We start from the raw sequence: 59069 nt of genomic DNA, 5'->3' as shown, positions 1-59069 counted from the left end.
ACGCACATGGGTGCCTGCAGGCGTGTGTTTGTGTATGTGCATGCGCTTGTGTGCATGCACACATGTGTACATATGCAAAGGTGCTGTATGTGTACGCACATACATTTGGATGCATGCATTTGTGCATGCTGGAGAGAGCACATGTGCATGCATATATGTGTGTGAATGTGTGTGTGTGTGGAAGCACATGTTTCAGTTCTACCTGTGCTGCAGGCAGGATGCCTGGAGTCAGGGCTGAGTCCCTTGGAGGTCCCTGAGGGGGGCTGGCCCCCAGCAATGCTGGTCAGCTTTCCTGGTCCTGCAGCCATGCAGGGAGAAGCTAGCTGGGGTGACTGAACTGGCAGGGGTGTGCGCTCCAGGCTGCTCCTGACTCCACTGGGGTGGGACAGGGAGGGACAGGAGCAGGTCTGGAGGAGCTGTCGGGACTGGCCCCTTTTCTGGCTTCCCTTAATGCTCCTGGTGTCTCTGTATGGGGGTCAGCTGGCTGGGGAGGAGGTGAAGGAGGGCTGGGGCGGTTATAACTCTTGATTGAGGCCACACGAGGCAAGAACAACTCAGGTGTGGGCTCCTTGGCCAGGAGAACTGGACAGCACGGAGGTCCTGCCAGCCAAACCACACCAGGGACAGGGTCTAGATCATGATCTGAGTGGTGGCCTGAAGCAGGAGGTGGAGGTGCCAAAACTGGGAGGTGAGAGCATCCAGGCAGAGGCAGGCTCGGAGGGGTCAGTGGGCAGGGACCAGGTCACACTCCCTGGACCGTCTCTCCCTGAAGATGCTTGGTGAGGTAGCACCAGGCCTCCCAAAGCCATCTTGTCAGGGACAGTGGCAGCTCTGGGCAGGAAGGTGGGTGTGGAAGAGGGGCCATGCCCCTGAATCCTACGTGGGGGTTGTAAGTTTTCCCCTTGCATCTCCTAGTCTCTGAGCAAACCACTTGCGCTTCAGAGTGGGGACCTGATGGGTGCTCCACATACCTGTACAGTCGAGGCCAACCCTCCTCCTGGTGCCCCAGCTCCAAGAAGGCTGAAGCTTCTTCTGACGGGGCCCCTGGGGCAGTAGGTGCCACCAGTGTCGTCTCCCCTTTCCTTCACTCCACGCGCCCCCCACACCCAGGGCCTGCCTCTTGAGTGTCGTGGAAGGCAGTACACTCAGAAATGAAATGTACCCAGCCACCCTGGCATCGATTCATTTATTTTTACTTTAATGCTTGTATAATGCTTATTCATTCCAGGCATTGTTCTAAATGCTTTACAAATCTTAACTCGTTGCACTGTCCTAGCAATCCTGTCATATGTCTACCATTATTATCCCTCATTTACAGGCCAAGAAACCAAGGTACAGAGAGCTCCTGCTACTTGCCCAAAGTCACACACGTGAACCAAGCAAAAGTTCCATTGTCCTGTGATGGTATAAAAGTAGCACTTTGCCATCAAGCTAGAAAATAGCAACGGGAAAACATAGGGTTACTTGGATAATGAGCCTGTCTTATTACACTTAGCCAGTATGGCCCTCACACAGATGCTTGCCTTCCCAAAGCTCTTCCTGGGGTGGGGGTGGGGATTGCTCTCCTTCCCAACATCCCAGATGCCTACGTCCTTTCCCATGAAAATTCTCATTCCTTGGCTTGGGTATTCTCAGGAGCTTTAGGGAGAGAATATATTCATTTTCTCCTATTTCATACTGCGGTGTGAATGACTGACCTACCAGAACTATTTGCAGTTTAAAGAGAAGACCTTGTTAACCTAAGTCACAGTGTCTTAACATTAACACTGTTGACATCCAGGGAAAGACAGCTTCCTGTTGTAGGTTGGGCTGTCCTGTGTACACAGGAGGCATCTACCTGCTAGATGCCAACAGCACCTGCCCCTGTCATGGCAACCAAAAATGTCTCCAGATGTCCCCAGAGGGTGAGGCCACCCCCCAGCTGAGAGCCATTGGCCTAGATGGATCTCATCTCATGGGTGGGACACTGGGAGGGATGGGTCAGCATGTCTGAGCTCGGGGGACAGATTATTCTTCAACTGCAACCATGAGAGTGTCTATAAGAAGCCCAGGAAGAGGGTGTTCTAAGCTGGGGACAGGGGTCACCATGGCACCTTCCTGCCAATTCCTGGACACCTGCCAGATGCGGCTCAGGGTGTTTCTCTGCTCTGTAGGGTTGTCTTGGTTCAGCCCCCCAGCAGCCTATGAACTTGGGGCTGTTTATATCCACCTGACCAGTGAGAAACCCAGCTCTGCAAAGTCACCTTACCTGTTCAAGGTTGTGCAGCTCAGAGGGGCCCACAGGCTATGCTGTGCAGCCAGGCGCTCCCTGCCTTAGCCATGCTGTGGGGTGGAGCCCAGGCTTTGCTGGCAGGGTGGCTTGTCAGGGGCTGCCCAGCAGAGCACTTGGTACGGGCTAAGGGCTCCAGCTCTGTCTGGGCTCATGTGTCCCTGGTCTGCTGGTCAGAGAGCCCAGCCTCTCTGTCCTATGCCCTGGCTTAGTGTGTGGTGACCTTGTCCTGGGTTAAAAGGTAGGTTGGGGTGGGAATTTGGACAACCCACAAGCTCTGCCCCCGGCTGACAACTCTGTCCAAAGCCTCCTGGACGTCTGGCCAAGCAAGCCAGGCAACTCAAGCGAGCCTGGGTCAGCAGTAGGTGGGTAGCCAGGGCCCAGATGCCAACAGCCTGTGTGTGGGCAGGGTGGCTGACCTCTGTGCTGGCAGGGAGCTCACCTCCGCGGCTCCAAGCTGCACTGCCCATGTCTTCCAAGGGTCTACCCCAGCAGCCCCTCAGCCACGCAAGCCTCAGGCTGGTCACTGAGGGCACCTCCTGGCTGGAGGCTCCAAGTGATGTCCAGCCCCAGAACGAAGTGACCATACGATCATTCAGGGAATGTTGACAAGTAGCTTCTGTGGGCTGGGCCAGGCTGTGTGAGTGTGGGTGCACGGGGATCAGTGTGTGAGGGGTGCGAGCCTGTGCACATGGGCGTGCTCACTGGCCAGAAGCATGCTCGTGGGTATGTGTGTATGCGTGTGAATGTTCACATGTGGCATGTGTGTGCAGTGTGTACATACAGGGGTCTAAGTGTGTGCACAGGTGTGAGTGTGTGCATGTTCACGCTCTCAAGGGTGTGTCTGCACAGCCCCTTGAGTGGGCTGTAAACAGGAGGCAAGCACTTTCAGGCTATGACAAGGACGCAGAGCTGAGATGGGGGGCAGGGGCCCCACTGCAGGGCAAAGACAAGAGCTGGGACCCCCTGAGGAGATGTGTCGGGAGCGACAGACATTCCGTGGGTCGCTGAGAGGCTGTGCTGCAGTCAGGGCTCTGGAACACTCCCACAGGCCCGAGGGATCACAATCGGGAAGGCATATGTGCACATGCCCTACTGCACAGGGGCAAGTCAGAAGCTTGGCTGTGGGGACACCCCGGTGACCCCGCCCTGGGGGCAGGACTTGGGCTGGTGGTGGCCGCATCCCTGACCTAGACACCCACTTCTCCTGCCCTGCTCTGCCCACAGACCCCGATGGCGGCAGCTGCACTGAGGGACCTGGTACAGGTAACCACTTGGCCTCTGGGCCCTCACCACCATCTCCGAATCCTGAAGCCCCAAGCGAGGGCTGTCTGCTTACATCCACGTGGCCCAAGCCCTGTGTCCAGGGTCATGAGGTGCTCACGGGTGGGGGCCTTCTGACAGCGTGTGTGATGGTGCCATGGGGGCGAGCTGCAGGCAAAGGGGCCAACTTGTGTGGATGTCTGGAGTCGTGACTGAGCCAGAGCGGCGGGATATCTGGCGGGGGCCTCGGTGTGACGGAGAACCGGGGTGAGATGCCGGTTAATCATCTAGAGCAGCTCCCAAAACTCAGAAACATTTTACTTAATAAGATTAATGGTTTATTGTCAAAGGATATAACCCAAGAACAGCTATATGTAAGAAATCTGGGGCAGGGCATGGGGGAAGGGTGCAAACTTCCTTGCCCTTTCCGGACTGCCTGCTCTCCCCACATTTCCATGTGTTCAGCGACCTGGAATGAGCCCCATCTTTTGGTTTTTATGGAAGCGTCATTACATAGGCGGGACTGATTAAATTCTTGGCCATTGGCAATAGAATTCAATTTGCAGACTCTGTACCCTCCCCAGAGGTCAGGATGTAGGACTGGAAGTTCTAACCCCGTAATAAATCACTCGGTGGGTTCTTCTGGCGACCAAGCCTTTTTCTTAGGTGTGGTCCCTCAGTCACCTCATTGACATAAGATGCTTTACAGCTTCACACTTGGGAAATCTCAAGGGTTTTAGGTGCTCCGTGCCTGGAATGGGAACAAAGACCAAACATATATTTCTTGTTATAAATCACATCACACTGATATAAATAAATATAGGTATGCTCACAGAGGGAAAAAAAATGTATTGGGACCTCCCAGTGCTAGTGAGGGAACAGCATTCCTGGAAGAGGGAACAGTATGTGCAAAGGCTCTTTGGCCTGCTTGAGGGTCACTGAGGCTGTTGCCTGCCCCTGGAGAGGGTGGGAGACGAGGGTAGGGGAGGTCGGGGAGAGGTGCAGGCAGGTGAGACCAGATCACACGGGTGAAAAGACCGTGGTGAGGGCAGTTTTGGCTATAGTCAAAGTGTCATGGGAGTGTCGACACCAACACCCTCGTGGGGCCTGGGTCACGTGTGGGCATCACAAAGTGAGCTGAGGGCTGTCGGTCCCTCCTGCCTCACCTGCCACGGATCAGCAGGGTGACTGCCTGACAGGTTCGTCATTTGCCCAGAGGTGTGGGAGGGGGATATGGGATGCTGCATAGAAAAGCCTGTGGGCCAGAAATGGCAGACCCACAGCCTCCCAGACACTACCCGGCTTGCTCCTGGAAGCCGCCAACAGAGTGCAGGGCATGGGGGGCCATCACCGCAGAGACCACGCAGGCTCCCTGGAGGGCCCAGATTCTGCACGTTGATCCCACCCTTCTGGAGGTGTCCAGGGCCACCTTCACTCTCAGCCGAACTGTGTCATCACAGGTGGCCACTGACTCCCAGAGTCAGGGTGGCTGAGAAATACAAGGGCCCCTCGTGCCATTAGCTGGTTTGCCAGGGGGCAGGGGAAGCTTGTTGAGAACTCTGATCCTTTTAAAAATACTATAAATTAAATTTTTATTGATTTTAGTGTGAGATGTTTAAAAAAACCAAAGCTTTTGTATCTTAAATCTTCTCCTCCCTTCCCCCGCTCTCCCATGAGTTGGATAAATACATCCCTTCCCCTCCTAATAAAGGAAAATTCCTTGTGGGGGAGAGCTGGGACTTTCTGTCTGGTTAGGCACTTCCTGTTGTCCAAATTATGGGATGAAGAGGACAGCAGTCCTGACCCAGGTTAAGTGATTGAGAATCTGTCTCTTCTCATTTCCCCAAATTAAGTCTTGCTTCTCAGCCCAGTGGATGCCCCCTCTGGGCCTGTGGTGGGGGTGGGTCATCTGTTTTCCTGAAGGCCTGTGACTGAGGAAGGAGCTTGCTTCCTTTCTGTTGGGAGGAGGTGAGCATGGTAGTGAGTTAGGAAACCCTGCTTTTTAGCGTCCCTCTGGTGTCCACATGGCCGCTGGCCTGCGGACCCCAAGCATGTTGAAACACCCGGACACAATTATCTTCTTCTACAGGACCACAGGGTGTCAACAGGGCACCCAGTGGGGCTGTGCCAAAGGGCCCCCACAGACAGGGTGTCAGGGCCGGGGCACTCCACCTGCTCTCCTCGCTGCCAGCACCCTGCGGCCAGGACGGACAGCCAGCAGAGGGCTGCTCCTCCCAGACGCTCTGACAGCTCCCCGCCTGGGCCTGCTGTAGGGTGTTAGGTCTGTGAGACCAGAGTCAGGCCCTCTGGAAGGCAGAGCAGCGGGTGTCTGGGAAAGGCGGAGCCTTGCTGGCCTGCACCACCACAGAGAGAGTCGCCAGGTGGCTCCCCCAGAGAGAGGGTAATCCAGATGTGCTTTGATTTGGCATCTATTGCCCACATGTTGTGGGCCCCTGTGCTAGGCTCTGTGTGTCCCAAAGGCAGAGAGCCAGGCTGGGGAGTAGGCCACCACCCAAGTGGTGACTCCTTGATGGGGAGGGAGCTCATGGAGCACTTTGGAGGCAGGTGAGGGCTTGTGGGAACTCTGAGCCAGCCTTTGGAGCGACGTGGACAGCATCAGTACAGAGGACAGGAGGTGGAGGCCCCCAGGAGAGGGCAGAGAAGTGTGCTGGGCCTGGAACGTTCTGGGCAGGATTCAGTGCCGAAAGGGCAGTGCCCAGCGTGGCTGGCTGCCAGCAGGGCTGGACCTCGCTGTCCCAAAGTCCAGGTGAAAGCTGTCTCCCCAGACTGGAGTTGGAAGTCATGTATTGGGATTTTTCCACTCTTCTCTGGATCCTGTCAGCACAGTCTTGGCAAAGATGGCTTGAGCCTGAAAGCTTTTCCATCTATTTTTAAATAGGGAGAATTCCTATCACATGAAATTTCCCCCACCTGAGTGTCTTCAGGGACCCACCTAGCCTGGTTGCAGAGGTGGGGCTGCTTGTGGCCAGCTGCTGACATGCACCATCCACAAAGCTGGAAATAGCTGATGAACTGGTGTATTGAAGGGCTTCCTGAACAGAGGAAGCAAAGATCTACGAACAACGCAGGATTTGCCTCTGGGACCTCCGAGAGCTGCGGCAAAGCTGCGGATGCAAATGCCATTTGTGGGCAAGGGGACAGAGGGCACGTGTGTCCCAAGTGGGCCCCCCTCCAGACCGGCTGGCGGTGTACCCCCTGCAGGGGCATGTCTCCCTCCCTGCTAAAGAAGAGGAAGTCTGCCTCTCAATGTCCTGGCCTGGAGGGGACCCCAGACCGGGCTCCCACCTCAATGCTCGTGCATCTGCAAAAATGGTCCCTGGGAATTGCTTTGCCTTTGTCCTCGAAACCAGCCCTGGTCACAGGCCCACTTCGCTCTCACATCAGACCCTGAGAAGGGGTTCTCCCAGGAGGGACTATGTCCAGCTCGGAGGCCAGTCTCCACATTTGAGTCACAGTCACTTGGTCCAGGCTCCTGAAGGGTGAGGAAGAGGATCCCCCAGAGGCTGTTGGGCAGAGCCAGCCACAGGCCAGCCCTGCAGACCAGCTGGTGCAGCCCCTCCCCTCTTGCAATCCGGGTCTTACCACCCCTCAGCTCGGGCTCAGCGGGGGCGCACGCACTCAGAAAGACTGCAGCCATCTGTGATCAAACGCACTCGTGCTGGGGAGCATAGGTAATGACTGACCCGGGAGGTGGGTCAGGGTGTGGTCCCGGGTTCTGTTTGCACAGCTGTGTGTGTGCATGTCACCTAAGCTGCAGTCTTCCCCCAGCACTAAAGATGACTTACACACGAGCCACAGGTGCCTGCACTGACCACAGACTTTCTGCCTAATTACAGAAAAAAGTCACACGGCCACTAGCTTTGGAACCCAAAGGGCAAACTGCACAGCTGAGTGGCCGCCAGGGAACCGCCGGCCTAGGAACCCAGTTACTGGGAGGACAAGCGTCAGCTGCTAAGCAGGGCCTTTTGCTTAGCCGACCCCATAGGGCTGGGCAAATGTGGGAAGCAGCCGGATGTTTTCAGTAGAGGTGCCTGCAGCCACAACACCCTAGAGGCAGGCCCCAGAGCGGCTTGGTGACCATGCACCCAGTGTGTGGGGGGGCCCTTGGGGTTGAGGAATGGGTCCTTTTGGCCTCCCAGAAGCAGGTTCTAGAGGACCTGGACACCCATGCTCCCTGGCTAGGCCACCTCTGCCTACTCCCTGCCAAAGGTGCACCCTGTTGTCGGTGCTGAGTCCACCTCGTCTGTCCTGGACTGTGGTACCAGTGTCCCCACTGGCCTCAGGCCTGGGTCTTGCCCTGGGGCCCACCCCACAACACCCTGCCACAGCTGCAGGCGCCTTCCGGGGTCTGTAGAACAAAGCCCAGGTCCCTCTTCATACCTCAGGGTCCCCTTCCTCTGCTGTCTCCCTTCCAGGACCCTTTGTCCAAGACCCAGTTCACCCACCTCTTAGGAATTCTCCCAGACGCTTCGCTGCAAACCCAAGGGACAAGGGTCTAGGGGGTCCTCACGCCTGGTCCACTTAAGAGGCCAAGACCGGTGGGCTGGCCCTTAATGGAGGGCCTGGCAGGAGCCAAAACACAGCCTCCAACCCCACCGCATCCCACTCTGAGGTGTCCAGCCCCTGCCCAGGTGGTGAGAAGCCGACAGGGCAGGGCGCTGGCTGGACTTTGGGTTGGCGAGAGCCGGGGGCCGCGCCGGCGCTGTGCATGCCTGGTCCTGCCCACTTCACAGGTCCCCATGGGGCCGGATTCCCTCCTCACTGCGCGCTGGCAGGGGGCGGGTTGGGTTGGGACGCCGGGCCCAGCTGGGTCCTCCCCGCGCCGCTGCTCAGCCCCGCCCCGCCCCCCTCGCCCCCTCCCTCCGGCCCCTTCCTGCTCCTGCCCGTCCGCGGCGCGGCGGCGCGGGGGTTAACGGGGGGCGGGGCGAGGCGGCGGGCGGAGCCGCGGGCCCGGCGCCCAGGCGCGCGGAGCGAGGTGGCCGCAGCGTCCCCGCGCGCGGCCCGGCCCGGCAGGAGCGCGGAGCCGCCGCCGCCGCCGCCGCCGCCTGGGCATGTGGCTCCCGGGTCGGGGGCCTGGGCTCGGGCCCGCGCCGCCCCCCGCGCGCCGCCCTCGCTGACCGCGCCCGCGGGCGCCGCCGGCACCATGGTGCAGAAGTCACGCAACGGCGGCGTGTACCCCGGCCCTGGCGGGGAGAAGAAGCTCAAGGTGGGCTTCGTGGGGCTGGACCCTGGCGCGCCCGACTCCACCCGCGACGGCGCGCTGCTCATCGCCGGCTCCGAGGCCCCGAAGCGCGGCAGCATCCTGAGCAAGCCGCGCGCGGGCGGCGCGGGCGCCGGGAAGCCCCCCAAGCGCAACGCCTTCTACCGCAAGCTGCAGAATTTCCTGTACAACGTGCTGGAGAGGCCGCGCGGCTGGGCGTTCGTCTACCACGCCTACGTGTGAGCGCGGGGCACGGGCCGGGGCGGGAGGGGCGCGGGCCGGTCCCCTCCCCGCCCGCGCGGGCCGGTCGCATCGGCCCCTCCCCCGCAGGATGGGGAGACGCGCTGCGCCCCTGCCAGGAGGCCCCTCCCCACGGCCGGGGCTCCGAACAAAGGGCCCGCCGGGCCTGGACGCCTACGGGTCCCCTCTGGGCTGGGCTCCCCCCGGAGGGGAGCTGGCGCGGGGGAGGGGCTGGCCTACCGCCCCTTCCCTCCAAGCTGCCCTCTCCTTCTTGGTGAGCGTCTGGGCTGCTGAAATGGGGGACCTAACCTTACTCCCCTCCCCCGGCCCGAGGCTGAGGCTGGTGGACTGTCCTGCCCCACGGTGCTTGCGCCCACCCTGGCCCGGCCTGCCCCCCTCCCCCCCCAGTCCACTCAGCGCAGCCCTGCCCTTCTCTGCAGCTGCTGGCTGGTGGCAGGTGTACGCCTGCCACCTTCTGGGCTCTGGACCCCCTCCGTGGCGAGTGGGTCCCCAGGAGGACGGAGGCCACCGTCTCCGGGGCTGTTGGTCTTTCTGGCCCACAGTTCAGGGGCTCCTGGCTCCTGGGGCAGGGCCAGCGCCTTCGGCGGAAGGCGTGTGCATGTGGGTGTTCGGTGCGCGGCGTCTGTGCAGGAGTCTCTGCGTGTGCATGTGCGGCCTGTGCCGCGGCGTGCACAGCCCTGAGCATGCGGGCGCTCTCTCCCATCCCAGCTAGTCTGGGACCGGGGCTCGGCCATTTTGTGTGAGGGAGGCATTTTGGGATGGGAGTGAGGGTCGGGTTCTGGGAAACCATTCCAGAGCTCTGGGTGCAGGAGCGTGCCCTGTAAGCTGTGCTCTGGACAGACCCTCTGGACCGTGGGAGAAGACCCCAGGGGGAAATGCCAGGCTGCTGGCAGCGAGGCCCTGGCATTGTCCCCAGCCCCAGCGCCCAGCTGCCTGGGAGTCCCGAGGTGAGAGGTGGGGGCTTCCCAGGCACTGAGAGCATAGCTCCCGCCTGCCCAGCCTCCCACGCGGGCGTGCTCAGATGCGTAGCTCACTCTCGCCCGTCTCCCCGCCAGTAAACCCCCCATAGTCCCGCACCTGGCTGGGGCCCCAGGGGTTCCCTGTGGGCCCAGCTCTGTCAGCCGGGTCCTGGACCGAGGTGACCTCCAGCAAGCAGGCAAAGCCCACTCCCCCACCCCCATCTGACCCGTGATGTGGCTGCCCGAGAGTTCTCTGTGCTTGGGCACAAACTTCCCTGGCGGCAGCATTTCCTGGGGTCCCCTCTGTGTGGCCCCGTCTCCAGTCCTGAGTGGCCCCTCCCTGCCCAGGCCCGAAGTGCTTGGCCCTTTTATGCCTCTTGCCTCCTAAAAACTGCGGTGTTCAAACCGGGAGCACGGTATGTGGGGCCTGGGTCAGCCTGCTGCTCCGCAGGGAGTGGTCTGTGTGTGTCCACCCCGCGTACCTCTGAGTCAGGCCGGGCCTGGCAGTCCTCGCTGCCAAGGCAGCCCCAGCCTTCAGCCTGCTCAGGCCGCTTCTCTGCTCCTGAGGGCGTGGGGCTTCCTTGAGTTCCCTTCCTGTTGGCTGACGGGCAGGGGTGGGGGACTCAAACTCAGAAGACCCCTCAAGCAGGGGCTTCCTTCTGGGGAGTGGGGCAGGCTGGAGGGCACAGTGCTACAGAGCAGGGTCTTTGGCCATGTTGGGCACTAAGTCTGGTTGAGGAATCTGCAGCCTCAGCCTTCTGGCCAGTGAAGTGGGTGCAGCGGCTCCCTGGCCCAGGGCATGTGGAGGTGGGCTGGATGGGATGGGCTCTGCCAGGGCCAGCCTGGGGGCCCTCCCTCACTGGTGACGCATCTCCCACCCTGCTGTTGCTCATCGTCCATCCCCCGGTGCCCAGGCATGGAATCCTCCACTGCCCGTGTGCCCTGTGCATCCTTGGGGCTCAGTCCCAGCCGACTCCGATGGGAGGCCTTTACTGCCCCTGTGCTGCTGTCTCGAGAGGGTCGAGGGTGTGACCACCCCTGTGCCCCCCTTGCCCAGTGGGACTGCCCATGTCTGTGTGTATCTGGCCTGTTGATTTGTTAATTGGACAAAGCTCACCCCTCCTCCCCGCCTGGTTCTGAGCTGGGCTGGGGAAGCCAGGGGCAGGGACTGGCCCTGTGGTTGGCCTGGCTGCGATCCAGTTTCGAGTCCTCTGGTCTGAGGCGGTGCTGAGCTCTCCTGGGCCACCTTTCTCGGTGTCTTTTTCCACCAAAGTCTGGCTTCTGGAAGATGGAGGTGTGGTGGCCTCGCTGAGTATCCCAGCAAACTCCGGGGACAGCGGCTGTGCGAGGTGGGGAGGGAGGCAGCTGCTGCGTGCTCCCCAGGCCAGGTGGGCCTCAGGCCAGGTCCCCTGCCCTCTGCAGACGCGGCCCTGGGCTTGGGGCCATGGTCACCAGCAGCCGCTGTGAGCTCTTCCAGAGGCACTTCTGGAGACGGGAGCCTTCCCTGAGTCTGGGGTCCTGAGACCGCAGAACCAGCGCAGGTCCGCCCCTCCCAGCCCTGGGGCCCTTCCTCTGCTGGCTGGCAGGAGGGCCTCCCCTCCATGATTGCTCCGCAGATTTGGGTGGGCAGCCAGGCTGCTCGTGGACCCAGGGAGAAGTGGCCTGGCCCAGATGGAATTTGGGAGGCAGGCTCCCTGTACCGTCATCAGCTGAGGGTAGGAGCCCTGTGACAAGGAAATGGGCCATGTTGGGGGAAGGGGTCCGACTCAGCCACAGGAAGCCACAGACTTTCCCCACTGTCACCTGCCACACTGACCCCAGGGCAGGGGCCTGGGGGTCCCATGTGCCCCAAGAGCAGGGGTGTCTGCAGAAGAGGATTTTCTAGGTATAGGGTCTGGAGTTTTTATGGATTTCTCAAATGAGGTGTGAGTCACAGAAAAGGCCCCAAACCGTGCCTTCAGGGATGTGTATCTGGGCACCTGGGGGTTGCTCATAGATTCCAGGAAGGTCCACGGGGAGTCTTGTAGAGCCTGGGTGAGTGGGAGCCAGGCAGGCACCCCACCACGGCGTGGTCTCTGCAGGTCCAGGTTGGAGTAGGGTAGGGATTTAACTGTGCCCCTGCTGTGCACTGGTGTCCGGTATTTCTCACCGGAAGCCCTGAGGGGCTTGTTTTCACAGGTGGGGACACTAAGGGTGAGAAAGGCTAAGAGAGCCCCAGAGTTGTCCTGCTCAAGCAGAAAGGAGTCTCTGACTTAGAGATGAGAGCTGGGGGTGCAGGTTGCTCCACCTGTTCACCATCTAAAGCCACTTGGAGTTTCCAGTGTGAAATCGTGTTTAAAATAGGCCGGATGGAAAATGCCGGGGATGGCGGCCAGAGGGACAACCCACGAAGGCTGGGCTCACCCAGTCTGCCGGCTTTCTGCAAGCTGCTTTCTCTTGGGCCAGGCCACCGAGCCCTCCCCGTGCGGTACATGCACCTTCGGAGGCCTGTGGCTGGCGGCTGCAGGGCTGGGCTTACATCCTGCTTGGTCGCGGGGTGGGGTCAGGGCCTTGGGGATACGGGAGCATTGGATAAGCCAGGTAGGGTCACACTCTAGGTCACGCGCAGCTGCCCACTGCCCCCTCACCTGTCTGCCCTCAGGACGGGGTCCGGGTGGGGTGGGGCCTCTGCCCTCAGCCTTGGCCTCCTGCCGTCCACTTTCTTCCTCAGTCTGATGGTGCTGAGGGTGAGGGCAAGGGTGGCCTGGGGGCACTGGAGTCCCGTCTCTGCATTTGGTGGTTCTGAGGAGATGGGAGTCTGCATGGTGGTGAACCACCTCCCTCCTGTCCTCCAGGGGGAGGGCATGTCTGCCCATTGACGGGTTGGAGAAACTTAGGGAAACCCCCAAAGGCGGAAATGCCAGGAGAGGCGTGGCTTCCAGGGAACCCTGGGCTTCTGAGACCGCCCCGGGCTGTCTGGGGACCTGAGCCTCCTCGTGGGGCTTCCCTCCCTCACTAAATAATTTAAAAAGAGGTTGCTCCACGCCAATACACTGTTTTTATCGGTATGTCTAATTACACTGGAGTAAATCCCGCAAACGGTTCTGAGCCTGCAAGGTGACCGGAAGGGGAGGAAGCTCAGTGCCTGACGGTTTCACAGACTCCAGGATGGTAGGAAAAGGGATGCAAGTCCAGTGTCCAGACCAGTCTCCAGGGGGCCGCAAGGGGCTGCAGCCTGGCCTTCTGTGTGAGCGCCATCGCTGACAGGAGGAGACCAAAGGCTCCACTGGTGAGAGCCACGGGCCCCCTGTGCCCCAGTGGGGGTGTCTTAGCTCCCAAAGAAGGCATAGCGTCCAGAGGTCCATGAGCTCTGCGGCATTTCTTTCAAGGAGCTGATGGCAGGGCCTTGCGTTTGTGGAGGGGAGACCCTGTGGAGGGCTGGGGCAGTGGGGCCAGGGCAGGCCTGTCAATGGCTCGGGGTGGTGGGTGGGCCCTGGCTGGAGGGGCCCGAGCTTGTATCTGATGTCTTGTGATCACAGAGCGCTGGGTGCGTTACCTCCTGGGGGGCATCTGAGATATTCTTGAATGGAAGTGCAGACCGATCTTAGGTAGGAGTCCTGGGTGTGTGGGGTGCCAGCCCCTCCCCCTGGGGACACAGCTGCCTGCATCTCCACCCCAGTCAGGCGCATTACTTAGGTGGGGTTGCAGCCGCTGACGGCCGAGAAGCCATGTCCCTGGGGCTGGCAGGGGCCACGGCTCTGAGCTGGCCTGGCGCAGATCCTGCCTCCACAGACACACGGCCCAGCGCGAGGTTCCCCCTCTGTGCCGTGGTGACGATTCTGTTTATCTCCTGTGGGTCGTTCTGTGTTGCATTGGCACCTGTGATGTTCATGGCGTTTGCAGCTGTCCTTATTCTGGTCACTGCAGTTGTGGGTCAACAGAATGAAAGACTGGGCCCGAATGGAGAGGTAGGGTGGGCGGGGCGGACGCTCCCTGACGTTCTTGGTGAGTTCTCAGTGCCGTCCTCCGGGGGCTGACCTGGAGGAAGGGGTTCGGGCTGCTGGAAACAAGGCCCTGGTCTGGTGCTTCAGACGCCTGCTTGTGTGCTTGTCCAGGGGGACTGGCCGTTTTCCTAAAGGAGATTGCTGGCTCTGCGGCTGCCAGGGTTTTGGTGGGTGCCTTCCAGTTCACGGCTGAATGGCCCACAGACGCTGAGCCTCTGGAATGGAGACGGGAACGGTGTCGGCCTGAAAACACCGTTGTGGGTAGGTTGTGCCATTGGTCTCCTGGGCTGTAAAGAGCCGCCTCAGGGACACCAGGCTTCCACGTGGGCTGTGTGCTGACGAGTCCCCCACACTGTGACTTGGGTCTGCGTGGGCCGCCGTGCTGAGCTCGCCTTCCGACACTGTCCCTGGAGCGTGGGAGATGCCTGCCGAGCACGCCGCTTTCTTCAGCAAGACGGCTCAGCTGTGCTTCCCAGCAGCAGTTTGCTGACAGTGCTGGCACCCCGTTTGTGGTGATGCCCTGGGCGGTCCCTGGGGGAGGCTCCCCTTCCTGTTAGGGCTGTGTGGCCCCTGTCCAGCCACCCAGCAAAGCCCGAATGGAGAAAGAAGAGGGGTGTGCAGACCTGATGTGGTCCCTGAAGAACGTCATCCTCCACACTGGGGGGAGGGCTCTGAGCAAACGGCAGTGGTTCTGGAAGTGGCTTGGTTTGCCTCAGCCCTGGGCCCTTCAGCGACCAAGCGCCCCCTCCCTGGTCTGCCCCCGTGTACCTGGTGAGGTCCTGCTGCCTGCGATGCTGCTGACCAGTTCTCAGCTTGAGTGCCTGGCAGCTGCGGTATGGCTGTGAACCCCCCACGTGGTTTGCTGCCCTTGATTCCTTCTTGGGGAGGCAGGTGTGAGCAGCAGAGGGTCAGGGACAGAGAGGTGACTCTTTCTACGGCCTGTCAGTTCCTCCTGCGAATCAAGAAAGCCGTGGCCTCAGGGTGTGCGGGGAGGTGGCCTGGGGCTGTTCTGAAAATGGGCTGGTCTGAAGTCAGGGAGCAGGAGGGCTGGAGTTTTTGTTGTTTGAAGTCAGGATGGACAATGCTCCTAATTAATCTGGAAGGATAGGGCTGAAGACCTCAAAGGCCGTGGCGCCCCTGGATGGGCGGGGCGTGCTTGGCTGCGCTGGGACCACCATCCCAGTGGGAGCCGTGGGCCAACATTTCCAGAAGACTAAGTTGCTTCTAAGGCTTCTGCCAACCCAAGAGTTATCTTACTGAGTGTGCCAGGACTGGTTGGCCCCGAGAGCCCGTGGAGAGGGGCTGGGGACGTGTAGGAGGAAGGGTCCCTCGTGGTCACGGAGGGGCACCGTCTGCAGGCCTGAATGCTGTTCGATTAGGAGCCTCTTGTTCACAAAGCAGCCCTGCTGCACCCATCGCTCACCCAGGACCCTTTCCCAGCGGAGGACGGGGGAGCATGACACTAAAGGCAGGGACACAGATGGCATAGGGGCCAAAGCTAACATTCTTCCTATGCAAGGACGCCTGGGCTCTGGCTGTGCCTGGACCTGTCACGGTGGCGGTCAGGTCTCAGAAAGGGGGTTCCCAGACCCTTTGGCGGGTGTCTGGAGCAAGCTCGTTGGTGTGAGGGCAGGGCTGGCAGGAGGATTCCTCTAGGGTGCTGATACTGTGGAGGGGGGGCCCCCAGACCCAAGGCCACACTCTGGCCAGGGGGCCAGCCATGATTTGGGCCCAGCAGGCACTGGGCCTTTGCCAGTACCCCCTGTATACAGTGGGGAGACCCCGCTCTGGGGGCCACCAGCTGCCCAGAGCTCTGTCCCTCTGCCTAGGAGCTGGGGTTGGCCAAAGGGAGGGGAGACGCTGCGGTGGGTGGGGCCATGCCCCTTGCGCAGCCCCTTGCAGAGGCTGTGGCGGTGGGGGGCCGATGCTGCTTCACGTGGGGAAAATGAGGCGGGTGTGCTCCAGGGCTGAGTGTCACTGGGCTCTACTGGTTACCTGGCTTGAATAAAATGAGGCCTTTTGTATTTTCGGACTCCTCAGAATACTTTAGTAAGTGTCCAGAGCAGCATTTGTTCCCAAAGGTCCTAATGGGGTTGTAGGAATGCTGCCTCCAGAGACAGGTGGGCAGCTCCCAGTGGGCGTGGACGGCCGTGAGCAAGCCGGCCCTCGGGGTGCCGTCCATATCGTTCCTGGCTGGCTGCAGAGCGCGGCAGACCCGGCCGGGCCCCTCGGGCCCCTCCCTCCCCCATGGATCCTCAGTCCTGAAGAAAGCTTAGAGCGTCTGGGTTTGCTTTTCCATTTATGCTTGGAAAAAATATTTGAGGGGTTTGTAGGAGGAAGAGGCCAATTTCCTGGTTTCGGGGGAGGTGGCGAGCAGCTTCTGGAAGCACAGAGGCCAGGGCTCATCCCCTGGAGCCCTGGTGAGAACTTGGCTGGTTCGGTTCTGCTGGCTCTGTGCAGGGTGTGACTGGGGCTCTTTGCTGGGCAGGCGACCACAGGAGCCCGGCCGTGTCCACGGGGTTCAGCAGCCTGTTCACCCAGAGCAGGGGCCTCAGTGAGGGGTATGCTGGCAGCACCCGGCTGGGCCCTTCCCGCAGGAGGGCAGGGCCAGGACTGATTCTTACTCGGAGGACCTGAGCACTTGGGAGCTGAGCCCCTGGGTAGGGAAAGGCAGAGCCGTGGACGGCAAGGGCGCTGGCCTTGGTGCTGAACTCGAGCCCGTGGTATGTCTTTGAGGGCACCACGGAAAGCCGGGCCCGGCCCATCACTGGCTGGCAGTGCAGAGGGGGCTGGGTGGCATCCTCGGCGCAAAGATGAGCCAGCTGCCCCTCATCCGGGCCAGTCACTCTGCCGCTCATCAGCATTCTTGCCGGTGCACCTGAGCGGGGCCTCTGTCCTGCGGTTTAAGTAGCCGAGAGCTGACTTCATGTCGTGTGGGTGGAAACCGAGTGTTTTGATCCAGGCAGTGGGCTCACAGGGCCACACCGTCAGCGGGCGCGGCGGGGGCGAGGCGGCCTTTTAGAGGAATGCTTGGTTATGGCTTCCTATGCTTTCTGGTTACAAAAATATACACTGCACTGCCCGAATTGGGAAGATGCTGAAAAACACGAGAAAGACATGTCTTTCTGACTTATTTCCAAGCATCTGTGCATATTTCTTAAACATGGAATTCAGACTCCGTGATCTTTTTCATTAACGATGTAGTGCAGGAATTTCCTCATGGAATTAGACGGGTGTCTGGCAAATGCTGGGTTTTATTTCTGTCATAAGGTCTCCTGGTGCTCCGTGGGGTGTGTGACAGGGCGGCCCTGTCCCCTGCCTCCTCCACCCTCTGTCCTTGGTGGCTTGTGGCTGAGGGTGCCGGCCTGGAGAGTGGACCCCAGGTGAACAGGCCTGGTGGCCAGTGGGGTCGGGGGTGGGGAGCATGTTGAGAAGACGTCCGTCCTGCCTGTGGGCAAGCCTTCTGCTGCTGGAGGCACGCAGTGGAGGCCAGGAAAATGGTCACTGAGGGTATTTCTGGGGATCAATGTGCCAGAGCTGTAAACTGTGGGAGCAAGGGAGGTGGGCCAGCTTGCGAGCCAGCCAGAAGGTCCGTGGGAAGAGTGTGGGCAGGCTGACGTGGGGGAGGCAGGCCTGGCCGTCCCGTCAGCCTCACGTTCTCCGGTGGCCGGAGCGCTGGAGTGGGTGGCCGGGCTGCCAGCGCCCGTGGGGACGCTGCAGGGGCCATGTGGCCCAGACCCACCCCCTGGAGGAAGGGCGAGGATTGCTTTCTCTCAAAGCTGAGTTGGCCCAGTTAGTCACTCACAGCTCTACAGACTGCATTCTGATCCTGGAGCTGGAGCCCCGGCAGCCCTGCTCCCTGGGGGACCCTCCCTGCCCCCTCTGCGAGGAGCTTCCCTGTGTCCAGGCTGAGGCCCAGCGGGCAGGGTGTGGGACCCCCTGCCCCCCGACAGAGCTGGGAACTCGAGGGGCCCCAGAGGTCAACGGCCTGAGGGACACACCCCAGCACTGGGCCCCCAGAGTGACGGGGGCTCAGGGGAGACTGAGGCTCACAGGGACAGAGGTCAGCACGAACCATGGAGGAAAACACTTTCTGGAGTGGGGCCCCCACACCCCCAAAGAGCCATTTCTTGCCCTCCCTGCCGGTGGCAAGCTTGTGTGTTGACCCTGACGCCTCCTGAGAGAAAGCCGGGGCCTGTTCCTGCCGCCCGTGGGCCCGGAGCAGCTCTGTCCTGTCACGGAGGGAAACCGCGGCCAGGCCTGCGGGCATTGCCTGGGGCACGGGGCCGCCACAGGGGGCAGGCAGGGGTTTTACTCATTGTCTCAGACCTTGACAACATGGCCTCGCTTCTCCCTCCTTTTCTTTAGCCAAGGTGAAGCTCACGGACCACACAGTTAACCTTACAGTGAACAGCCTGGGGACTCAGTGAGCGCCCTGTGAGTGCCCCCCTGTGAGTTCCGGGGCTGGGCGCCTATGTGGCTTTCTCCCCTCCCCAGCCCTGGGGAGCACCTGCCTTCTCCTAAGCCTCACACGCTGTGCGGTCTTTGGGTCCAGCAGCCCCGCTGAGCATCCTGTTTGTGAGGTCCAACCAGGTCATGGCCTGCGAGGTGCCACACCCCGTTAAGGCTGAAGGGCTGCATGGATGGCCTTGCACCTGTCTGTCCACCTGGTGGTGACATGTGGGCATCGCCGAGCTGCTGTGCACGTCCCTGCGTGTGTCTGCACACACACGTTGTCTCTCATGGATCGAGGCCTTGTTCTGGATGAGTCGCATCAGCTCCCCTGTGGGCGCATACGTGGCCAGGCTCCCGGGCCAGCGCGCCCCCCACCGCCCAGCCTCAGGCCCCCTGCGCTCTGCCTCAGAAGCCCTCTGGGTCCCTCCAGGACACAGGCCCCCCCGAGCCCGCCCACCCAGCGGCATTGGGAGGCGGTGTGTATGCGTCCTGGAGCCTTCTCTGGGCAGGGCTGTGGGCCTTTGCTGTCCAGCTGGACCTCACCTCAGCGAGGGCAACCTTGGCCGCACTCCCAGGACGCAGGCGCCGCCTGTGTGTGGGTTCTGGCCGAGTGCCTGGGGTGCCGGGTGAGCAGAGCAGGCAAGGGGAGCAGCAGACCCCTGCGTAGAGGGAACCTGTCCTGAGGGGGGTCAGGGCGCCCAAGAGAGTGGACTGGACAAAGTGGGGGCCCGGCAGCGTCTTAGAGAAGGCGACATTGGGCCTGAACGGTGGGACAAGGAGGCAGCCCTGTGCCAGCGTGGGGAGGAGTGGCTTGGTGGGGGGCGGGGTGAGGGTGGCACCCTTCCTGTGCTCTCAGTGGGGGGCAGGCATCTGGGACCCTTGATGGAGAGATAGGACCTGTCGGGATGTAGTGGAATGAGGGCTGGGGTGAGGTCTTGGTGGGGAGAGGGCTGTCCAGGAGGACCCCTTGATGGGGGCTGCCTTCTACAGGCAGGGGGTGGGGAGGTGGAGACCCCAGAGTTCGGAGTGCAGGCTGGGGACGGGGCAGACTGCCCAGGGGCATGTGCACGGCTGGTGGGCTCTGGGGGAGGACGGGGCATGGGAACCTTTGGCCCCATGGTCTGTGTGGGGACAGGTCAGTGAGTCACCTCGTGTGGGGCTGCTGTGCCCTGAGATCGAGCAGGTGGCACATGGGGGGAGTGGCCTTTGCTGTATGCTGGGCCAGTGGGTGTCCTGCGGGCCTGCAGAGTCAGCCCCTCCCCAGCCCATGGCTCCCACAGGCCCTAGGGCTCCACTCGGCTGCCTGCTCCTTTTGTCGGGGCTAAGGTCTGCTGCAGCCAGAGGAGGCCGGGGCTTCTGAGGGGTGAGTGGTCAGGGAGCAAAGCTTTGGGAGGGTAGGAGCCCCGCCATGCACAGCCCTAGAGAGAGCCCATAGCTAAGGCCTCAGAGGGTCACTGGCCAGTGGGGCATCGAGGGGTCCCCCATCCTGGGTATTGGGAGAGGCAGAGCTGGATGGGCCTGGGGGCTGGCCTGGGGAGGGGCGGCACAGGGAGCGGGGGCCAGGCTGCATGTGGGGGCTCCGAATGCCAGGAGCTGGACCTCCACAGGGCCTGGGCTCCCTGTCTGGTCTGAGCCAACCGAGCACTTCTGTGCACCAGGCGCGGCCTCCAGCGCTCACCTGGGTCCCCTCGCACAGCCTGGGCCAGGTGGGCACGCCAGGGACCTTTGGTCACCTCATCAGTGGGCTCAGACGGGCGGAGGGCTGGAGGGTGAACCGGGGTGGGCTGCGCCTTGGCTCCAGGAGAGGGGCTTGCGTGCATGGTGGTCTTGGGAGGCTTGCAGCCTCCTGCTGCAGCGGGTGCTGGCGGATCGCGGTGATTCTTCATGGCTGGTTTCCGCCTGGAGCAGCCATCAGCAGTCCAGTCCCTCCATCACTCCCAGAGATTGGAAGTGGCAGTGGGTCCTGGAGGCAGAGCAGTTTATTAGGGGACAAAATTAGATTCCAGCTGCTGCGTCACAGACGGGGTGGCGAGAGGCTCCGGGAGCCCGGCCCCGGGCCTGACCGGGGGGGCCTGCTCCGGTTTCACATTGGCCGCTCTGCACCTTGGGCTCTGCTGGGCTTCTGGACCTCCAGCCCCCAGAGAGGCACAGCCTTGTGGAACGGGCTTTATTCTGGGGAGAGGGGGTTTCTGCGGGGGCACCAAGACCTCTCGTGGAAGGGAGCGCTCAGGCTGGGCCAGGCCGGCCGCCCCAGAGCCTCCGTCTTCTTGTCTTCTCATCTGTACGGTGGGTGACAGCCTCTTCCTGCCTTGAGGCTGACCATGTGCCTGCACGTAGTAGACGTGCCTGAAGTGGGCTGGGGGGAGCTCCAAGTTGGGGACCTGCCCCCTGCCTGCTGCCTCGCCCAGCTCTGTCCTAGAGCAGTCTGAGGGTCTTGGGGGAACTGGCAGCTGATACGAGACCCCTTTTCTCCCCTTCTGTGCATTAAGTGGTCATTTCATTAAATCATGTAAAGCGGGTTGGGTGACTCGGCCGTCTCCCGAGTTTGTCTTCGGCGAGAGGGAAGGTGTCTGCGCTGTGGCCGACCGCAGGGGCCTCCCTGGTGTGCTCCCAGCAGTGAGGTGGGAACCAGGAAGGAGCAGGCAGGGGCCTGTCAGCTTTTCCAGAAAAGAAGCGGTCCCTGCAGGACGTGGGGACAGTGTGGGAGGGGAGAGGCGGAAGCAGGCCCGGCCACCTCCTCCCACGGTGCAGGGCAGGCCGACCACATGTACACACCTGCACACACACCTCCCGCCACCTTGGCGAGGCTGTGGGCTGACCACCACGAGGCGTGAGTGCCCCGATCTCCACCACCCTGGAGCCCTCCCACCACCTTCCACCCACCCTGGGTCTCCTTCCTCCCTAAGTCCCTCCTGACATCCGGCTGAGGACTCTGCTGCTGCTGGGTGTGGACAGCCCATTTGCTGTGCGTCCTGGCGCACTGGGGCCAGCACCCTGGTGGTAGTCCTGGCCTACACTCGCTCTCCAGGAGGCCCATTTTCCTGCAGGTCTCTGAGGTTCCTTCCCATCCTGGCCCCTGGAATCTGGGGCTGGGGACCAGCTGATCAAGATACTTGTCTCCTTGGCAGCGGTTGCCAGGGACGTGCCCTGAGGCTGAATTCATTACTGTAATTAGCCTCGGGCTGCAGGAAACCACCCCATCCTGGCATTGGGGTGCCTCCTGCCTCCCTCCCTCCTTTGTTCCCGCAGCTTGGACAGTTTCCAGGCTAGAGGGCCAAGAAGGCCCCCAGCTGTGGGCGCTGGGCCTTTAGGCATTGGAGAGCCGTGGCCAGGATGGCCCCGGCATGTAGCTGAGCCCTGCGGCCGCCTCAGAAAGAGGCAGACCCGCCCGCCCGGCCAGCAAGGCCCTCATTCCAGACCAGCTTCCCCGAGAGCCTCCCATCTCCTCTGGGGCCTGGTGGGTCAGCGCTCTGAGCACGGCATGCCTCTGGGGAGGCACAGTGGTGCTGGGGGTGCCCCCGTGAGCATCCCCAGCGGCTCCTGATGGGACGGTGGGTGGAGGGTTGGCAGTGACTGGCTCCCAGGAGTCTGTCAGGAGTCAGAAGATGCCTCCATCCCTGGGACAAGGAGGGCCTGTGAGGGAGAAGTGGCATCTGCCATGCTCAGCCCCTGTGTGCAGGAGCTCTGTCCCTGCCCAGGACCCTGGCGTGAGTGCAGCCAGGTGACCCCACCTGGGCTGGCTGTGAGGCCAGAGGCAGAGCCCCCACCAGTCCTGAGCCGTCTCCCTGCCAAGGGTGGGCATGTTGGATGCCCTGGAGGGGGCAGGAGGCGGGAGTGATCACGGTCAGGGAGCCTGCAGACAGGAGCCTGGAAGTAGATGTGTTTTCTCGGTGCCCAGCTGCTGGGAGGCGTGGACAGTAAGGGCAGTTTGGAGGAGTCCCCTTCCTGGTCTGTCAGGAGCCTGTCCTGGGCCTGGAGGTGTGGCATGCCGTGGCTTGGTGAGTGGGTGGCCCCTCGTGGGCCCCTTGCTGCCGCAGGACGTGGACGCCTCCGCCCTCCCGTGTGGGCGAGCTGGCCTTCCCCTGGTGTCTGCCGCTGCCTCCCCTGCAGCCCCCACCCACCCCGCCGTGCCTGCCGTCTGGGCCATCGTCTGTTCTGAAACTTCAAAAACAAGGCTCGGAGTGGTCGCCGGCGCTTCTGGGAGGGCAGCTGCTCTGCGGAGTCTGCTCCCTGCCTGGCTGGCCGCCCTTCCCCACGGCCGCAGCTTTGTTTCCTCGGTTGCTCGTGTGGCCCCAGCATCCTGGTCACATCTGCACGGCGTGGCCAGGCCATCCGGGATGTTCCAAGATGGGCCATGGCTGCGCCTTCTCTTTCCCTGGGGAGGGACGTTTCTGCGCACCTGAGGAGCTGCTCTCGGTGGGCACCCTGGCCTCTGAGTCTCCCCCGCGTGGTGATGATGGCATCAGGTGGGCCTGCCTGTCCTGCAGTCTGGTCAGACCTGCCCTCTGTGTCCCGGGATGCCATCCGCCCCCACCCCAGGCCACGCCTCGTGCTCTTCCCGTGGCTGGGAACCCCTTCCCTCCCCTCAGGGCCCCACCGCTCCTCTGGCCCTGCAGTAGCTGCCCCCATGGGCACCGCCTCAGGGAAGCCTGCTGGATTCTGTGTCTCCCCTGGGCTCCCCGTGTCACAGCGCTGAGCCCAGCAGTGTCTTGGCCTGGAACCCGGGTCTCCCCATCCTCTGTCCCTGGCAGACCCGCTTTGTGCCTGGGTGCACTCTCCCCCGAAATGGGAGAAAATACGGCCAGGCAGACAGAATTGAGAATATAAGGCACATGAGATATCTGGACATTTTTTTCCCAGGGCTCAGTTAATTGAGTAAATTGGCTAATAAGCAAAGGAAATTAATTGCGGTTTTGAAATGTGACCGTTTCTCTGCGTGCATTTGGTCTCTGCCAGCGGTGCTGCTGGGTGGCAGCAGACCTCGCAGGCCGCACCCAGGGGGTCAGCCCCACAGGCGAGGGGCCCTGGGTGCGGTTGCCAGGCCTCTCCAGGGGATGTGGGGCGGGCCGGAGGGAGCCTGGGACCTGGCTCAGGCTCGGGTTTGTGGTGCTGCGTGTGTCCACCAGTGCAGCCCAGGCCCCTGTGCTAGCCAGACAGGGCAGGGCCCAGGCTGGGCTCAGGTGGGACCACACGGCATTGCCCGAATGCCCTCCAGCGCCCACCCCCGCACCGGGAGGCCAGTGGAGCTGGGTGATGGGGGAGGCCAAGGCGGTGATGTGTGGGAGGGTACAGTGTGCGGCCCTGCGAGCGGCCCCACACCGTGCTTGTCATGACCTGGGCCTCAGCCATCCAGGGCTCTGCTCCCCGAGACCCCACCCCCACCTGTCAGCTTCGGCCAGACCCTGGGCTGGCGCAGCGGAGGGGTCTGGGTGTCCGCGCTGGCTGCCGGGAGGTCCCCGTCCGGCTGGATAGGAGCTGCGGGTGCAGCCCGCAGGCGCAGGGTGTGTGTTTTTGCAGGCCTGTGTTGGAAGGAAGAAGCTTCCAGCTTCTGAGCCTCGGGAGGGAGTGGGTGTGCGGAATGCCCTCAGGGGCAGGTGTCTGCACTTTGTGGCTCCTGTTTTCAGAGGTCCCGAGGCAGCTGTTGTTCCCTTTGAGAGTTCTGGGGACTTAACTAAAGCCCGCGGCTGTTGGGGATGAGAGTGGTGAGAATTTGGGGAGGCTCCACATCTCACCAAGGAATGCTTGGGCAGCTGCGCCCTGTGGAGGGGCTCCCTGAGCCCTGCGCCCAGCGGCCGATGCCCTCCCGTCCTCCAGGTTCCTGCTGGTCTTCTCCTGCCTCGTGCTGTCCGTGTTCTCCACCATCAAAGAGTATGAGAAGAGCTCTGAGGGCGCACTCTACATCCTGGTGAGGTTGCACAGGCCGGCTGCGGGCCTCCTGGGCAGCAGTCTGTCCTCCAGCTCCCTAGGTGGGGGGCCTCTGATGTCAGGTCCCCTCCCATTCCCCAGACTCCGTCCTCCGGCAGGGACCCCTGACCTCCCACCCATGTCCATCCATCCAGCCTCAGACCCACAACAGTGGGTCTCCAAGACCTAGCCCTTCTCCATGTCTGCATGGTGCCTGAGGGCACAGGTGGTCCCCCGTGGTGGGTGGGGTGCTCCCCAGCAGACGTGGGCACGGGATGTGGGTTGTGAAGCTCACAGCAACCCCATGACCTTGCGTGGGTAGGCGCCATGGCAACTACAGTGTGATTTCTCAGTTGCTGCTGGTGATGGGCAGGGTGCAAGGAGGCTGGCCCGCATCCAGAACGAACCTCTGGGGAGCCCAGCCCGCCCTGCCTGGGCCCGGGGATGCCCCCCATGCCTCGGCTCCGCCTTCTGTGGCCTCCGGTACTCAGCTGCGGCCTCCCCGCAGGAAATCGTGACCATCGTGGTGTTTGGTGTGGAGTACTTTGTGCGGATCTGGGCTGCAGGCTGCTGCTGCAGGTACCGCGGCTGGAGGGGGCGGCTCAAGTTCGCCCGGAAGCCCTTCTGCGTGATCGGTGAGGCCCGGGGCCAGGGCTAGTTTGGGGGCACAGGGGGCACAGGGGTGGGCCTGGCCCTGGGAGGGAGCTGGGCATCTGCCATGGCCCAGAAGCTGGGTGACTCTGCAGGACCAGCTCCTTCTGGAAGTTTCCTGCCCCACCCGCCCCAACCCCACCCTCCTGGTGTCGGAGTCCGTTAGCATTAGCGTGACAGGGATGGCGGGGGCCTGGGCTAGGGGACAAGAGCGCCATCCCGTGTGCTGCCCGCCTTCCCGCCTGGCGGCCCTGCTGGAGCTCCGCCACCCCAACAGACATCATGGTGCTCATCGCGTCCATCGCCGTGCTGGCTGCTGGCTCCCAGGGCAACGTCTTCGCCACGTCGGCGCTCCGGAGCCTGCGGTTCCTGCAGATCCTGAGGATGATCCGCATGGACCGGCGTGGCGGCACCTGGAAGCTCCTGGGCTCCGTGGTGTACGCGCACAGCAAGGTGAGCCACCCGTGGGGCCGCCCATCAGGGGCAGGAGGCAGCCGCTCCCTCCGGGCGCCCTGGGGCCGCAGCGTCTCCGCGGCATCTCTCCAGAGCACCTTCCCTGCAGGGCTGCCGGCGGTGGCTCTGGGCTGGGCAGCGAGCTGGCTCCACACCCCTGGTCATCTGCCTGTTGAGGCTGTGGCTTGCAGGGGCCCCTGGCCTTGGGGCCCGTGAGGGGGCTGCAGCCCTGCGTCCCTTCCTGTGTGACATGAGCCCTCCCTGTGTCCCAGGGCCTGCCTGCCAGGCTGTGCTGTGAGGCCATCCTGCTCCTGGGAGGGCTTACCGGTCCAAACGGTCCCCTCCCAACCGTCCTCACTGTCTGGGGCTGGAGGTGGGGGCGTGGTTGGCAGGACAGGGCAGGTGTTGGACCCCCCAGGAGGGCAGCTGCTCCAGGGCACCCCTCCAGACTCAGGGAAGTTAAGGGGAGGGTCTCAGCAGGACCATGACTCTTCAGCCTAGGGGTGCTCCCAAACCGGTGCTGTCCCTAGTGGCAGCCGCCCGGGTGTGAGGCGCATAGGTGTGGGGACCGTGGGGCCAGGACCGAGGGAGCAGCTGCCCCTCCCGCCTGCCCTGTGCTCTGGGCCTTGCGGTCAGGGTACTGGGGCTCTGCGGCCCCAGGAAGGGCTGTGCAGTTCCGTAGTGCCTGAGCCGCAGCCTGTAGCAGGCTCCCAGGGGCGGGCTGGGCCAGACGCTGGGGCCGGGGCCAGGCCGCGTGACGTGGCCGTCTCTGCAGGAGCTGGTCACCGCCTGGTACATCGGCTTCCTCTGCCTCATTCTGGCCTCATTCCTGGTGTACCTGGCGGAGAAGGGCGAGAACGACCACTTCGACACGTACGCGGACGCACTCTGGTGGGGTCTGGTGAGTCCCGGCAGGGCCCTGTGCCGAGGGGCGGGGCGCCTCCCTAGGGCCACCTGCTGGCCCCTCGTGGCTACGGTGACCAGGGTGCCCAGGCTTCATCCCCAGGGACCGTCAGAGCCGGGCCTGTCTCCTTGCCCCTTTCCATGGACAGCGGGGTGGGGCAGGGGGCCTCTCTTTCTCAGGGCTCCTCCCGGGCCACTGGGGATGCCTGGGGTCTCCTGGGACCCCAAACATGCGGTACCTTGGTCAGACACTGTGAATCCAGTTGCTGGGAAGAGGAATGTCCAGCTTTTAACCAGAATTAAGTTTTCTCCTGGTTTAAGTTTAAGCCAGAATTCAATTTATTCCTGGTTTTTTTGTTAGTTTCATGAGGCCTGGAATACGTGTCCTCTGACCTGACCACGTGGGGAGACACAGCGTGGTCACTGGCCCCATGGAGCTTCCCTGTGCACCCCGGCTCTGACCCCTGGGGCCCTGCCTTCCCGCCTCGGGGCGCCCCGCACGTGCTTGGGGTTTACCTCCGCATCCCCAGGCTAGCACTGTGCTTCTGGTTTACCCTTGAGACATTGTCACTTTGCGCTGTGATGGAGGACATTTAGCCCTGTCCCTGGTGAGCCCCCTTTGCTGTGCTCTGCAGGCCTGCTCGGCTGTGGTCGTCAGAGGGTCTTCCCTCCCAAGTCAGCCCCCGAATGCTGGCCCTCTGAATGTCAGCCCCCCAAACCCTGGTCTCTGAATGTCAGCCCCCCTGAATGTCAACCCCCTGAACCCTGCCCCCCTGAATGCCAGTCCCCCCAATGCTAGCCCCCTGAATGTCAGGCCTCTTGATTCCTGGCACCCCAAATGCTAGCTCCCTGAATGCCAGCCCCCCTGAATGCCAGGTCGCCAGATATCTGTCCCCCACATGCCAGGCCCTCCTAATGCCGGCACCAGCAGGCTGCCCTGCCTGGCCCTGAGCCTGGCGCCCAGACGGGACGCAGCCCGCCCTCCCCACTGCCCCTGGGGGCCGCGGCCCCACCCTCATGCCCCTTTCTCCTGGCTTCCGATGGCAGGTGGCCCCTGCAGCCCTGTGCCTCATCCTGGTGCCGGGCCCTCGCCGGCCTGGCTCCTCCGGTGCCTCGAGCCCGGTCCCAGGGCCGCCCACTGCCTGCTCGCTGTACCGAATGTGAAAGTACTGCCTCGGCTCTGCCGGGTGTGACCGGCAGCAGCACCTTCGGGTTCCTCCCTGCACCCTGCACGGAGCTGAGAGACACAACGGGGGCATGGGGGCTCTGTGGCTGTCCGGCCTGCCCTGAGGGGTAATCCCCCAGCCTGAGGGGAGTCCAGCTCAGGGCCTGCAGTGGCCACTGCCAGGCTGGCCGTGTGACCAGACTCACTGTCCCCCAGATCACCCTGACGACCATCGGCTACGGGGACAAGTACCCCCAGACCTGGAATGGGAGGCTGCTGGCGGCAACCTTCACCCTCATCGGCGTCTCCTTCTTTGCTCTTCCTGCGGTAAGTCCTGCCCCTTCCTGCCTTTGGGGGTGGGCTTGGGCTCCCAGGGGACTGCGGGCTGCCCCAGGCATGACCACTGAGGGGCAGGCAGGGGGGGACCACAGCTCCCAGCAGGGTCCACCATCCCTGGGGGCTGGTGGTGGCGGCGCTGATGCAAGGGGCACCCTTCCCGGGGTTCGGAGTGGGCCTGCCCTGGCCTGGAGCTGACAGCACCCCATTACTCCATCAGAGTGCTTGGGGTGTCCCCAGGCACATCTGTTGGTCACTGTCCGCCCCACCCAGTCCCCTGGGGTCAGCCAGCAGTCCTCGTGGCCAGGAGCAATGCTGCACAGTGATTCTCGTCAGGTCTCCAGGGGACCAAAGCCCCCATCTCCTGTGGAAGAGGCCAGGGCTCTGTTAGTTGTCCGCCCACGGCTGGACGGGGTACGAGGCTGGTGAGGGGCCCCGGTCCTGGAGGTGCTGTGCCCTGGTGGCCCTTGGCCACAAGCCCAGGCCCGCGCTCCCCAGTGTGGACACGTCAGGGAGGGAGGCTCAGCCTCCGGGCCCAGACGCAGTGGTGTGGCCTGCACGCTGGCTCCTGCACGCCCAGGTCCCCTTTTCCCGGCTCCGGGTGTTTCCCCAGCCTAGCCTCTGGGTGATGAGGGTCTGATCTGTGGAGCTGGGAGCTGCGTGCGGGTGGGGTGGGCCGGCCCGTGCTTCTGGGCCCCGTCTGACCGGGTGACTTGCAGGGTATTCTGGGGTCTGGCTTCGCCCTGAAAGTCCAGGAGCAGCACCGGCAGAAGCACTTTGAGAAGCGGCGGAACCCCGCGGCGGGCCTGATCCAGGTGGGCGCATGGGCCCAGTGGGTGAACCTTGGCCTGGCCGCCCACGTCCGGCCCTGGGTGCTGCGGGCCTGCTGGGCCCCTGGTGTCATGCCTGCGTGGACAGGCCACAGCCCTTGCTCTTCTGCTGGGAGGCAGGTCTGTGCTGAGAACCAGGCTGGATCCCTTGCAGTGGCACCGCAGTGGGTACAGTGACCACCGGGCATGGCGTGCTGTGCGGGCCCTGGGCCCCAGGCTGTCACAGGGCCACAGGTTGGCAGGTGGGCTGTCGCACCCTTCCCGCACCCATCGCACTCAGAGCCCCTCTCAGGTAGCCAGTAGGTGCCTGAGCCGCGACACCGCTTCCCAGCACCCAGCCCATCCGCTGCCGGGGCCACAGCGGCCACTCAGTGTCCAGTGGTGTTTCCTGGGCCCCAGCAGCAGGCCACCCACAGGGCCCCACATTCCCGCAGCCCCTTTCCAAAGCCCATAGTGCCCAGTGGGCCTTTAGAGCTGACTGGGGTTTAGGTTAGCTGGACACTTTCTTTCCTAAAGATGGGGGGTCTTGCTCTGGGTGCAGCCTAGTTGTATGTATGTATGTCCTTATCTTTCATCATAAAAACGCCAGGCGGCTACTTGTTTTCAATGTAAGGGTATAAAGGAGAACAAAGATGCCCCGCAGTCTCACCCCACTATTAACAGCAAAAAGCCACCGTGGTTCATGCAGCACAGAGGCCCGATCCGGATGGGGCCACAGCGTGGCCCGTGCACACGGCCCCTGCCCGCTGAGGTGCTTGTGCACGAGCGGTCATTTGGGTGTGAGATGTTTCAGCGTCTCCGTGCCACAGTGGCATGCCTGCCCCGCTTCTCCCTGTGAGCGTCTCAGCCTTTCCCCCGTTAGGACGCGGGCATCTCAGGTTTGAGGCTGTGTTCCTGGTGCTGGGGGGAAACACATCTTTTTGCACAAGAATTACGGTTGTTTTGACCTGCCTGATGGCTCCCTGAGGGATCAGCTCAGGTGTTTGCCTTTGTTTTGCCCACTTGGAACCTTTTTCAGGGCTGAGTGGCCTCCCAGGCATAGGAACGCTGGCAAAAGGTAACTGCATAGGTAAATATAAAAGTGATTACACTTTTGACTTGTAATTCATCTTTTTTCCTCCATGTTTTAAAAGACAAGTGCATAAAACACGTAATCATAAGTCTGTATTTTGGGGCACAAAATGTTTAAAGATATAATTTGTAGCAATAACAACATGTGGAACAGGCTGTATGGGAGCAGAGAAGGGACTCAAAATAAAAGAACAAATATAATGATTCCGGTTATTCAAAATAACTAAAAAAAGCAAGTTAAACACGAAAGAAGGCAGCGGTAAAGGGACAGAAAAGCAAAATGCAGCTGAAGCAGGTGGTCCCTGATCAGTAGTTACTTTAAAGGTAAGTGGACCGAGCTCCCCAGCTGAAAGGTGGAGACCGGAAGACGGATTGAAAATCTCTCCGACTATATGCTGTTCCAAAGACAACAGAGGTTGAACGTGAAAAAGTGGGAAAATATGCCCGTGCAAACAGTGCCCTGACAGAGCAGAATGGCTGTGCTCATGTCAGACAAAGTAGGCTTCTAGTCGAGTGAGAGACAAAGGCTACTGCGTAATGATGAAATGGTCAATCCGTAAAAACCATATAGCAGTTACAGACATAGATATCCTGACAGCAGAGCCCAAAAAAATATATGAAGCGAAAATGGACAGCATTAGGTGACGAGACAGACGTTTCTACAGTAGTAGCTAGAGACGTCAGCACCCCGTTTTCAATAAAGGATAGAAAAACCAGACAAAAGATCGTAAGGAAACAGGCTCAGCACTGTGAGCCCAGTGGACCCGCGGACCCTGCAGACCAGTTAACGGCAGCAGGCATGTCTTTCCTGTGTGGACGTGGTACATTCACCAGGACAGACCGTATGTTGGGGCACAAGCGAGCCTCGGTACTGGAGAGCCTCGTACATCCCACGGGGAAAGGACAGTCTCGTCAAAAGATGGTGCTGGGAGTACCGGACATCCAGGTTTCAAAGAACGAGGTTTGGCCTCCCTCCGTCTTGCACTGAGTACAGAATTAAACTGGATCAGAAACCTAAATATAAGAGCTAGAATTATAAAACTCTTCAGGAAAACAGGCCTAAATCTCCGTGACTTTGGTCTCTTAGGTATGACACTAAAAGCACAAGCAGCAGAAGGAAAAATAGATAAATAGGACTCCGTCCAAACTGGAGATCGTGTGCACCCGAGGGCCCTGCGGAGTGAGCGCCGGCCCCCAGATCGAGAAAATGCCGGCAGCCTCGTGTCTGATGAGGGCCCAGCGTCCCGAGCGTAGAAAGGCCTCCTGCATTTCAGCTGCAGAGCCCCGAGAGTCCGAGCAGACTGGGCAGAGGAGACCCGGTGGCCGACGGGCATGCCCCGGGTGCTCGGCCCTGTTCCCAGTCAGGCAAACAGGCCAGAACGCGTGACCCGACTCCCACCCACCAGCGTGGCTAAAACGTACAAAAATGGGAGCGGTTGTAGAGAAACCGGAGGTGTGCAGGGCGGAGACTGGTGCAGGTGGGGGCTGCCAGGGCCTGAGGGCAGGGCCTTCCCGGAACGCCGCGGAGGTGACCCACGTAGCCGTGTGTGCACTTCACAGGTGGCCAGTTTCACATGTGTTTCTCCGTGGTTACCAGACAAGCCAGAACCTAGGCCCAGGCCCACCCCTCAAGGGGCACAGTGCCACAGGGAGGGGCGAGGCATGTGTCCCAGGCCCTGCTGTGCCTGCTTCTGCAGCGGCCCAGTGGGTGTCAGGCAGGACTGGGGAGGGCTGGCAGGCGCCATGGCAGGCATTGGTGAGAAGGCAGCGGGGTACAGGACCTAGAGGCTCTCTGCAGACTCCCCTGGGCTCGCCCCATGTGTCCTCCTCCAGACCCAGATGGCAGCGGGTGACAGGCTGCAGGGGCTGGGACAGGCGGGCATGCGCTGGGGGCATCCTGCACCCCACGTGCCTGGCCGCCCGTGCTGGCGCCTGACCCTTACCGTCTGCCCACAGTCCGCCTGGAGATTCTATGCCACCAACCTGTCGCGCACAGACCTGCACTCGACGTGGCAGTACTACGAGCGCACGGTCACCGCGCCCATGTACAGGTACTGCCTGCCCGGGCCGCGCTTCTGTCCCCAGTTCGCAAGCCCCACGCTTTTTGTTGTTCATTATTTTAATTTTTTTCTTTTCTGTTTAAAACATATGTACTTTTCTAAAAGGAGTTTGCGTGTGATTTATTTCGCATATTAATTTTGTTCTTTGTTTTGTAGCTTGCGGCTTTTATTTCTCACCTTCATCCCCCCTTGCTTAGTTGTGTTGTGAGCCTTATGAAGACAGGCCCCTCCCCAGGGAGCTCGTGGAGGTAAATGCCCACTGGGTCCCTGCAGGCGGCCCCCTGAGACCTTTAGAACCAAAAGGACAGCCTTGACCCTCCATCCTCCAGCAGGGACCAGGTCTGTGCCTGGGGAGGACGACCAGACCACAGCAGGGCTTAGGACCAGGGCACCCATGTCATCTTGGGGTTCCAGAGCCGCCAAGAGGACAGAGCACACAGACACCCCCAGGCATCCTTGCGGGCAAGAGAGGGGCCCAGGAAGCCTTTTCTGGGGGGCAGTCGGTGGAGGCAGTGCCAACAGGCCTTTTGGGCTGTGCAGTCAGCCAGTAGCTCTCTAGGCACCGATTTTCAGACAGGTGGCAGTGAGGGTGAGGGGTGGAGCCCGCAGGATCTGTCTGTGCTGGGTTCTTGCTTAAATGAGGTCTGTGGGGACAGGCTGGGGACCCTCTGGGTGGGCGCCGCCCTGCCTAGGGACCTGCCTCACCGCCCCAGGGGGCTCCCACCCACGCAGCTGTCACCCGAGTGCTGGGGGGCCTGGAGCTAGTGGGCCTCTAGGCTAAGGCTGGTCCCCGGGGACGCTGAGGTCAGCAGTGCCATGCAGGCCAGAGGCCGTCGCTCCCTGCCACCTTCCTCTGTAGGGACCTGTCACCTGGGGAGAGGGCTGCCTGCCTTCCACATCCATCCCACCCAGCATTTCCTGGAACACGCAGCTCTGGGGTGGGCACTTCTGCCCCGGCCCTGTGCTCCCACCCCTGTGAGGCAGGATGGAGCCTCCCGCTAATTTTCTGTTCCGTTGTCTCCCCTATTTTCCTAACTGTTTTCCATTTTCCTTTTCTTATCCCGTTCTTTTTAAATTTTCATTCTTTTCCTTCTGTGTGTGTGTGAAAACACTTGAAAGCTCGCAAACTCAAACCTACGGGGCATCCAGGTAGGAAATGCATGGGACAGAAGTGTGTGGTGTGCTTAGTTCTGTCTGGGATGCTGGGCCGCCCCGGCCGCCCAGCGCCCCTGCTCCCACGTCCCCGCCTGCCGTCCCGTGCGGCAGTGTGACACCGGCCGCTCACCTTCCTCGCCTCCCCGACCCTCTAGCCGCCCCGTGCCCACCTGGCTGCTTCTTGTGCAGGATCCGTCCGTCCCGGGTCGTGCTCCGTTCCTTGTCCTGCTTCCTGCCTGGTCTCCGCAGCCCCACGCCTCCGCCCCCGGCCACGGGCCCCCTGCACAGCGCAGGGCTGGTGGGGACTGGGCCTCCCACCCACCCAGGCAGCTCTCCTCTGGCCCTGCTTGGGGTCTCCCTCCAGACTCCTCACCCCTGAGTCTTCTCGCTTTGGGGGGACACAGCTCCCAGGGGAGAGAGGCCCTGTGGTGACCCTCACTTCCCAGACACAGCTGCACAGGACTCTCCCTGTTAGCCACCGCCTGAGGGGAACGTGGGCCATGTGCCCAGAGTGAGGATGGGGGCTGAGCTGCTGCAGGGACCCCCACCCCCTGTAAGTCTTTCCTTCCCTGCAGAGCAAGGCGCCATCCTCTCCCCCCGAGGCAGAGCCAGGGTCTCGGGCAGGAGCCCCGAGCCATACCTCCCGGAGCCCCTTGTCCTTCCCAGCACCTTTCACATAGGGGAGCCATGTTAGAAGGTTCTCCCCCCTCCCAGATGGGGAGGGGAGCCACTGGACAGTCCGGCCAGGCTCCGTGGGAGGGACCTGAGCCCCAGGTCGTCTCCAGGCCTGCCTTCCCTGCCGGCCCCCAGAAGCCTCTCTCAGAGGAGGTGGTGAGGGCAGCGGCTTCCTCCTCATCTGCTTGCCCTGGACTCCTGGGCTCCGGGCTCCCCGGGTGGTTGGGGAGGCCTTGCTTCAGGCCCTGGCACGGTCCTCCTAGACCTGCGGGCCCTTGGCCCATTGTCTCTGGCTGGCTCACATGCCTACCGCCATGTAGGCACCCCCCCCTCAGCTGTCTCTGGGCACAGCTGAGCCTCAGTCCAGCTGCCGTCACCCGGGGGTGCCCCCAACACATCCCCCAGTCCCATCCCGCAGTGCCCCCTTGGTCCCCGTGCCTGCCCTCCGTGGCTGGGGCTGTGAGCGTGGCCTTCCCCTGTGGTGTGTGCACAGCCCTGCCCATGGCCCTGCCCCCAGTGTTCTGTCCCCTGCAGCTGTGTGCCCACGGCATGACCTCCTGTCCAGTGTTCCTCCCCTTGGATCTGTGTGTCTGTGGGCTTGGTGGGCACAGCTGTGCTGCTGGGATGGCTGAGGCGTAGGAGGCCCCCTCTGCCCGTTGTCTGGTCCTGGGGCTCCACGGCTCCTGTGGTGTGAGCCGACCCGACCGCCTGGACCTCCCACCTGGTCTCAGCCCTCAGAATGGGGGCAGCCCTGGAGAGGAGAGGCAGGGGACAGAGTGGGGAGGGCAGCCTGGGAGAGAGCAAGCCCACAGGAGGGCCCCTTCCCGCCAGGGTTTCTGGGGCTGGGCCGGGGAACAGAGAGGGCCAGGCGCTGCCCCTGCTGGCCAAGACACTGCAGTGACATGCGGCAGAAGCAGGAGGGCAGGGCGGGTGGGGTGTTGGAGGTGCGCCAACGAGGTGGGCCCCAGCCTGGCCTGAAGGCAGAGGGCGAGAAGGGTGCTGGAGGGGTGGCCCAGCCCAGGGGCCACCAGGAGGGCGAGGTCCTGCTGGTAGGTGGTGCCCTGAGATGCTAAGGAGAGGCCCGGTGTGGCTGCTCAGCCAGGGCAAGAGGGGCCGGGCGGGATGGGGTCCTCAGGACAAGAAGGATGCCGGCTGAGGACAGGCCTGGGGCCGGGGCCAGTCAAGTGTGGTTTCAAGGGAGTGACTGGGACCCCATCAGGCTGAGGACTGAGTGGGGTGTCACACCCTGGGGCCCTGGGAGGTCCAGGGCAAGGGACATTTCCTCCTTCAGATGAGATAGGAGCATATGGGGGGAGAGCCAGACCTGAGGGCATGGGGCCAGGGACAGACCTTCCCCTGGACGGAAGTGGACGCAAGTGCCCAGAGAGGGCCTGGTCCTGATCCCAGGGGGGAGGTGGCACCTCCCAGCTTGTAGACCCCCTACCCTGGGGTCAAGGCAGGGACTTGATTCTCCTCTGGCTTCCCTGGGAATTCTTTCTAGAGCTGCCTGGCAGCTGGTGGCTACTCGGGCCAGGCTGGCAGGAGGGGTGCGACTTGGTCTGGGAAGGGGGATTGGGGTGGAGCCGGGCCCATTTGTCGAGTGTCCCCAGGCTTCCTCTCCAGCCTCTCAGGTGCCCCCCCCTGCAAACCCAGTGACTCTCTGCCCAGCAAAGCCTTTTTCTGTGGCCTGGGCCCCTGCCCAGCTTTGGCAGAGAACGGCTCTGCAGAGGGGCCTCAGACCCTGAATATGTTGGGGTGCTGTGTGCACCTGTGCAGCCCCTGGGAATGTTCAGGGCCTGGAAGGGGATGGGCAGACGCCCTTGGCCTCTGCTGGTCTGGACCTGCGGTGAGGCTGGGGTCTTCATGGACAGCCTGGGCACTGTTGCCCCCACTCTGCTGTGCATGCTGGTCCCAGCCCTCTTCCAGGGCCAGGCGCCCAGGAGCGGCACAGCCCAGAGAGCGGATGGTGCCCCCGGGCCTGGAGTGGAGCCAGGGGCCTTCAGGGTGCCCCAAACCCTCCCTCTTCTGCCCGTGATGGGCCGCCCCCCAGTCCCGAGCATTGCCGCCGCAGCTGTGTTGGGTGCACCCGGTGAGAGCAGGGGCAAGGGGCTGGGCCCGGGCCGGGGAGCTCACAGCCTCTCTCTCGCCACAGGCTGATCCCCCCGCTGAACCAGCTGGAGCTGCTTCGGAACCTCAAGAGCAAATCCGGACTGACCTTCAGGTCAGCGGGGTGGGGGCGCTCTCGTCAGGGCTCGGGGACCCCGGGGGGCTTCCTCTGGGGCTCGGGGCTCAGCGTCTGGTCCCGAAGGGGCCCTGCTGCCCACCAGAGCCCGGGAGGTGCAGGCAGCGGCAGGCTACTTGGGGCGTGGGTGGCCACGGGACCTGGACGTGCTGCTGGTCCTCCCTTTTGCCGACCTGGTCAAATCTGTCCCAGAGGGCGGCCAGCCCGGGGTGGCACCAGGGGCTCTGGTGGCTGGAGGGGCCGAGCCTGTATCTTCCCGGGACACCGGGTGGCTGTGCACACTGGGGCTGCGGCTAGTTCTCGCATAACCATAGAGTCTGTGGCTCTGAGTACGCTGTCAGGTGTGGCAGAGAGGGTCCTCCTGACTGGAGGAGCAGAGGCATCCATCCCCGTCCGGGGCCAAACTGAGCCCGCCCTCTCTGCAGGGCGCTTCTTAGGCCAGGCTGCTGCAGGGTGTGCAGGGTGGCCCCCATCCCCCAGAGATATGTCCCTGACCCGGAACCGTGAATGCAGCCTTTTGGAAAAGGTGTTTGCACATGTGTGCATTCTGGATTAGCATGGGCCCTAGGTCCAGGGACCGGTGTCCTTACAAGAGACCACAAAGATGGCCAGCAAAAGGAGGCAGGGACTCCAGGGACGGCCATCGGGCTGGGAGTGCCTGGGGCCATCAGGAGCTGGGAGAGATGAGGACAACCCTCTAGGAGCCTGGGGGAGCTCGGGCTGAATCCTCGACCCTGGACTTGGCCTCTGGGTCTTCCCAAGAACAGATGTCTGCATGAGCCACTCAGCGTGGTGCTTTGTGTGGCCGACATGTGGATACTGGTGCTGGGAAGTGGGGCACTGCCCTGGTGGCCCCAAACACATGCAGCGCTGTGGGACTGGCTGATGGGGAAGGAGAGGAGGGTCTTGGAACAGTTTTGAAGCACAGGGTAGAGTGGCCTGGACATGCCTGGAGCAGGCGGGGCTGGTGGGAGGGCTGCGTCCTGAGTGAGCAGCCGCTGCCAGAGCAGCAAGGTCGGGGTGCTCCTGGGGGCCCCGCAGGGGTGCCAGGGAGGGGCTCTCTGTCAAGGAGGCGCACCTGAGTCTCGCGGGGGGCTGGGTGGAGAGCGGACCCTGGATGCATCCCAGCAGCGTGTGGAGGGGGTGGCCTGCTTTCTCCCCACCACTTGTGGAAAATTCTGAGGAAGAAAGTGGGTTGAAGACAGGACAGATGACCAAGTGCTGGAGAATCTGGGGTTCTCAGCCAAACTCGAGGCGAGCAAGTGGGCAGCCTCTGGGAGGGGCTCCATGGCACTGGTGTTCCAGTCAGCCTCGCAGTAGCCATGCAGGACAGACGTGTGAGGACCCTGCTGTGCCATGTCCAGGAGGCCCACGGTGTGTTCCAGAATTGTGTGCCAGCCCGGAGCGGACGGGACTGAGTGAAGGAAGCTGGTTGATCCTGGCTCTGCTGCTCGGCCCCAGACGAGCTCGCCCACCAGTCCAGGGGCAGTGGCTCGGGCCGGGGCGGGCGGCGGTCCTGGGGATGGTGCGCAGGCCTGTAGCCCCGTGGACTTGGCCCCTTCGGATCTCAGACTTGGTGACTGGTGCCCCTTTCTCCTTCCGGTCTCTGCTTTTGGACCGTCTGTCCTGGGCCTGCCCTGCTGTTGTGCTCCTGCAACATTGGGGTTCCCAGGTGCACACCTGGAGAGGAGCCCCTGGGTGGGTCATATGCAGCTCACAACTATTTAGGTGGTTGAGGTGAGATTTGGGACTTTCTGTGCTGATGAGACCTTGGGGGACATTGGGATGGGGTGATGGTATTCTGGGTGAATATGGGGGGCTGGGGTGCAAACTTGTGTTTGAATGGTGGCCCGCAAAGATACATCCGTGCCCTGGAATAGTGATGAGACCTTCTCTGGAGAAAGGGGGTTAGCACATCATCTGGGGCTGTTAGGGCCCTAGACCCAGTGGCCATGTCCTGAGGAGACAGTGATGCAGAAGAGAGGCCTTTGTCAATGAGGGCAGGGCCGGCAGGGACTCGGCCACCAGCTGAGGGATGCCCGGGCCACCAGGATCTGGAGGGGCAGGAAGGACCCACCCTTAGAGCCTGGGAGGGGTGCAGCCCTGCCTGTAGCCTGATTGCTGACTTCTGGCCCCCAGAGAACGAAGTTCTGTTGTTTTCAGCCCCCAGGTGTGGTACTTTGTTGGGGCCACCTCAGGACACCAGCATAGGGGTGACCTCTAAGACCCTGGGCTGGCGGAGTGGCCCCCAGGAAGCATCAGGCTGCGCTCCTGACGTCTGAGGTCCGGGCGAGGCTGCAGGGCACCCACACAGGCCTCACCCATGGGGTCTGCACAGGGTGGATGCTACCTCTGCGGGTGTGCTGGTGGGCTTGGCCGGCCGTCAGGGACCCCAGCCCCAAGCAGGGTGTCTGGCCATGCCCTCCCGTCTGTGCTGTCAGCTTGCCGATGTCACAGGTACGGTGCCTTTACGCAGAGGTGGGCCCCGGAGGGTCCACTCTGCAGCACATCAGACCCCCGTGGACCCAGGCCGTCCCGTCTGAGCCGTGGCTTGTCTGCCGTGGTCCCACAGAGCAGCCAGGGGAAGTCCGAGCCACCAGCTTTCTATTCAGCTTACGGGCAATGTCGCCAGTAGAAGCAGACAGCCCAAAGTGTGTGGTGGGCAGCACCATCTTGCATATGGAACGGGCCTGGGAAGGTGGGCCTCTGCCAAGCTGAACATGTGCCCTGTGACTCTCGTGAGTCAGCCCTTCGCTGGAAAATCCTGCGGAGAAGAGTAGCTCCACTGCGGCCAAGTGGGAAGAAGAGCGGAAGCAGCTCCTGTCCCCGGGAACTCGACCGAGGGCTGCCTGCTTCCTCTTTCAAGCAAGCTTTGCTCGTGTTGGTGATTCTGATTAAAATGAGTGTCCAGAACACGAGGGTCTAGGGTCAGGGTCAAAGTGTCAGAGCCATTCCGCCCTGCCAGGATCCCCTCTGCTCCAGAGCCGCCTCCCTCCAGGGGCTCTGGAGGGTGGGGGGGCTGCTTCTGTGCCCCTCCCTTAAGCCCCGTGGTGGAGCGTTGGGTGGGCACAGCAGTGACCTGCGGTGGGTGTGCCTGGCGGGCGGCTGCTAACAGTCCTGTTGCTTCTGTTTGAAGGAAGGAGCCACAGCCAGAGCCGTCTCCAAGGTCAGTGCCCACGTCCACGTCCACCTGATGCTGTGGGCCTGCCGCGTGTGCACCAGCACGCCTCCGGTCCTGCCCCCTCCGTGTCTGTGCCCTGCGTGTTAGCAGGGGAGCCGAGGGTTGCCTCTGGGCCCCGTGCATGCTCCCTTGTGGAACTGTGTCTGGACCCCTGCCTGCTGGTGTCTTGGGCCCTGAAATCACTTTTCCTGTGCTCACCAGACAAACCACGCCCTGGAGCTTGGGCGGCCTCCGCAGCGCTGTGGGTCCGAGCCACTGAGGGGCTGCCCCCCGAGCCTTGCCCATGGGTGCAGCCCCAGGACCCCTCAGGTGGGGTTTCTGTGGGAGCCCCCCTTCCCCTTCCTGCAGCAGGCACAGGCTACATCTGCTGGGAGCCAGGCTGCATGGTGCCAATGCCCGTCAGGGCCTCCTCCCCCACCTCTGCAGGAGAGGGCTTGCACCACCCAACAGGGGTTGGTTTGTTGACAGCCTTTAGAAGGCTGGGAGAGATCCCCCCTTTGGGACAGGGCCCCCTGCACTGGGGTCGGGCTGCCCTTTGGCCTCCTGCCCCTGGGTGGGCCCTCCCCTCCCCTCCCCTCCCCTCCCCTCCCCTCCCTGCCCCTGCAGTTCTCTTTGGTAGCCGATCAGCTTGCCAGGCAGACGGGCTGCTCAGCGGGGGAGTCAAAGCTGGGATGAACCCCGCCCTCTCCACCCCCAAGCTCCCCAAAGGGGAATCCTGGCCAGCACCTTGCCAACACAGCCAAGAGAACAGTGATGAGACCCCAGAAATGGTTGAGGACGAAGCTTGGTCGGGACTGGTGGGGCCGGCAGGCGGCCCGTGCTAGTGACCTGGGACGCAGCGGAGGTGGCCCGCGAGGCCTCGGGCAGAGTGGGAAACATGTGCCGGGGGTGTCCCCAGTGACAGCCCGGTCCGTCCTCCTGCACAGCCAGCCCTGGGCCCCGGGGTGGCCCCGCGGGCCTCAAGCCTCCCCTGCTGTGGCCCAGACCTCGTCTCAGCCTCTCTCTCTCTCTCTCTCCTCTCCTGCCCCCATCTGGAAAATCTTGCCTGCCCCCCCAAGTGCCTTTAATCATGTCACTGCCCTTCTCGGCCCCTTTCACGGTGCTCTGTCTTTGGGGATGAGGTGGCTGACCCTGAAAGCAGGACTCAAGGTGAGGACACGGGAGCCTTCCTCCGGGCTCTCCGGAATGTTCCGTGGCTCCCCTCTCCCTGCTTCCCGCACACCACTCCCCCGGCTCCTCCCTGTGTGTCCATGTGTCCTGCCTGCCTGAGACCCAGCGGCTGCCCCGAGGGCCAGCCTGACCCAGCCCTCCTTCTGGCGGCCCTGGGCTGAGGCCGCCTCTCCCGGGAGGCACAGCTGTCAGCCAGGTAACGGAGGCAGGCGGCGTTTCTGCCGGTGCCCAGGGCTCTTTAGCGCCTGGCAGTGCGACAGTGTTCTGCGACTCGGGCCCACAGGGGGTGGGCTTGTGTCTGGGCTGCCCGGAGAGGGGAGCCTGTTCCGTAAGTGCAGGCGGAGGCGGGTGGGCGCCGGACTCGGCCATCATGAGCCCCCTCCCGGTCCTGGCGCACGACGGCCACGTGCGCGGCTGTGTTGGGGGCTCCCGGCGGGACCCCGTGGCTGCGCTGGCGTCAGACCGAGGCGCGTGCGCCGGTCCGCAAGTGGGGCAGCCGCCGGGTCTGGGGCCGTGCTGCCCCGGGTGTGTCTCTGGCCTGCCCTTTGTCCCGTTTCTCACTCAGCCTCCCGCCTCCATGCCTGGAGGAAGACCCCACCCCGCCGCTTTGTTCCCCTGTCCGTGTGGTCCCTCCTTGCCGCAGGTGGCAGCGTGCCGTGTTGGGGTGCCTGTCTGTGGGTGCCTCTCCCACCCTCAGGAGCCCTGGGCCCCCACGCGTGCCTGCCTACCTCTCAGGCCTTGCTGCCTGCCAGCAGGTCTCAGGCCAAAGGAAGACCCCTTTGGCTGACAAGGGCCCAGCACCAGCCTGGCGCCCAGAGGGCACGGGCCTGAGTCGGGGGCCCTTCCACAGCCCCTGTCGGCTCTCAGACTGCTCACGCAGGCGGGACCCCCTGGCCCCGTGTGACTGTCTAAGTTTTCAGTGAAGTTAAGTGCGATCAGCCATTCCTCAGTCTCAGTGCTCTGGAGCCAGGTGTGGGGCGGCCACCACATCAGAGGGTGTCACTGGGCCGCAGGCCCTGGGATGTGCTTCTGGGCAGCATCCGGGCTGGGAAGCTTTGAGGGCAGCAAAGCTGGTCGGGAGATTGGTCAAAGTTGGGAGGCTTCTAAGGTGCCAGGGCAGAGATCATGCCCCATGGCCTCATTCCTGGGGCCAGAGCTTGCAGGCGGGGCCCTGTGTGCAGGCCTGGGGGCCCCTGGGAGAAGCAGCCCAGGGGTCCCAGTCTCTGGTGGGATGTGGCTGAGGTGCCCTGGGAGAGAACGCTAGTTCCAGCGGCTTCTGTGAGCAGCCAGCTGCTGGGTGTGGGTGTGGCGTCTGGGTCCTGGGGGACCAGGTCACAGGGAGGTTTGTCCCCACATGAGAGTGCCCGCTGGGACAGCTGGACCCCAGCTCCTCCCGCCTGGGGTCCTGGGAGGGCCCACGGAGCAGGGCCTCCCAAGGGCAAGGCCTGGGAGGGTTCAGTGGCTCAGCCCGCGGGTGGCACGGAACTCTTCGAGGGACTCCGCCTGCTCCTTCTGGAATTCGCTGAGGGTATCCTTTTCCGGTGACTGGGGAGGTCCTGTCGGACGCCTGCGGACACTGCTTTGAGATGAGCGTGCGGACGTTGAGGCTTCCCTCCTAGAGCTCGCCTCTGTGAGTTGAGGCCATCGGACGTGTCTGGGTTCCTCTGGTGCACAGTTTGAGAACTGCTGTCTCAGCAGCAACAGCTGTGCTGGTGCCAGGAGGGGAGAGGCCCCAGGACAATGAGGGCCTTTTGTAGTTCTTGTTTGCTGTTGTTTTTGCTTTCAAATGTGCACATTCTAGTGCAGAGATGAGTCTCGGGCCTTTGGGCAGGTTCTGGGGGAGTGCCAACTGCTGGGTGCTCCCCTGCTCGGCCGGGCCTTCGGCTGGGCCTTCAGCTGAGGCAGGGACCGCAGATGGCTGGCCTCGTCGTCCCTTCAGATGCAGGTGCCCCAGGGGAAGGGGCCCTTCTCTGTAGCTTCCCTCCAGCTGGAGGCGGCCACGGCCCAGCAGCTGGCTGGCTCGGCAAAGCCTCAGCGATCGGTTTGTGAAGCCAAACCACGTTTTTCCTAAAACGTGTGCTTTCCAGAACCCTGTCCATCTAGAACGAGCCTTTTGCAAAGTCTTAGGCCGTGTATTATTTTTTGGTTGGCATGACTATAGCAAAAAATAATACGTCTTTTAAGAGACCTGGCCCCCAAACTCTTGACTCTGGAATGAAAAGGTATTTTTGGAGGAAAAAAACATGCTTTATTTTTCTCCAAAAATAGGGGACTCTTTTCTTTTCCAGGCTGGTGGAAGACTGTGTGCAGCCTCCTCAGCATCCATGCTCAGATGCGAACTGTTAGCTGCCGGACCTGGGGGGGTGGTGCCTCGGTTCGCCCGTGCTGTCTGTCCCCCACCCGGCCCAGGCGCCCCGGGCCATGCCCTGTTGCTGGCGCCCCGGGACTAACTGTGCTCTCCTCGTTTCCAGTAAAGGCAGACCGTGCAGAGAGTCCCTGTGTGGATGCTGCCCTGGACACTCTAGGTACCGCGGACGCGCCGCACGGACGGACCATGCTGCACGGCTCTTTTCTGCCTCCCCGCCCACCCCAAACACTCTGCTCAGTAGAGGTTCTAGACAAGCAAGGGAGAGGCTGGCGCCCACCCCGGCCCCCAGGCCTCAATTCTGATTGGCAGCTCGGTCTCTCCAGCCCCCCAGGTGGGGTGCTGGCCTCCCTCTGATTCCAAATGACTTCCTGGTGATGGCCCTTCTTTCTTCCTGAACGATGCCCTGCTCCAAGCAGGAGGGGCCAGCCAGGGGGCTCAGAAACCCAGAAAGGGCGCCGGTGCCTTCTGGGGTCCTGATTGCAGGTGGTGAGCCTTTTTTCTCCAGGGCTGCCAATCTAGCACCTCTACTCTGCACCTGAGGACAGTTACCCCTCAACTGGCCACCTCACCGTGGGAGGCGTCTTCATCCTGTGTGTGCTGGGCTTCCCGAGGCCCTGACGCACCAGGCACCCCAGAAAGCCAGAGGCCCTTGGCTCCCCCTTCCCACGTACAGGCCTGGTTTAGGGCAGACTGGAAACGGGACGCTGGAAAAACCGCCCTGGTCCTTTGCACCATGGGCTCCGTGACAGCATCTTTCCTCTCTCCTCTGTCCACTGTCTGCTATTGAGTGTGGAAGTGTCTGTCCTGCTTGCTCTGGGCCCCCCGCCCGTCTGCGTCCTGCCTGCTCCCTCCGGACAGGTGCGCTGGCACGGCCCTGCAGCGTAGTCTGCAGTTGCACTTGCCGGTCATCCTGTGCATGCGGTCAGTGCCGAGTGTCGGGCATGGGGAGGGGGCCGTGCAGCAGCGTCAGGGTCCCCCGGGGGGCGGCATGCTTGCACAACTGCACCCATGCATGCTCTGAATCCTTCACCCCGAGAGGGGCTTGGAGGGTCGCCTCCACTGCCCCCACCTGTCCGAGCTGCCTGTGTGTTCCCAGAGGTGGGTGCTTCTGTGGGCAGCCTTGCAGCCCCAGGAGGGGAGATTTAGGACCCAGCAGAGGCTGTCCTGCTTTCCTAGAGCTTGTGTCCAGAATGCCTCTGGCCACAGGCCACTCCTCCAGGCCAGGGACTGTGGTCAGGCTGCTTGGGCACCAGAGGGGCCGTTGGCGCCCATGGTCAGGCCAGGAGCCCTACCATGCTTGGCCCTGCTGTGTGCGCGTCTCATGAATGTCGCCTCGTTCTCCCTACTTCTCCTGGGCATCCGTGGCTCAGCCGTGGGCCAGGCAGTCCTCTGAGGATGCCGGCTCCCGCATTGCTGGGCGGCCCCAGCTGTGCAGACCCAGGTGTGACCGACCTTAGCAGAGGCCGCCCACTTGCCCTGTCCCTGTTTACAGCTGGTTCTGTGAGGTTAGAATTTCACACTGGGGAGGGTGGCAGGCAGGGAACGGGAGGCTGGGGGAGGAAGGGCTTCTGCTTTCTCCCCCAGACCCTCCTAAACTTGCTCCCTGGCCCCGTCTACACGCCAGAGCCCAGATGCCATATCACTGCCCTCTCACACAGACGGTGGTCTGGCACTGGGCTCTTTCCCTGGGCAGGTGACCAGAGCCCCGTCCTATGAGTTTTGGCTTGTGAGGTGAGAGAGGCTCCTCCTCTGACACCTGCGGGCCCACCTGAGCAGCTGGACCGGGACGGGTCTGGGGCTGGGGACTGAGTGCCTGTGGGACTGACCTGTGGCGACTGTACGGGTCCAGACGTCTACACAAGGCCTTCTGCACAGAGCGGCCCTGCCCAGTTTGAGCTGTCTGAGATCCAGGGACAGCAAGGCCAGCCAAGGCCTGGGCAGGCCCCTTCTGGTACCCCTGGACCAGCTGGTGGTCTTAGCTGGGGTGGGAATGAGGGAGTTGTCTGATCTGCAGTCCCCACGGTGCCTGGCTTCGAGGGTCCCTTGGTCCCCACAGGCCTGTCTGGGCCTCGAACGGTGCAGAAGTTCCTGGCTCGGCTGTGTCCTGAGCAAGCTGATGCCCCAGGTCCTGTGCTCTGGGTCCATGGGGCCTCCAGGGGCCCCACCCCTTGGGCTGTCTTCCCATGGTGCCTTTCTTCCCTGTAGAGACCCCTGAACTAGCACAGATGGTCTTGGCTGCCTGGGTTGGGGTGGCGCCGCCCCAGGCCTCAGTGTCCAGGCTGGGTGGACCAGGCCTCAGGCCTGTCTTCCCTGTGGCTGGTCAACTCTGTGCCGTCTGAAGGACATATCTTGGCTGTAGGTCCTGGTTGGGACCGACAGAGGCTGCTGACCGAGGGGAGCTGCAGTGGGCCTGGCGATGTCTGAGGGGTCAGCAGGGGCACGGGCTTGAGTGCCCCCAGAGAAGCACAGGGCCTGTTCAGAGGCCATTCCAGGAGGTTCTGTAGCCGCTGAGTGTCTGGGTGTGGGTGGGCTCACAGTTCACAAGAACCTCACTCCCCAGGAGTGGAAACTGCAGGCGAGGATGTGAGGGGCTGCCCGGCCCACAGCCTAACAGTGTGCCCAGCCTCAGAGGCCCACCCCATCTCCCGGCTGCTGCCCAGAGGGTGTCAGAGCCAGGCAACATGGGGTAGGGAGGCTGAGGACCCCTGCAGGGCCACAGCTGCCACAGTCACCCCCCCCCCCCCGAGGCCAGGGCTTGGCACAGCAAAGCCTGTTACAGCAGAGGAGGCTGGCAGCAGAGGCCCGTCCACTGCACCCTTCCGGGTTGGGGCGTGACACCTGTCCCTCCCTGGGCCTTCACCCCCACCTTCCCCTTGGGATGCCCCCGATCCCTGGCCAGGCAGCTCCTGGGGCTTGGCAGAGGAGCTGGGGGTCAGTGGCAGACCTGAGGCAGGCAATGGAGGGATAGCGGGAGGTCACGGGATGCACAGGGGCAGGGGGTCACTACTGGGGTGGCCAGGGGCCCACACGGGGGTCCTGGAGAGCCGCACCCCCAGCCTGTAGGAACCTGTCCTCGCTTGGAGAGGGAGGCCTGGCAGGACAGCATGCAGAGGCTCCAGCAGTGACTTGAGTGGCCACAGGCCACCTTCCCAGCCAGGCTGGGCCCCTGAGCAGCCCCAGGGCCTGCGGTGGGGCTGACTGCCCACCCTGTCCCCGTGAGCCCCGGGCTCCATCCCATGGCAGCCGCCCGGGCGGCTGTTCCTCTGGGTCTGTCTGCCCCACTTCCACGGGGATGGGCAGCTGGGAGTGGATGCAGGTGAGTTCTTCCCAGAGTGACCTCTCTCACTGTCTCCCCATGTGTCCCTCTGCCCATCTGTCTGTCGGCTGGTTCTCGTGAGCGCAGTCAGAAGGTCAGTTTGAAAGACCGTGTCTTCTCCAGCCCAAGAGGTGTGACTGCCAAGGGGAAGGGGTCCCCGCAGGCCCAGACCATCCGGCGGTCGCCCAGCGCCGACCGGAGCCTGGAGGAGAGCCCGAGCAAGGTGCCCAAGAGCTGGAGCTTCGGGGACCGCAGTCGGGCACGCCAGGCTTTCCGGATCAAGGGCGCAGCGTCTCGGCAGAACTCGGAAGGTGGGTCGGGCCCGCTGCCCTCCTGGAACTGAGCCGCTCGGTACGCCCTGCAGCCCCTGTGTGGACTGTCACAGTCCGTCTGTTCACCAGCCACAGGGATGCCCCTTAGCCCCCTGCTGTCTGGGCCCTGCTGCTCGCAGTGAGAGGCTGGGCTGGGAAGGCTGGCAGGGGGTGGGTTTCCAGGGCACAGGTGTGCCGGGTGGGCTGGGCCTGCTCCGAGGGGCTCTCTTCCTGACAAGGGAGCGCTGTGCTCTGGGGGCTGGCTCCCTGAGGGTGGCCCACCCCTCACAGCTGTGTCCCTCCACCCAGAAGCAAGCCTCCCCGGGGAGGACATCGTGGACGACAAGACCTGTAACTGCGAGTTTGTGACTGAAGACCTGACCCCGGGCCTCAAAGTCAGCATCCGGGCTGTGTGGTGAGGGGCCCAGCCTCTGGGGCGCGCACAGGGGTGGCGTCCTCTCTCCCTGGGGCAAGGGCCTTGCAGCCGGTGCCCCTCAGTCTCGGTTCACTGGGTCACCCACCTGTCCTGGGTGTGAAGGCCTGGGGCTGAGGGGGCATCCGGGAGCCTCCCTGTACCAGGATCTGTCTGAGCAGCCCAGCCCGAGGGAGTGGAGGGTCCACGTGGAGGGTGGGTGGCCTAGATAACAGAGCGACTCACACAGGGCATCTCAGAGATGCTGGGAGGGCCAGGACAGGAGGACACGGGCCAGCCTGGGCACACTGGGCCTGGGGTGGTCTCTGGCCCGGGGCTCATCCCCCGGTCTTCCTCCAGCGTCATGCGGTTCTTGGTGTCCAAGCGGAAGTTCAAGGAGAGCCTGCGGCCCTATGACGTGATGGACGTGATCGAGCAGTACTCGGCCGGCCACCTGGACATGCTGTCCCGCATCAAGAACCTGCAGTCCAGGCAAGAGCCCCTCCCACACCCCGCTGCCCGGACCGGCCCTGGGCGAGGCTGCGTGACACCGAGAACGCATGTCCCCGGGCCCAGGCAGGGGTGCAGTGCAGAGGGTCCGTGTGCCCCTGCCAGAGGCGCGGTAGCAGGCGGACTGCGGGGAACACGGAGGTTGCTGTTGCCCCTGCCTCCTGGTCCTCCTCCAGCCCGGGCGGCCCTGCAGGGCTTTCTGTCCTCGTGTGGTCTGTTTTTAACATTTCTGTTGTGTCTCCCTTCTCTTCCTTCCTGCCCTCACAAGTGTGTACGTGCCCTTCCACACATATGTGTCCTCACACACGTGTGTGGTGGATAAGTCTCTGCGCACATGTACATGTCACGTATGTGTGCACGTGCATGCATGTGCACATGTGCACATGAGTGTGGGTGTGTGCATGTGTCTGTATACTGTGCCATGTGTGCATGCCTGTGTGCACATGTGCTGGGAATGGAGTGGTTCTGTTGGGAGACAAAGCCACAGGTTTTCCTGGGCCCCGTCAGGGGGCGGTCGTGTTACTTGTTGCCTGTCCTCCCTGAATGGAGGGTCTGTCCACCCTCCCTGCCTGTACAGGGCTGGACACAGGTGAGGCCGGGGTCAGGTGCGGCAGTGGCAGGGCACATGCCAGCTCGGTCTCTGGCCCCACGTGTGTGAGGACTGGTTTGCTCATCCCAGGAATCATCTGCACATGTGTGTGATAGACACAAGCAAGGGCCCAGGACACACAAGCCCACCATGTGGGGGTATGTGCACATGTGCACACAGACTCCCCCACTCCTGTGTGCATACATGTGGTGGTACACACATGTACACACATAACCATGCAGCTAGCCTCATGCACACATACATGGATCCCTGAAGTCCACACATGTGCACGCCAAAGACGTGTGCTCATAGGCACACACCCTCCACCACGTACAAACAAGGGCATGCACACGTGTGTGCATGGCACCTATAAGGAGGCTGTTGTTATGGGCCTATCCTGAGGTGGGTCACATGCTCACGTCAGTCAGAGCTCCCTTCCCAACCCCAGTTCCCTCAAACGAGGCTGTACCAGGTTCTGTGCCCCAGAAGCCTGGGCCCTGGCTGTGGAAGGTTCTGCACTGTCGGGAGTGTGCTGGGGGTAGCCCACCTCCCTATTCCTCACAGGAGCAAAGTCCATTCTGGAAAAGTCAGGGCATCTTGGGGCACCTCCCTTGTCCTGCTCCTGGATGCCAGGTGAGGGGCTTCCCTGCCATAAACAGCTCCCACTGGGCAGGTTGCCATAGTGGTGACCCCGTCCTCTACAGGGGCTCACTCAGGCTGGGAGGCCAGTTGCTCAGCATCCTCCCCAGAGCATTGGCTGGTTCTACACTGTGTGAGCAAATGTGTGTGCAGCTGTGCATGTGAGCAAATACGAGCAAGCATGTGTAAGCAGATGTGTGCGAGTGTGCACATGTGAGAAGACGTGCATGCATGTGTGCACAATGTGCAATGTGGGAAACAGGTGCAAGTGTGCGCATGCACGTGAGCGTGCGGGCGTGAGAAGCAATCCGGCGTGCCAACTGCAGGTCCTGCGACCACATCTCTCACTGTGGTTGTTTTTGTCCATCAGGCTCTTCCATTTTAAACTCCCTTTCCGTCCCTTTTTGTCTGGAAAAACAAAACAAGCCGAGCACCCCATGGAGCTGGGATGTCGTCACAGGCCAGCAATGCCTTCATGCTCTTAGCCGGCCCTGGCCGTACTGCTGGGAGCGTACATGCTGGCCTGGTGGGCCTCAGGGCATGACCGTGAGGTCGCAGCTGCCCGGGGGCGGGACCCCGGTCTGTGTGCCCGAGCACGGGAAAGACTGGGTGCGCCCGAGGCCAAGCAAGCGAGGGGTTCTGTTGCAGGCGGCCTGCGTTTGTAGGAAGTGCCCCCCTGTGGCTCTGAGCTGGGTTCTTCCTTCCATCCCTGCTGAGTGCCCCTCTGCGTGGCTTCACGGTGCATTTTGTTGGTGTCTCTTTTCTTGTTTACCCGCCAGGATAGATATGATTGTGGGCCCCCCACCCCCTTCAACTCCCCGGCACAAGAAGTACCCCACCAAAGGACCCACGGCCCTTCCGAGAGAGTCGCCCCAGTACTCACCTAGGTCAGGATGCCCGCCTCTGCCCGCCTTGTCTCTGTGGAATGACCAGCTCCCTTCGCTCCAGGCCACATGACAGCAGTGCCCAACCTGCTCTCCCAGTGGGACGGAGAGTGCGTCTCTCTGTCCTGGTCAGCGGTGTCAGGGGATGGCGGTTCCTCTGCAGGCCCCAGTGCTGTGTCGGGGTGTCTGCGAGCTGCCCCTCCTGGCAGGGTCCTGGGAGCTTTCCACGGAGGCTCCTTTCTGTGGACATCCCATGTGATGTCCACGTGGTTGGGGCTCCCTAGGCAGAGGCCGCGGGGCAGCCGTGTGGGGCTTCATGGATGGCGGTGTCCTTCCCGCCTCGCCCCCGTGGGCCCTGGGCCTCCTCAGCTCTTCCCCAGGCACTGACTCAGCCTCCCAACACCCCCCCAGCCGAACAGGGCTGAGCTGGGCTGCTGTGTGGACCTAACAAGGTCCAGATCTTCTCCTGCCTTTAAACTACTCTGAAGAGTAAATAGGAAAGTCCCTGTCGGGTGCCCAGCACCAAGTCAGGCTCCAGGGGACGTGGGGTCTCTTGTCAGCCTGAGTCAGCTATTAAGGGGCTGCCGGGCCAGGACGGAGGGGGAGGTGCAGTCAGGAAGCAGCTCAGCAGGAGCAGGTCTGCGGTGACGAGTCTCGGTTTGGGAGCCCTCCTGCCTCACCGGGACTGTTCCTCCAGCTGGCTGGCTGGCCGAGGGCGCAGAGCCGCTGGAGCACATGCCCCAGTCCCGCTGGTGGCGAGGGGCAAAGGGGCCCAAGGGCATCCCGGAGGCCAGGAGGGACGCTGGCTGCCGCAGACATGGAGCCAGGCCTGAGCCGGCCAGTAGTAGGGCAACGGGTATCTGACCCGTCGTCCGTGTGTGCCAGGGTTTCTGTTTGTGAGGCCAGGGTCAGTGTCCTGGGCATCTCAGCCTGGCAGCTCTCCCATGAGAAAGGAGTTCCCGGGAGGAAAGGTTGGCCCAGGAAGTCGCTGGGCTGGGCTGCCTGCTCTGCCCTTCTTGCCCAGCCCAAGGGTGCTGTGCCCCAAGACACAGGCCTGTCCGCTTGGGTATTGCCACGGGAGACCGTGGCTGGGTTCAGAGCATGAGCCAGGAAAGCCCTCCCGGCCCTCAGAGCTCCACAGACCTCCCATGAACTGCAGCCGGGGAGCAGACTCCCCGCAAAGGGGCCACAAGCACGGTCTGGGCATGTGGGTGTCAAGCCTGACTCGTCAGCCTGAGGCCTCGGGCAGGGGTGCAGGCTCCTCAGAGGACCCTCTCCCAGCCCCCCACCCGCAGCAGCTCCAGGCTGAGCCCTTGGCCGCAGCTCCCAGTGGGACCGGCCCCGCAGGCGGCCTGTCATGTGGCAGGGGTGAAGGTGCTGAGCACCGTGCCTGGCCTGCGTGGACACTGGAGACACCAGAGACCCCTCCTCCCTCCGTCTTCCACCGGCGTCTGCTTGGAGCCTGGCGGTCCCCTGCCGTCCCCTCCAGCCCCTCTGGTCCTCCTGTGCATGAGTCGAGCATGAAGCCCTTGGAGCATGCGGAGGCTGCGCTGGGGCTGATGCAGGCCTGAACCCCTCTCCTGCTTCGTGCAACAGAAAGAGAGTCGCCTCCAGTCCCCCTTCAGAGGCAGACGGGGCGGTCCCGTGGGTGCGGGAGGAAGCCTAGATGTGGCTGCTGCAGGTCACACAGTGCCCGCCAGGGTGTGGAAGCTGCCCGCCCCCAAGCCCACCTCCAAAATGAGAAGCTGCAGGCCAGAGGCGAGGCGGGGTTCTGGGGGGCTGTTCGACCCAGCCACAGCCTGGCTGGAGTGTCATTTGCCCAGCATGCTTGGAGCGGCTGACCCCGGGGCTGCAGGCAGCCGGATGTGTTTCCAAGTGAGCACCCACATACCTGTGGCTCTCCCGCCCACAGTGTTGGCGGCCCTCACGTTCCTGTGACCCTTTCGAGCCCTCCGATGGCCCTTCCTGTTCAGCATGGGGATGGTGGACACCGTGCTGCTCAGACAGAAGCCCCTTCCCAAAGGAAGCCTCCTTCCCCTCTGTTGGCATTTGTGTCCTGTGTCCTCGTTTGAGATCAGTGCAGCCATGCTCTGCATCTCACACACAGGTGGACATGTGGGCACACACGCACGAGCATGCACAGACCCTCTGGTCAGCAGCGGCCCTGTGTCCTGCCCCAATTATGTGTTGGCTGGCTGTGTTGTCTGCAGCCCCCATCCCGGAGCGAGGGGCCCTAGTGTGCATCTCCCTGCTGCTTGTTCTGGCTGCGCAGTGTGATGTTCCCGTCAGACCCCAGCAGGGTGGGAACCTCAGTGGCCCATCATGTGAGAGTAAAGCTCAGGGGGTCAGGGCGTGGGGGCGGGGCACTGAGAGTGAGTGGCCCCAGGGTTACCGCTTTACTCTCCGTGATGTGCCCGCCTGCTGGGGCTGGCGCACAGGGAACAGGCCTGAGGGCTCAGAGCACAGGTGAGAGCCAGGCGCCTGGTGTCCATCTGTCCTGGTACCCGCGGCCCCCTGGTCAGCTCTGGCTCAGCTCAGAGCCTGGATCTGGGGGGCTGTGGCCTGGCCCAGGAGGAGAGGGCCACGGGGCCGCCGCACCCACTCGGACTCACGCTGTGGGGCGGGGTCTCTTCCTGGCAGAGTGGACCAGATCGTGGGGCGGGGCCCGGCGGTAACGGACAAGGAGCGCACCAAGGGCCCGGCTGAGGGGGAGCTGCCTGAGGACCCCAGCATGATGGGCCGGCTGGGGAAGGTGGAGAAGCAGGTGGGAACTGCAGGCATAGGGCCCTCCCTGTTAGCCTGGGAATATTGGGTTGGGGCGGCTGCAATGGGACCCCTCCCACCCTGTGCGCTCCCCCCGGGTGGGGGGCACACTCCTTTCTGCCCGCAGGAACCCTGGCTTGCCCCCCCTTCCCTGCCTGGACAGTGGCCGTGAGGCCCCGCATGGGCGGCCGCTTCTCCTGGGGGTGGGTCCTCAGGGCTGGGGTCTGCTTCTGGAAGCTGAGGGAGGAATGCCCTGTGTTCTGGGGGTGGGCCCTTGGTGGGCAGCAGGGCAGCCCAGACAAGCCGTAGGTTCTGTGCCCTGGAACGCTGAGGCCACATGCTTCAGTGGCTGAGCAGCTGCAGGTCTGCCCCACGCCCTCTGCGCCTCTGGGGAGCAGCCCGGGCCCCATCCCACCCTGGCATGGCCCAGCAGCCATTCCCACAGGTCTTGTCCATGGAGAAGAAGCTGGACTTCCTGGTGAACATCTACATGCAACGCATGGGCATATCCCCAGCGGAGACCGAGGCCTACTTCGGGGCCAAGGAGCCGGAGCCAGCGCCGCCGTACCGCAGCCCTGAGGACAGCCGCGAGCACGGAGACAGGAGCGGCTGCATCCTTAAGCTCGTCCGCTCCACCAGCTCCGGGGGCCAAAAGAACTTCTCGGCGCCCCTGGCTGTACCCCCCGCCCCGTGCCCACCCTCCACCTCGTGGCAGCAGGCGTGCCACCCCCGGCAGGGCCACGGCGCCTCGCCTGTGGGGGACCATGGCCCCCTGGTGCGCATCCCACCCCCACCTGCCCACGAGCGGTCGCTGTCCGCCTGCAGCGGGGGCCACCGGGCCAGCACGGAGTTCCTGAGGCATGAGGGGGCCCTGCGGGACAGCGACACGTCCATCTCCATCCCGTCTGTGGACCACGAGGAGCTGGAACGCTCCTTCAGCGGCTTCAGCATCTCCCAGTCCAAGGAGAACTTGGACGCCCTCAACAGCTGCTATGCGGCGGTCGCGCCCTGTGCCAAAGTCAGACCCTACATCGCAGAGGGCGAGTCAGACACAGACTCAGACCTCTGCACACCGTGCGGGCCCCCACCGCGCTCCGCCACCGGGGAGGGCCCCTTCGGTGACGTGGGCTGGGCCGGGCCCCGGAAATGAGGCCCCTGCCCGCCGCTCGCTGACTCTTGGCCTTCCCCATTCAGGAGCGGGACCTCTGGGGCCTTTTCTTAGAGTGACGCAGGTTGGGGCGCCCGTAGGGGCGACAGGTAGTCGGAGGTCCCTGGTCTCATGCAGGGAAGGCTGACGAGTTCTTTCCCAACGAGGGGCAGCCAGGCCGGCTGTGCCCACTTGCAGATCGTTGACCTGGGTGTGGGCAGAGGCTGGGATCCTCAGAACAGGCCCCTGGCTGCAGGCAGGAGGTGAGGGCCCGGGAGCCTGGCCCAGGTGGGGTGGCAGGCCTGTCCCCTCGAAGGTCAGTGGTCTCGGACCCGGTGAGGAGGGGGCCTGAGCCTGTGGGTGTCACTTGCCTTTGTTCCTTTTCCCCCAACCCTGACGCCTGCCCCTGACCCCATCCATCTGTGTTCAGCCTGGGGTGATGCCCCCTCGCCTTTGGGGGCCTGTCCAGAGAGCCGCTGGTCAGCGCCATCTCCCTCCTCCCTCTGGGGTCTGAGCAGCCCAGGATGGGAGCTGGGGAGTCGGCCTCAGGAAGGACCCCAGCCTGGAGAGGAGGGGCGGGGCCTTGGGGTCGCACCAGGGCCTGGGGTGACCCTTGGACCTGGACTCAACCCCCTGGGGGGTCCCACTCTACAGGCTTCCAGAAAGTGGTCCTTGGGAGATCTGGGGGATGGGCACCCCCATGTCCGATCTGCTCTGCCCTGGCCAGACACCAGCCACCAGGCTTGGCCAGCCACAGAGGGGATGTGCTAAGTGGCTGGGGACACCACACAAGGCTGGGCTCAAGTTCTGGGGTCCCGGGGCCAGTCAGGCTGAGGTGAGTGGACATGCGTGCTGTCCCTGGCTGAGGGCCCTTCCCTGCCGATCCCCTGTTGGCGCCCTGACAGGACCCAGGTCCAGACAATCCTGTGACCACTAGGAAAGCCTTCAAGGCCCCACAGGAGTTGATAAGGGGCCCTTCCAGCCTAGTGTGTCTCTCCCCACGGGAACTGGCTGCCACCCACCCCCCAGTCCCACCTGCTCTCCACTCCCTTAGCTGTGACCTTCTGGGAGTCAGGATCATCTGTCCCCACCCTGGGCCCTGGGGGGCCGGGTACCCATCCCTCCTGCCCTGGGCACTCAGTGCATTTGAAACTGCAAGCCTGGGCACCTGGTGCTGTCTGGGGCAGTGACCCCCACATGTGCCAGGCCTGGGAAAACTGGGTCCCCGGAGAGCCCTGTGGCCCCTCATGCCACCTGTTGAACATCTGTCCTGACTCCGACCAGAGGGGCAATCAAGACAACCCAGCTTCTCCTGGGAAGAACTTCCATGGAAGAGCATGCCAGCAGGGTCTAGGGGTCCTGGGGCTTAGACCTTCGGGGAGCAGTGCCTGTGCCTGCCCCTGCTTGCCAGGACTCCCTGAGTCCTACCATGGCACCTCCCTGCTGGGGCTGCTTGCCAGGCAGCTGGGGAGTGGGCTGGGTCCTGAGCCTGCCCGATGATGGCACCCAGGGTGGGCAGGTCTGGCTGGAGTTGGAGCCCACAGTCCGTGCCACAGCAGAGGATGTGCCCCCTCCCCGCCTCCCAGGAGGGGCTGGGTGTGGCAGCCGCCAAGGGGTCTGGGTGGAAGCACGCGAGCCCCGGCCGGCTCCCCATGTCTGCTCCTGCAGCTCTCGTCCGCCAGAGCAGTGCTTCCCCACCCCGGACCCTTTGGTGCAGACACGGCAGGCATGTGGTGTGGACCTGCCTCCGTCTGGGTGAGGCTGGGGCTGGAGTCTGGGCAGCCAACATCTGATGCCAGTCAGAGGCCCTGGGACCTGCCGCCAGCAACAGCGACCAGTCCCGTCAGGTCTCGGCCGTCTTGGGCTCCGTGCCCTAGGAGGAGGCACTCTTTGCCCTGCAGGGAAGTCTGCTTTCTGTGCTGTGTGCCCAGCTGCGGGAGCCAGCCTGCTGCAGTGGGAGGAACCCAGGCGAGACTGGCCACGCGTCCACGTCCCAGGAGGGCACGCAGCCTCTGGCTCTGGGAGGGGAGCAGGCACATGCCTCTGGGGTGGTTTGGGGGCAGTTTTGGATAGTGATGGGGTAGAGGTTCCCCTGGGGACCCTCAGACCCCGGGGCCAGAGCAGTGCGTTCCATGACATCCGCTAGCAGGAAGGGGCAAGGGAGGAGGCGGGTGCCCATCCCTGGGTGTGTGTGACGTGGCAAGGCCAGGGCCACCCTATGGGGAATGGCTTCCAGAACAAGGCTGTGTCAGCTGGGATGCATCTCCATGCCAGTTGCACTCACACACACACACACGTGCGCACACCGCACATGCCTGACAGCACACGCCAAGGTTCTGGCTTTGATGGCCCGTTGACGCCTCTGGCTCTTCTTGCTTGAAGCCATGAGGGATCCAGGACTTCCAGGCCCTGGGCAGGGGTCCAGCCATCCCCACTCCTGGGTGGCCCTGGCTGGAAGCCACTGGGGCCCACCTAAGGGCCCTTGCCATCCTCTGCCCAAGCTGGCTGGATGCCGAGCGACGGCTGGGCCGGGCCAGGGAGGTCCCAGCGTCGGGGCTCCAGACACAACGCTGAGTGCTGGCAGGCTCCCTTGGCTCCATTGGCCGTACAGCTGGCCTGTCCCTTCGCTGGCATGTTCTGGCCCAGCATGGCCCCCTTCTGTCCATGTAAAATCATGAGCCACGGCCTTGGACCAGGCCTCCCTGGAGAATGGGGGCCCCAGCCAGGTGGCAGAGGGCTCGCTCTGCATGGAGGCCAAGCTGCCTCTCAGCAACACTACCCTCCTTTGGGGGCATGCACATCAAGGCCCCACTGGGAGGCTCAAAAATCACCCCAGCTCCGGGCCCCCTCGCTGAGACTGCTGCTGCACGGGGCCAGTGTGGCCAGAGTGGGAGGAGCCTGGAACGGACCCCAGGCCCTGCCGTGGAACCGGAGCCCAGCAAAGTCACCAGCCAGGCATCTTCAATGTGTTTCTTTAACTTAACCTCCTTTGCACGAGGCCGGAGTCCCTGGGGGGTCACAAGTTGGAGATGTTAACATGGAAGGGGGCAGCCTCTCTTCTGCCAACTGCCACCTTCAGGGGACAGCCGTGAAGTAGGTGTCCCCCTGTTTGTGGACAGAGCTTGGCCCTGAGACATCTCTAGAAGCTTCCCAAAGCCCAGAGAAGTGGAGGTCTGCTGGGAGGCCTTTGTGGAAATGCCGGTATTTGTATCTATTTCACATCCACCCAGATTGTAAATAATGTACAGAGCAGGGGGTGCAGGCACCATCCCCTGGTCTCATGCTTAGGGTCAGAAGGATAGCACAGTCCCAGCCCTCTGATGTCACAAGCCCTTGTAGACAGGGATGTTCTGACAGGGCCCCCACGGAGGGTTGGGGGTGCCTTGTACCCCAGCAGGTGTGAGTTCTCAGCAGCAGGTATCCCCTGGTGCCCTGGCTCAGGGCCCAATGTTCGTCTCCCTGACCGACACTGGAGTGGCCCTGAGCTGCCCTCAGCAGTGGCGTAGACAGACCTGCCCTCTGTGACCCCCCCGAGCAGACCTCCAGGCACCTGCGTGTAGGTCCGATGTTGGGCGAGGGGCAGTAGGGCTTGTGGGGCCCACCAGCGGTGGGCTACCTGCCTCTAGTTTCCTGGGGGAGGCTGTGTGGCTGTCCCAGGCCAGCTGCCCTCCAGTGTTCTTGCCACCAGGGGCAACTCCATTTGGGCTCCTACCAAATGCCAAGTAGGAGAGACAACGAGGGGGCTTCCTCAAGGAGGCAGTGTGTTAGGATCAGGGCCTTGTGCCACTCCTCTCGGGGGCACCTGGGAAAGCTGGCCACCCACCAGGAAACCACCCAGTGGAGCAGGCATGAGGGTTCACGCTGCACCAGACGCTGTCCTGTGAGGGGTGGGGGCTGACAGCGGACACCAGGAGGCCTAGACAGTAGGGTTAGACCCTGGGAGACGAGACCGCACAGCTTCCAGAGGCGTTTGGGATGGGAGGAGTCAGGTTCTAGGCGCCGGGGCCAACCCCATGTCCCTGTCCCGGGAAGGCAGACCCAGTGTGGGGAGAGTTGGGGCCTTGGGTGGCCTGTGTCCTGAGGCTCCCAGGCAGGAGGGCTTGTGATGCCACGTGCCTCACATCCAACTCTGACTGGGTTTCATAAAGTCATCTTCGCGCACATTGACGGAAATCTGCCGAGGTCGCTGGTGCCCCCACAGTGTCCGCTGGGCACCGGCTGTAAGCTCTGCCTCTGCCATGCCGCCTCAGACAAGCCCCGGATGGGCCAGGTGTGAGGCCAGAGCACCGCCGGCTCCCCAAGCCCTGCCCCCTGACCCCCACCCTCTGCCCTCGCTGTTGCCTTGGCTCTTTGCACTTTCGTTTATGCTCCAAAGAATATTTCATATGCCTTTGTGCTGACGTACACTTTTAACCATCTGTATGCGTCCCTGCGCGGTGGTGGCCGGCCTGCCTCCGGGAACGTGCTCCCACTACCCTGAGACCTGCGCACTGTCCACTGTCCAGGGATAGATGCCCCGGGTACGAGCTCTGGTTTTCTATGGACCATCCGGGATTCTGACTTGCTCAACTCACTGCCAGGTTGGCACTCGCCACGAGAACAGGCCGAGCATGGGCGTGCTGGGGACTTTGGGTGTGGACATGTGGAAAGTTCTGCCATGGGGCTTGTTTGGATGCCCAGGGGCCCTGTGCACTGAGTGAAACGCAGTGATTCAACCTGGCTGGCGTGTTGCCTCTTTCCTCTCATACGCCGTCTCTGGGCTGCTAGCCTGTGGCCAGCTCATGGTTGGGTGGTAGGGACAGCCTCTACCAAGAGGCCGTATGTTCCCACGGTGGGGCGGCCACGTGCCCTCCAGCGTCCTGTGGCCACCATAACAAAGGACCACACACCAGGGTCTTAAGGCCACAGAAAGCCACGCTTGTCCAGCCTGTGCTGGGAGCTGAATCTTCCCAGGTTTCCTGCCCATGGCCCTGGGTCCTGGGACTTGAACCTCTGGCCTGGGGCTGGGCGAGTCCTCCAGGCCCACCAGAAAATGCCAGGAGAGCCCCTGATTGTGCAGCCTGGTTCTTGGGTGTGGAATCTGCACGGGGCTGCAGGAATTGGGGTCGTCAGACTTGCTGGCGCTCAGCCTGGGCTGATATCCTTGAAACCACTCCCCGCTGTTCCTGGCACCTGCCCCCTCGCTCCCCAACCCCCCTTCCTGCCCGCTCCCCTTACCCTCAGCACCTGCACAGACCCTGCAGGTAAGGCACTGGAGGACCAGGTAGACCCAGCCACCTCCTGCCCTAGGGGTCCAGGCAAGGGCTTGGCTGCAGATGGGGGTGAGCAGCAGCAGAAGCTGAGCCTGTGTTTCAGCCATGCTGCCCTGAGCCCTGGACGCGTCTGCCCCACTGGACCCTCCCTGGGCCTCTCGGGGTTGGCGGGCCTCAGTAGCCCAGAGGCGCCGCCCTGTCCTGGTCCAGTGCCCAGACGTGATGGCCTCAGTTGGGAGAGCTCATGCCCCCATGGCCAAGCCCTGCGCTCGACACTGATGGCAGGGTGAGGTTCCAGGGGTCCCCATGCAGCTGGTGTTGAGCGGAAAACCCTGGCCCAGGCTGTGCTCGGGGTGGGACCCACAGGCCCCAGGTTAGACACTGGCCCCAGACAGTAGAACAGGTGAGCAGAGGGGAAGGGCATGCCACCCCACGGTCCCCACTGCCCCCAACACCCAGGGCTTTCCCTGCCTGCTCTGCGCCCAGCTCTCGTGGCCATGCACCCGCTGTGTGCCACATTGTCCCCTCTCCATGAGGAGGACCACCAATCACCCCATTCCATGGGGGATCTGAGGCACAGAGAGCGTGAGGGGTTCTGGTCAGAAGGAAGAAGGGCATCCCTGTGGCCCCAGAGCCCACCTGGAAATGTGGCCAAGTGCACAGTGGGGCTG

General features: G+C 62.9%; 1 protein-coding gene across 19 annotated transcripts; it reads left to right on the top strand.

Moving 5' to 3' along the window:
* Positions 1-8586: 8586 nt before the first annotated feature.
* On the top strand, positions 8587-57866 carry KCNQ2 (potassium voltage-gated channel subfamily Q member 2). Of its 19 annotated transcripts, none has more exons than XM_036901716.2 (17): positions 8593-8992; positions 24226-24316; positions 24824-24950; positions 25244-25419; positions 26195-26320; positions 27704-27814; positions 28543-28638; positions 31681-31775; positions 32904-32933; positions 35767-35835; positions 38993-39022; positions 45979-46202; positions 46512-46617; positions 46975-47106; positions 49132-49239; positions 51877-52000; positions 52445-57866. In XM_036901716.2, exons 1-17 carry the CDS (start codon positions 8697-8699, stop codon positions 53147-53149), a joined length of 2646 nt encoding a protein of 881 aa, XP_036757611.1. In that variant the 5' UTR covers positions 8593-8696; the 3' UTR covers positions 53150-57866. The 19 variants fall into 19 exon arrangements, with proteins under 19 accessions (XP_057359142.1, XP_036757612.1, XP_057359140.1 ...); XM_036901727.2 differs by lacking the exon at positions 49132-49239 and adding an exon at positions 42679-42732 and having other exon boundaries at positions 8595-8992; XM_036901717.2 differs by lacking the exon at positions 38993-39022 and having other exon boundaries at positions 8588-8992; positions 46494-46617; positions 52433-57866.
* The last annotated feature ends 1203 nt before the right edge of the window (positions 57867-59069 follow it).

This window comes from Manis pentadactyla, chromosome 5 (genome assembly GCF_030020395.1).
Source record: "Manis pentadactyla isolate mManPen7 chromosome 5, mManPen7.hap1, whole genome shotgun sequence".
Classification (NCBI taxonomy): Eukaryota; Metazoa; Chordata; class Mammalia; order Pholidota; family Manidae; genus Manis; species Manis pentadactyla.
This window is presented reverse-complemented; position numbering and strand designations above follow the sequence as displayed.

Coding starts and splice junctions, on each gene's coding strand:
- KCNQ2 (XM_036901717.2), top strand. CDS start 8,697: ATGGTGCAGAAGTCACGCAACGGCGGCGTGTACCCCGGCCCTGGCGGG. Junction 32,934..35,766: donor CAAACCTACGGGGCATCCAG/GTAGGAAATGCA, acceptor CTCTCGCCACAG/GCTGATCCCCCCGCTGAACC. Junction 35,836..45,978: donor AAATCCGGACTGACCTTCAG/GTCAGCGGGGTG, acceptor TCGTGAGCGCAG/TCAGAAGGTCAGTTTGAAAG.